The 72,089-nt window shown below is 38.7% G+C and overlaps 1 protein-coding gene across 1 annotated transcript; it reads left to right on the forward strand.

Moving 5' to 3' along the window:
• Positions 1 to 14,111: 14,111 nt before the first annotated feature.
• IFNG (interferon gamma) lies at positions 14,112 to 43,580 on the forward strand (the record flags this gene model as incomplete). Its single annotated transcript, XM_082422940.1, has 4 exons — positions 14,112 to 14,225; positions 15,378 to 15,446; positions 15,542 to 15,724; positions 18,256 to 43,580. The coding sequence occupies 4 exons, from the start codon at positions 14,112 to 14,114 to the stop codon at positions 18,388 to 18,390; spliced, it is 501 nt and encodes a 166-aa protein (XP_082279066.1). The 3' UTR covers positions 18,391 to 43,580.
• Between the last annotated feature and the right edge of the window lie 28,509 nt (positions 43,581 to 72,089).

A 72,089-nucleotide genomic window follows, 5' to 3' on the forward strand; every position in this document is an offset into this window, starting at 1 on the left:
GAGGTCTTCTGTGGGTTGAGTCCCGGTTGCCTACAGTGGCTCCTGTCTGTTAACCTCCCTCTATGGACTTTCTCTCTCCCTTGAGTCACCTCGTTGCTTCCTGCCTGCGCTTCCAGGCGTCGTCACCCAAATGATCCTTGGCTCAGACTCTGCTTCTGTTGTAACCCAACATAAGGCATAAGGCATATAGTTTCTCTATATAAAAGTTTCCATGGACATGAACAAATAAATTAAAAATGAGGAAATGCATAAATATAAGTTTTGTAAATCTGTTTACAAATAAAAAAAGATGAAAATGAAATAAAAATAATGAACATGTTTAGGGCTTACAATAAGCCAAGCGTTGTTTCCACAAGGTTCATTTGTTTGATTCTCACAAAACCCCTGTGAAGTAGTTGCCATTATTAGCAGCTAAATTCAGAGTTTACGAAACTCTCCTAGGTTCACACAGCCGGAGACAGAAATCAAACTCAGTCTGGCTTCTTTGTCTGTGCTATTAACCGTGAAAGTATGTTGAAGAAATAATTTTAAAAATTAATTTTTATTAATCCTATGCCATCAAGCAAGTACTATACATAATTAAATTGTTTGTATATATAGTATATATGAATAACATAGAAAACTAATGACATTTGAGATGACTGTATTCCCAAGGAAGAGAGGGTCACCATGTAAACAGGAGCAGTTATGACACGAACACTTTCTTTAAATCCCACATTAGTCAGTCATCGTTCATGAGAGTGGTTTGTTATTAGTATGTAATAGTGAAAGACCATTAGCAGCAGCTTCTGTGATTGGCGGTAACACAGCTCTTAGGAAAATAGAGGGCAGGTATAGAGTAAAGCTAAAATCAGCATGTATAATGAGGTATCAACCTATTCCCTGTATGGATTTGGCACTAAACTGCAGCTAAAAAACTGAGGTCTCTTTGAGCTTGCAGCCCTGGTCAAGTGGCCTTGATGGCTTCGTCCTCCAGGCTGGTGGTCAAGAGTTATAGGACATTACTGGACACCCATGCAAAGTTGGCACTTTGAGAGAGATAAAGAGACTCAGATACCCTCTAGGACCTTCAAATCTAATGGCTGAGGCAGGTATGTGAGGATAACTTGGATTTTTTCTTTTATGAGCAAAACTTCCAGTGAGGTTATTTAGAGCGTTCCACTTCATATGGATTTAGACACTTTTGCCCAGTTTCTACTCCTTGGCTTCAGCTGTTGCAGCTGTAATAGTGGGTGTGGTTACCTCGGCAGAGGGAAGATGCAAAACCAACTGTTGCAGCCCTGGGAGCTCTGTAGGTGGTTTTCTTATAGTTCTTCAAATAAGAGGAAGTCAGCCTCATGACTCTGCGACAGAGAACACTGCCAAACAACGCTGTCACCAAAAGCCTTTGCCCTGTTGCAGAGGTTGAAATATCTGAGGGCATCAAGATGCTGTGCCAAAGAAGGAAGTATGACATCAGGCCAGGTGGGGAGATAAGAGCAATTTCATTCTTTCTCAGGGTGACCCACAGGAAGGAGAGGGGAAGTCAGGTCAAATTGGCTTGACACCTCTGTCCTGGGAAATCCTATCAGGTGACTGAAAAGAAAACCTAACTAGCCAAGTCACTGCTTATTGCCAAGAGATGGAAGGCAGCTTGGGGGAAACCCCCGACCACAGGCCAATAGAAGAGAGTGGAGCTAGTCTTGCTGAGAAAGCAGACTAGAAAAGTATTTCTTCAAATTACATCTGGAGTGACAAGAAATATTTCCGTCTTGAGTCTTTTCACTTTCCTAATGGAAGCATAGACTGAATACTTTGTAATATGTCATTTAGATTTCCCCTCTTGCGATTGACTTTTTTTTTTTTTCTTCTTTGAAAGAAGATAATCTGAGAAGATGCAGGGCGTGCTTTTTTTTGGTGTGGGTTTAATAAATTTCCCAATGAAATCAGAAGTGTGACCAGAATATAAGTCATGATCAATGATTCTAAGTAGCAAATTATGTTTCTAATGTTCAAAAAGGGCATATCATACATTATCAAGTTTGAGGATGCTGAATCTTAATTAAAGACATTGACATATGCTTAACGTTGTCTGGAGTAATAAATCTGCTATAATTGGAAAGAAGCAAAACTACTTGAAGAAAAAAGATGAGAACTTTAGTTTTCTTACTTAGCAGTGTGGTACCCATTGCCTTTCAAAATGATAAGAATAGGCAGAACCTTTAAATGTCAGTCACCTCAAATCCTTTGTGGAACTAGGAAAATTCTGTTAAAACAAGCAAGCAAACAAACCAAAACAGGAAAAAAAGAAAAAATATCAGAATGTGAAAAAACAAAATTAGAAAGTGTGTTGAGTAACAAATGAACAGAATAGCCTGATAGGCTTCTCAAATTGAAAAAGTCCTAGGAAGATATTCCTAAGAGGAAAGTATATTAGCAAATATCTTTCAGCGTTACTATAAATATGAAGAGAATGGTTTTTAAGAGCCAAACAAGTCTGAACAGGCAGTAAGTGTTTGCTCTAAAGCCTTTAAAACACATTACAATTTTTATTTTAAAGTATAAAATACACATTCCTTTATTTAGGTAAAAGCTGTAGTCAAGATACAGGGCTTCAGAAGCTATATTAGTTGATGTAATGTGAATGCCTACCAAATGTATAATGGCTAAAACCTAAGAGAAGTTTATTTCTTACTCATGTAAAATCCAAAATGTATGTAACAGAGCAGCAGGTATCTTTCTTCTTGCAGGACTGGGGTCCTTTCATTCTGTGACTCTGCTGTCTTCGGTATTTGGACTGTGAAGTCACTGTGTGCATTTGTATCAGGCTGGTAAACAGAGAAGGATCATGGAAGACTGAACATGGAGGGTGGAAAACATCACTTTCACTCATATTCCATGGGCTAGAATTCAGTCATATGTCCACACACAGCTGAAGGAAAGCTTGGAAATATAGGTGAGCTCTGCATCAGGAAGAAGAAACAGGTGTGGTGTTTGTCAAGTCAGTCTTAGCCCCAGAAGTCTTCCCAGGTGGAATGTACATAAGCTGATTCAGTATCTGAGCAGTCACTGCAATGATGAGCTTCTTTGCTGTTGCTTATTCAAGTGCTAAAAGTTTCAAGGATTGTCCTAGAATGTCAAAAAGAAAGATAGTTCATAAATTCCACTGAAGGTTTTGCCATTCCATGAGGTCCTCTGAAAATCCCCGTAGAGGTCATTTTTCCCCTTTTGACAATCAAATATCTTCTCCCTTCCTAATGGCGCTTTTGCTTTCTTTTGGAGAATCTCATCATCCTCAATATGTGTAGTCAGGTTGGTAAATCTGGGTTTCTTGCACTCCCATCATGAAATGCAAAGGAGTACCTAGAAGATCCTTCTACCATATTTCTTGTTTTTCCTCATCACTAAGGATTGACTACCAAAGGACAGTCAGCTGACACAAGATCAATCAATTTGACTCACTCCCTCTGGGTTTGATTCTGGAGCAGGAATGCCAAGATGGGAACAAAAGCATTAGAGTTTCCAGATTCATTCCTTCACGGTGCCCTACAAAAGTATTGAGTAGCTTCTGGGGCTGAGACCTGGGATTGCCAGGTACAGCTTACGTGTTTTGAACATGGTTCTTCAGCTTTGTCATCCATCCATGAACTCCTCCTTATACCTTCAATAAGTGTTATCTTTTAACATATTAGTCAGAGTTGTTTTTTAATACATATGAACAAACGACCCTAAATGATATAATATTGAATGCCTCAAGCTTTCAGGACCAAATTAGAGATGAGTAGACATTCCATGATCAATTTCTAGCTTCACTGGAGCAGAATGGTTAAGAGCCCAAACAGTGGATTCAGCCACAACTGGTTTTGTCACTTATTAACTCTGTGACTTTGGAAAAGTTGGGTAACCTCTACAAGCTTCACTTTTCTCCTCTATAGAATGAAAATAAATTTATCTTTCTTAAATGGTTGTCACAATTAAAGGAGATGATGTACATAAAGCACTTACTGTGGGTAGCTCTTACTTACTATTAGGTACCATTACTTTTCCTCACAGAAATATTTGGCTGTATAAAGTTTTATCTCTAAGGTCCATTTCCCTGAGGCTAAATACAGATTTGTTGAGATTTTCTTGGACTTTGCAGTCTTCACATTGAGGCTAGAAGCCTTCAATTTACATACTGTTCTGCTTATAATGACCTCAGCTAAATTGAGAAATTATAACATATACGTGAGGCTCACCCTTAGTAACCACAACAAAGTAGCAATAATGATTACATCTATCATTTAAAGAATAGTTTTTTAAATGATTTTACTTTTATCAAAGTAAGACATGTAAAGCTATTGCTGCTTTAACACTTTATATTTTCTTGAAAAACCTCATGTTCTAAAAAATCTCAAACGAAAAATAACAGGGCCTTTGCGGACAATAAGGTTTGGGACAGTCCATTCAATACTTACTGAACTTTATAATCAGAATATCAACAAAACCAATAAAGATTCTAATTAAAATACAAGCATTGTTAAATCTCTAGGGAAGTTTCCATCTATCATCACAGTGAATCAATCCTTTGTAACCTTACAACTTGGGCTGCAGCTTCCTCCTTTGAGATGTAGGACATTTGCCTTTGATAGAGAACATTTTCATCCCAATTCGAAATGCTATGTGGGGTGTAGCCATTTTTATTAACCCATTGTTTTTTAACAGGAGGGAAAATCTTTTCAGTTTCTTCGCCTGCACTTGCTTCTTCCCAAGTAGTGGAAAGTTTAGCACTATTTGCATTAAAGTAAAATACTTCTCTAACTTTTGACTTTTTCCTTAAGGTCTTCAAATATTGCTAAGGCTTTCTCCTAATGGTGAGAAAACTTGTACTTGATTGTACTTTATTAACATGCTGGGAAAAATCCAGTATGAACCAAAACGAATTCCACATTTTATCAACATCATTTTCCTATTTGTCATTTGGGTATGAGGCAATGATATAAAAAGAAAACACATGTTACAGCAGAACAAACTGTATAAAAAGAAAAAAATCAAATAATATTGTGCAGTAATGGATTAACCTTGTTTGCAGAGAGATGTGGTCTTTGCTCTCAGCAGCAGGGAGGTACCACCAAAGCCTTTGGACTGTCCTTCCTGATAAGAGTATCATTGTTTACTGGGGCCTTGGGCCATGTCAGATAGTCTCTACTACCAATGTGATTTATGGCAGGGGCCTTGGGCTACAAGGTATCTTGGGAACTATAAAACTTTGCAAATACTATAAAGCTTATGACAAAAAGTCAGCAGTTCTCTGATCCATGCATTTCTATTTCTGAAACACACTTCCAAGATAATCACTTTCAATTCATTTAGCTTCCATTCTTAGCTCAATTTCTACTTAGCTCTGTTTCACTAAAAATTTCTTACAGTGCATTTTCCACACTTTAGATAGCATCTATATACTTCCTACTACAGAAAATTATGATTGACTTACTTTACCCTATATACATACACTCAGCCTCCCCTCTCTCCTATCTTCCCATTATAGCTATATTACATTTTTCAGAGTAAAGTTTATATTATTATGATTAGGTAAATATTGTTCATAACATTTGTTCTTGCAAAACATTTGTTTTTCTTGGAGTTAATAATTGGTGTTGTTTGGTTGGTTTTCTTAGTTTTCCACATACCCATCACTAATTCACCATCTCCTCACTCCAAACTCTGATAGGGATGAAAATTTTTTATTGTATAGTGAAACACATTTAGTTACATTTTTTTTTCTTGGAGGTATCCCTCGGGAACTCCTCAGTCCTTTAGTTCCAAAAAGTGCTGGTTGCCCTGTAAGTCTGCTGCACATCTATCTTTTTGGGTCTACCTTCATAATGTGCTTGAAAATCCCCTAGTTTCTTTCCTGTGTTGGAGCCTCTGTTTCCTGGATCCCAGGTCTTCTTCCTTGATTTAGTTTTTTATTTTGGTTAAATACTTTCTCAGCTTTCTCAAGATCCTTCATGAGAAAACGTACATGGGAAATAAAGGTATGAGATCTTGCATGAATGAAAAGTGTCCTTATCCTAACAGTTGATTGATAGCTTGGCTGAGCATAAAATTCGAGTCTGGACATGATTTTATTCTGATTTATTCAAATATTTGAACATACTGTTCCATCAATCTCTAGCTTCCAGAATTGCTATTGAGAAGTTTGACAACATTCTGTTTCCTTATCCTTTGCATGTGACCTGCTTTTCTCTCTTGAACTTTGAGAATCTTCTCTGTTTACTAGAGTCTCTGAAATTTAATGATATACCTTGTGGTCTGTTGTTTTAAATTCATTTTGCTAGGAATTCATTGGGTTTTTCATTTTGGAAACTCATGTTTTGCAGCTATGAGAAATTTTCTTAAAGTTCCTTGATAATTGTCTTCCTTTAATTGTTTCTTTTCTTTTTCTGGAGCTTTTCTTATTTATGTGTTGGACTTCCTGAATCATTTCTTTAGAAGTTTTTGTAATTTTCTTTACATTTTCCAGCTCTTGGTCATTTTGTTTATTCTTGGAGATTTCCTCAAACTTACATTTCAACCCTTCTATTGCTTTTTAAACTTCTGTTGCTATAGTTTTAAGTTCTAAGAGATTCTTTTTTCTCTATTTGTTTGTTTCATGAATCTTCTCTTACTTAAAAAATATTTTTTTGCATTTTTTTTTCTTCTGCTTTGTCTCTGTTTCCTCCAAAAGTGTTTCTCTATTTGTTTCTTTGAATTTTATCTTTTATCCTAAAGTGTTTTCTAAAGTATTTTGTGGTCATTCATGTTTTCATATGTAATAATGAAGTCCTAATTATTGGAAGGTGTCTTATATGCATAGATGGAGCTTCCTGACTTACAAGCATTCTCATAGGGTAATACTTGAAACTAGTGTGCTTTTTTGAAGGATACATCAAATGTCAGTATGTCTTTTCCTTTGGGCTGGGCAGTTTTTCAAGAGGGGAATCTTCTAGTCACTTGCCTGGGGGATGTAAGTCTAATAGAGTAAGCATTTTGGAAGCCTAGTGGTCTCACTGTTCAGTATGATGACTTTTAATTAAATCCTAATCTTATCAAGATACTTCACTTCCTCCTTGGCTGTGTTAGATATCTAGAACCTTGCTGAAAAACAAACTTTCAGTCTTCAAACAAAGTGTGGCATGGGCAGTGGCCTGGCTGAATTAGCTAGAAGGGATCTAACTACATCTTATGTGTATATATTTTCAAGGTTGTTCTATTTTCAATCTTACCTTGAGCTTCTTCTTTCAGAGGTGATTGATAGCCCAATTCTTGAATCTTCTTCAGATCTACCATGTGAACTGATTTTCAGATTGTTGAGTTCCTTTCAGCTTGTTGTGGTACTTGTCACAGAGAAATCTAAAGTTGAGGTCAGTTATCACTTGCTCATTCTCTTTCTATCTTTCATAACTTTATTGACATTTATCACCTACTGTTGTCTTATTCTCTTTCTATTTGAGGCATTATAACCTTTTTATTCCTTTAGGGGTTCTGAAAGAAAGTGGAGGTAACATATGTATTCCATCTTGCATGTTTCATGCTCTCAAAACCTATGACCTCGACCATCACTCCAGCAAGGGAGGAGAGAACTGGAAGGTTTCCCAGGGGCTTTACTTAGTCTTGGCCCAGAAGTGACACACATTACTTAGACTCCAACTAGACTGGCCAGAAAATGTCCCAAGATCCCATTTAACTGCAAGAGGCTGTGAAGTGTTTCATTCCATGTGCCAGGAAGCTGAGATCTGGATATTGGAAGGCACTAGTTATGTTGACCACACATTTGAGCTCTTATTATATGTCAGGCATTGCATCATTGCACGTATTAACCTAATTTATACTCATGTAATCCTTTGAGACAGCTACTGTTTATATCACCTTTTTATGTATGAGAAAACTGAAGCACAGAGAAGTTAAGTATCTCACTTCAACTCAACAGTGTAGAGCAAAGTCATAACTGAATCCAAGAAACCTGACTCCAGAGTCTTTGGACATAATCAGTAGGCTACTTTTCTTCATATTTAATAAACACAAAAGTTTATTAAGGAATAATTTTGAGCTAGATACTGTATTAGAAAAAATATGAAAGAATTTGTGTCAAAATGCTAAGAGTATTTACCCATGGATAGTGAAGTCATAGATGATTTTTTTCTTTTCTTGTGCTCTTCTGGATAGTCTGATTTTTTATTTAAAAGCTCCTACGTAATTTTATAACCTTTAAAAACAATTTCCATTTGAAAAACTAAGAGATGGGAATTTGGTTCAAGTAGTTAATGAATTGGTTCAGGGATTAAGGACACAGTAATAATGACTTATGAAACCCTGGCTTAGAAAAAAAACTTAGTATTCATTGGATGTTTATGGTTTCAGAATTCTTCCTCCAGTTAACCTGGGGAAAATCTAAATCTGCCAGTCTGTTGTATGGAACTTTTATGATGGGAGATAGAACGGTTAAGTCTCCTTTGGATGCACATGTTTTCAAAGCTTAGTGCCATATCAGGGGCCACCCAGAGGACAACTCGCTTTTTGACATCATTGCAAAAAGAAGCATGTGGCCCCAGAGTTAAGTACAAATGGTGAACCTTACATTTGACCCTACAGATTCCATACATCTTTCAAGGCTCAATTAAAATTAAAATCTCAAATTCAACTGAAATTAAAATTCAATCCATTCATGAAATTCCTCAACTTTTCTATCTTTCAGACAATTACAATTGGCCCTCTATATTATTCGTGGAAGTTGATTGAATGCACAGATGTGGAACCCGCACATACGGAGGGCCCACTGAACTATGCAACTTTATAAAATGGACTTGAGCATCTGCGGATTTTAGTATCCACTAAGGTCCTGGAACCAGTCCCCTGTGACACCAAGGGACAACTGTATTTCTCTTTGAATTCCTAAGCCTGTTGGACTCTCTATCTCATGTAATATTAGTTCTCAGTAATATATTCCTCATAAATCACAGTCGTAGAAACATAGAATGTTAGAAATGGAAGGAAACAGTTCATTGGATCCAACTCTTCTTTTTAAGATGTTGAGATGTAAAGCATGGGCAAAGGCTTTGCTCAAAATCCCACATACCAGTGGTAGATTCTAGGACCAGAATTTGGGACTCCTTCCTCTCAGGCCAGAGATCTTTTTCCTATATTACTTCATGAACTGTAATTTTTTTTCTCTAATACTAATGTTCTTGGAGGAAGAGATCATAATTTTTACTTCTTTGTAATTTGTAAGAACTCATCTCGCTGTGGGGCACAGCAACAAGTAAACCTTTGCCCCAAGGGGACAAATAGATAATGAAACACATAACGAATTGGTAGATTTCAGTGTTGAAAAGGAGTCAGAGTCTACATCTAAACTTAGTAGGAAAGAACACCATGGCTAACTAGTGATGCCTGCTATGGGTATAGGAGGAGGGAATGCAATATATATGTCAGGTATGTGTTTTACTCTCTATGCAATAGTCAGTCCTCTTCACTTATATGAACACCCTGGGAAGGATATACATATGTGGAGAAAAAGGGAGAATATGGATACCTACCCAGTAACCAGAACAGTGGAATCAATCCTAGCTACCAATGTGGTGACATATGCTCCTGCCAGATTGCCTCACTGTTAACTTCTTTGTAACCTCTAGGGCTATAGGCATGGAGTAGGTGCTCAGTAAAGACTTACTAATTGAGCGATATTAGGATATAAACAAATATTTTCACAACAAAACTGTCCCATCCTTCTTTAATAACCCTGTGTCAATCACAGTACTTAGCACTTAGTAGATGCTTTAAAATTCCTTGTGCATTAAAAATATGACCTTCAGAGCATGACATGAATCCCTAGATGAACAGTATACAATCCCATTTGACATAAACTTGAAAATATTGTAAGCTGATAACGGTACTACATAAGTATAATGTTTTCTATATTCTTTGACTCAAGTCTCAAAGTTGCCCAGATGGCATGAAAGAAAAAGGGGGATTCAGAAAACTCTCCTCTAACATACGGGAGTTTTGAGTCAAATTTCGGGGAAAATCTGACTCCGCGTGGATTTCCATTCTGTATATCATTTTCTTCCGTAGGCTCAGCTTGCGTGATGTCAGGAGTTCCCGGGGTCAAGGCAGCGTGGGGCACGGATCCAATATTGACTCATACTCGGTGGAAGAAACCTACCCCAAAGTCTGGATGAGATAATTTGGTTGTGAGCGCTAGGGATAGGACTGCTGACCACAGAGGAAAAAGGGCAACAAAGGTGTAAGTTTTGTCTTACGACTGCCTACTCAGCGAGGGCTGAGGATAGCATGAGATACGATCGAAAATCTTGCTGACGCTTAATGCATAACCATCGCCAGTTTTCAGAAAGAAGTCTGGCTGAAGAGAAAAAAGAAAGTTTTCAGTCCCTTCGTTTTAGTAATTTGCTCACACTTTGGCTCCTGGTGGGTTTGCAAAACTTTTAAAGGATATCTTGGTGGTGAATGATTCTGCAGTCTCAGTGTTGGCTGAACCAACAAAGTGTGAAACCTCTAGTTTGCATGTGCAACAGAAGGTGTTTTACAGGCAGAAAAGAGAGAGAAACATCTTCTTTAGTAAACTTGACAAGACAGGAAAAGATCAAAGAATATACTATTGTAGTGACAACATTCTGAACCCAAAAATCATATGTTGAAAGATAAAAATCTCATAGGATGTGATTCACTTCCAGCCTGGGATGCAAGACCAGTTACAGAATTTGCAGGAACTGGTGCAAAATGAAAATGGGAGCCACCTGTTTAAAAATTATTAGGAATTTCAACAAGGTAACAACAGAGCATTAAACCAAATGTGGGCTGCTCTAAGTGCGGGGTCCTGATAGACTGTACAGGTCTTATGTCCACGAAGTTGGGCCTGCTGGGATGTCTAACCAATAATTTCAAAACTTTTATTTGCAGTCTTACTATTTTTTAAGGAATTAAAGAGTGACTATTATCTCACAAATTCTACAGAAAAAAAAAAAAGTCCCAGAATCAAAGCCTGATAGGATGTAATTACTTGAATTCATATATTTAACACAGTTATTGGTACATACAGTAGTTCTGATGGCTATTGGTTGGGGGCAGGTAGATTAGGGAAAAGGTCTTGGCTCTAGACTGAGCTCTACATTGTCCAGTTGAATGAATTTAAGCACAGCATTTTGTTTTTTTCCTGGGTCTTGATTTACAAATCTAAAAAAATGAGAGAATAGGCCATAGATAGTCTCTGTAATTCCCTAATTCTGTGCTGTGCTTGGTCATGCCATCAAAAGCTATTAGACCTTGAATTTTAGCCATGTATTTACTAATTCTATACATCTGGCCATGTTGTAAACATATCCCTAATGTGTGTGTGTGTGTGTGTGTGTGTGTATATATATATATATATATGCATATGATTTTGAATAAGCATTTGCAATTTACAAACCCCTAGACAAAGTGTAATTCCCAATTATGGACCTCAGTATTCTTTTTTTTTTTTTTTTCTAGCATGCTTCTCTTCTTTATTTTCCTCCATAGCATTGATTTCTTTTTTTTTTTTTTCCACACACACACACTATATTTTATTTTTACAAGAGATAAATAGACTGACACCAAGCATTGTACATGGATGACCACAACAAAAGCAACAATGATTGCAATTACCAAACATGAAACACACTCATACTATGTCATAATATTGACATTCAGTCCAGTAATCCTCCACTGTAACAGCTCCTTTAGGACCTCAGTATTCTTAACTCCTCACCCCCAACACCATATTCCAGTGGATAGATCAAGGGATGAGCAGAAAAAAGTTTTACTTCTTTCCAGAACGTTGGTAACATTCCTTCCAGTAACTTGGAGTTTGGTCATTGGTTTCCTGGGTAGTATTGAGTGCCTGCACTTGTGTCAAGGCTTTGGAAAGGGTTTCTTGTCACAGTGTCACCCTGTAAGCACATTATCTGGGCCGTCTTTTTCCTTGAGGAGCGATACAATAGAGCTTTGTGGGCAGCAGTGTAATTTCCACACTACTCATTTGCTTGATGTGAGGTTTGGTCCCACAAACACTTTTTGATTTTGTTTATTCTTTGGGAGGATAGCCCCTCAAACAGTTTTCAGGCCTTTTTCACATAAAATAATACATGGAATTGCCCCAGTAAGCAGGGGTTGGCTAAAGAGACATAGCATCAGGTTTCCAACATTAATCATGAACCCTCTTTAATTAAAAACGAGTTTCCTACAGGTTAGTTCTGATAGCATTGGGATTAGAACTTGAAGAAAATTAGCTTGAGGGAAGAGTAGGCCCTGAATTAAGCATTCAAGTTCACTTTTATTCAGTGCTGTCTATGGACAAATCACCGTGCTACAATGTTTTTAGGGAAGAAAACTGTGTTATGGAAGGGATGAAACAATTTCTGATTCTAGGGAACTCAGTCCCTAGATTAGGAGAAGGTAAATAACTAACTCTAATATGAGATTGAGGGATCAAGACTCTAAGAAAAGTGTGAACCACTTTCCTAGGCCTGTGTAGAGAAGATGTGAGACTACTTTTAAGAAGGATCATTTTGAGAGAACTCATGCAGATAATGATTTTTAGGCTGGACTTGGATGGCTGGGTGCCACTCTGAGCGGCACAGATGTGGGAAATCAAGGAACAGCATGAGCAAAGGCTCAGGGTGTGTTTTTTTAGGAATGACTAGTCATCCAACGTGCCTGAATAGGAATAGATCACTTTTATTGAGTGCTTACTACATGATAGGCAAAATTCTTAGCACTTTATAAATTATCATCTGACAATTTTCAACTGAAGCCCGGAGAAGATACTAATATTAGGTTCACTTTGAAGATAATGAAACCTAGCTACAGAAGAGTTAAGAAGCTTACTCAAAATCATATAGCTAGATAGCAGTGGAGACAGGATTCAAGTCTGCGTTCATAACTGCAATACTGCTGTGTATACAATACAGGTTGAAATGCGAGGTGGGCTGGAATCAAATAGTGGAGGGTCTTCTGTGCCATCCCTAAGTGCTGTATTTCATAAGTAAATTACTAAGAGAGGAGAAAAAACAACCCTATTTGTATCTGAAAGGAAAAAAATTAGAAAGTTAAAAAAAAATCTATCATTAATGATTATTTGGAACAATTGATCATCTAGAGCTTTGCTGTTCAATATGGTAGCCTCTTGCCACACATGGCTATTGAGCATTTGAATATGGCGAGTCCAAACTGAGATGTACCATGGGTATAAAATGCACACCAGATTTCTAGGATTTAGTATGACAAAAAGAATGTATAATATTTTATTAATATTTTTCTGTATTGATACATATTGAAATGATATTTTGGATATATTGGTTTGAGTACAATATATTTAAAAATTATTTTTCCCTGTTTCTTTTTACCTTTAGTAATGGGGCTATTAGAAAATTGGCTGGCATTATATTTCTGTTGGGCATTGTTGGTCAGAGCAACATAAATTTGTGGTAGATATTATATTAACCATCTTTGATGAAGGGCTTCCTACCACATTGGTTTTCTAACCACATTCTTTTCCTTGCTTTCTGGTCATTTGCAAGAAAAATTTTAAGAGGCACCCCCTCTGTAAAGGTTTGAGAGCCCCTAGAATTTCCTTTTTTACTTGCTTCCGACCACAAACGAATGATCAATGTAATCTCTGGATGAGGAATCAACATTTTACAAGGGCAAAGGGAGGAGGTGCACAAAAATTTCCAATTCCTGGATGGTGTGAAGTGAAAGTGCTTTCAAAGTATCCCACAAGAATGGCACAGGTGGGCATGATGGGTCTGTCTCCTCGTCAAAAGACCCAAGGAGTTGAAAGGAAACTCTAACTACAACACCAAAATGCCACAAAACCATAGTTATTAATACCAACTAACTAGCATCTCTGTCTATCTGTCACCATCTCATCTTAAAAAACTTGTGAAAATACGTAATCCTGATGAGACTTCAACTAGGTATAAATACCAGTAGCAAAAGGAGACACAGTACATTCTTCTGATCATCTGCAGATCAGCTATTAGAAAAGAGAGATCAGCTACGTCCTTGGGACCTGATCAACTTAATACAGGAGCTACTGATTTCAACTACTTTGCCTAACTCTCTCCGAAACAATGAAATATACCAGTTATTTCTTAGCTTTTCAGCTGTGTGTGATTTTGGGTTCTTCTGGCTCTTACTGCCAGGCCCCATTTTTTAAAGAAATAGAAAACCTAAAGGAATATTTTGTAAGTATGACCTTTTAATAATACTTGCTTGTGGTTGAAATGACTGATGTTTGATGTTGACTTGTAATTGTATCTATGATGGGCTCTCATCTCTAGCCCACAGTCATCTTGAGAAGACTTGGTGTTATTGTGACTGTTGTTGGCTGGATGTGTTTTTTTGACTAAACAATCTAGATAATGCTTTAACTCTCTGCTCAATTTGCTATAGAGATTTAGTGGTGATCCATGAATCCTCCAAAAGATGGGCATAATATGGGTATAGTTTAGAGCGTTGCTAATTTTGTGATGAGAGTCCGTTCAATTATGAAGTCAAGTAGTATGCATACTGAAAAAATGACTAGGTCTTTGTTTCTGATTTCTCAGGCTGCTATGATGGTGACAGTCAAAGGAAGGTCAAGATTAGCATTAAAAATGGTCATTTGAAATAACTGATCAATTAAAGAAGATGAGGTCCTTAAAGCTTTGGCTTAAAAAAAAACACTTACAGGTGTTTTTCTCCAAAAAGTGGTTTTAAAATTTGACTGTCCCATCCAGATTGTCTGTGAATTACTCTTGGAGTAGTCATTTGCTGAGATTTTTTGTAGGAGTTTAATCTGGTTTATATTTAAACATTTTTTTCTTTCATTTTATGAGTTTCTTAAAATTTTTACCTATGGTTAATTAAAATAGCTTTTTGCATTTTAAATATTTTATTATATGTCCAAAATTTAGCGACTATAATTACAGCTGAAGCTATCTTTTAAAGCTGACGTAATACCTTATAGGAGGGCACAGGTAGAGGTTATAGAAACTTATACCATAGCGGGGCAGTATTTTATAGTGAGATGGTTTTGCTGGGGTTTTTTACTAGACCTAAAAATACTTTCTGTCCCTTACTATAGTTATTTGGGACAACTGAAGTATCATCAGCCTTGTTGAGTTCATTTGTGAAGTTATATTAGTAAATAAGAAAGCTAAAATAGCATGATAGTCGTTGGCTGTATCCAACATGATAGCTTTTGAGAAAACATTGTTAGAACTAAACAGAGTGTTGAAAAGAAAATCAGTGCACGTTGTCAGCATCCAAGTTCAATAAAACTTGAAGTCCAGTTTTAGGGCAATTTATGGACTAATTGTAAACCAATTTTTTCCTGTTTTGTTTTGTTTTCTCAGAATGCAAGTACCCCAGATGTGGCTGGTGGTGGGCCTCTTTTCTTAGAAATTTTGAAGAATTGGAAAGATGTAAGCTGAACATTTCCATTTGGCTAATTTTCCTATTGCTTATTTTCTGATGGATAAATTCACATCAACTTCTCTTTGTGCCTTTTTCTCCCAAGGAGAGTGACAAAAAAATAATTCAGAGCCAAATCGTCTCCTTCTACTTCAAACTCTTTGAAAACTTAAAAGATAACCAGATCATTCAAAGGAGCATGGATATCATCAAGCAGGACATGTTTCAGAAGTTCTTAAATGGCAGCTCTGAGAAACTGGATGACTTCAAAAAGCTGATTCAAATTCCGGTGAGATGATCTTAATTCTTTTTTTTTTTTGTTTTCATTGCAGAGGCTCTTGCAAAGCACTACATTCCCAGAAAGTAGAAATTAGCTACTGGGTACAGTTGTTAAAGCTATGAAATGAACCTGTGGCCAAAAACCCTCTTTACCAATTCTGTTTGTGTTTTGGGTGACTTTGCAAAGTCAGTTATGCGAGTCACTTAAATTTGTGATTTGGGAAAATACTGGAATTATGCCTACAGCACAAAGATAGGTGAATGAACAAATCAGTGAGAAAGAAGTAGTGAAGAAGTGGGGGGAGTATTGAAAAGCAGTTCTCCCATTGCCCCGTGTTTGTGTGTTGGAAATTCTCTTGCTTTGAATAGGAGGTTGCATGTCTTAATGGAAAGAGCAGTGGGAGGGCAGGGGGAGAAGATGTGTGTTGCTCCTCCCAGCTCAGCCGCCAAAGAAATGTGTGATCTCAGATGAATCACAGGTCTGGCTGGGACTGTTTCCTCATCTTAAAAGGAGCCTGTTGGGTTCACTATAATTTCTATGGTCTCTTTGCTCTAAAATTCTACAATGCCATGGATAGAAAATGAGAATGAGATAGGAGAAAGGTATGACCTTTGAGGAGACAAAGGCCCTCCTACAGCCAGACTCTGGGCAACCTCTCAGATTGTGCAGCCCAAGAAGAGGAGAGAGTGTTTGTTTACAGAAAAGAAAATAGGTAGAATTTATACCTTATGAAAGAATTGTTCTATCAACTTTTGGATACTAGAACATCTTGGCTGGAGAAATCCTTAGGCTCCTAAGCTTTATCTTATCAAATTGTCTTGAGTCTTTAAAGTTATGGTTTCTAGAAGCTGAAAAATAACTTTGAAGCATAAAGACGTCATATTTTCCAAAATTTCATCTAAGAGACAAAGGCCTCCAGATTTTTTTGGGGGCGGGGGGTTGGCTTTGGTATAAATAGGCTTGAATGAGAAGAGGAAGGGTCCTGTTATGACTTGTGCTCTCAGGATTTGTGCCCAGCTCTCCCTATAACTGGGTCTGCCTCTCAGCAATCTCACATAAGCTCCTAGGAACTGAAATAAGTGCTTGCTCTTCAAGATTTCTCTAGTCTCCAGTACGTTCGATGGTATAAGTGGCTTGGAAAAATTATAAGACCATTACTACTTCCACTGGTAATGTTTTCTGGTGTTCAGCAGATCTCCATTGGTTGCAGGCTAGAGGATGAAAAAGCACTTATTCCTAGCCCAGTGCTGCCTCTGGCTTGCTGTTCAGTCCTGGATGAGTCTCTTAGTTTCTTGGTGATGCTTTGAACACTGGAAAGTTCAATTTATCACTTGTAAACACACACCCGGTAGAAACTTTTCTACTCTGCTGTAACTGGGCCTTGAAAAAAAAAAAACTGTTGGTCCCATCCTTCTGGAAGCTCCAAGCCTCCTTCTTCACAATGGGCAGTCTTGAGTGAGCTCTCAACCATTGTCTTTTTTTGCTCAATTGCGCACATATTTAAGGCATGTTATGCCTTTTAGTCCTGTCGCCTAGAATCTCCCAGTCATTCTCAGAAATGTGGCAAGGTGGCTGCAGTGTTTCCAACTTTAGAAAGACATCTAGTGGCAGAGCAAAGATGAAAGTAAATGGTCCTCATTTTATGAAGCATGACTTCACCTAAATGGCCCTATTGGGTAGAGTGAGAAAATAGTTCAATTTGCTGGAATGGAAGGCAGGGTACCAGGAAATTTGCTTTCATTCCTAATTTTAAGTGTTATATACCAGTAATTGATTATTGTCATGTAAATATGATCAGCATTTATTTTTAATCCCATTATGGAAATGATGAGACTGACCTAATTTGGGGGAAATTAAAAATTATGATTTTCATCCAACTTGGACTTGGTGTTTGTTTACAAAGTACTGAACCTATACCAGTGGTTTTCAAACTTTGGTGGTGCCTGAATCACCTGGTGATGTTAGTAACTACACAATGGCCCAGGCCTAGTCTGATTTCATACACCTGGGTGTCTGAGTTCTTCATTAGGTCTCCAGGTTATTCTTCTACACACCAAAGGTGAGAGCCATTGGCTATAGTAACTCATTTGATACTTATAACAAAGACTAAGTACAAAGTGATAGAAGTGGTAGAGAGCCTAGAGGTCGTCTAAACAATCTCCTCATTGTTCAGAGGAGAAAACAGAGATTTGGAGAGGCTAAGTGACTAGTTTAAAGTCACATGTATTGCACACACACAATTCAAACACACATTTTTTGGTCACTACTTCAGGGCTCTTTCTGCTATATAATTTTCAGAATTCTGTAGTGGTAAATTAAAGGATATGTAATGTGTCCCACCATGTTACAGCACAACTAGCAATTTAATTATAATTTTAGTCTTAATCACTGAAGGAACCAACATTACATATTAAGGTAATATATTGCTAGTGAAAATAATTTATTTTAAAGGAATACTTCTACTTTCTTGGACCATGACAGCAGACTATCCTAATGATTTGTATGCCTGAAATTAATTTTGCTGTTTTCTTTCCCAATAGGTAGATGATCTGCAGATCCAGCGCAAAGCCATAAGTGAACTCATCAAAGTGATGAGCGACCTGTCGCCAAGATCTAACCTCAGAAAGAGGAGGAGAAGTCAGAATCTGTTTCGAGGCCAGAGAGCATCGAAATAATGGTCATCCTGCCTGCAATATTTGAATTTTTAAATCTAAATCTATTTATTACTATTTAATATTTTACATTATTTATATGGGGAATATATATTTAGACTTACCAATCAAAGTATTTATAATAGTAACTTTTATGTCATGAAAATGAGTATCTATTAATTTATGTGTTATTTATAATTCCTGTATCCTTTTCACTTGACCCTTTTTTTTTCTGACTAACTAGGCAAGTCTATGTGATTACAAGGCTTTATCTTGGGGGCCAACTAGGCAGCTGACCTAAGCAAGACCCTGTGGGTTGTGCATTTATTTCACTTGATGATATAATGTATGCTGATAAATGAAACGATGCCATCCAGTTACTGCCTATTTTAGACTATGTCTTCTGAGCCACTGCTATGATGGCATGTCAGACAGCACTTGAGTGTGTCAGGCGATATGACTTGTCCCCTGATAAAAACATGGCATCTCTTCTCATCTCATGCCTGGTGCTTCAGAATATTGCTGACAATTGTGATTGTACCCAAATGCAAAGTAATACGTTCATTTATCAATATTTAATATATATGAATAAAGTGTAATTTCATAACTATTTAGGCTGTGTCAGACTTTTTCTAAAGTGGGGGCCAGATTAAATGAACCACGGAGTAATGAATTAGTAGAAGGAGAGTCATTTTTAGCTGTGGAAATAGTAGAGTTGGATTAAGACCCATTAAAATTGGTGTTTCTCTCCGCTGCCGAGTTGTTGGTTTCCAGTGTTCCATTTGGTAGCTGTTTGAGTTATCTCTCCAAAATATGGATGTAATTATGTAGCCATTTACTTCAGAGCTTCTTCTGTGGAAAGTAGTCCAAATTGCTTAGCTTGGCACACAAAGATTTATTTCTCCTTTCTCTCTCAACTCCCCATGGCATCCTTCATCTTGGTATCCCCTTTGTCCTCTGGCCACTTTGAGCAAACACCATTTGGTATGGAATAGTGAGTGGGAACTCTAGGGAGAGAGGCTTGGATTGGAATCTTGGTCCTGCCATTACAAGTAGTGTGACCCTCATATTCTCTAAGTTTCAGTTTCCTCATCTGATAAAGAATTGTGCCTTCCTCATAATATTGTGGTGAGAGTTTATTCTTTCACTCAAGAAATATTTACTGCAGCACCTACCATGTGCCTGGTGCTGTTCTAGGCACTTGAGATACATTTGTGAACGAAACAAGCAAGGATCCCTGCCCTCGAGGAACTTAGAATTCAGCAAAGGGGAGACAGATTATAAAAGAAATACATAATATGTTAGTAAATTGCATGGTATGTTAGAAGGTGATTGGTGCTACAGAGAAAAGGTAAAAAGGAATGGGGGAACTGGGAAAACTACAGGTGGGACAGAGCAAATGGGCTAGAGGTTTAGATGAAGTAATTATAATTGGCTTCATTGAGGAGATAACAACTGAGGAAGCACTTGTAAGAGCTAAGAGAGGATTCTAGGCAAAGGGAACATCTTTGCAAAGGCTCTAAAGTGGAAACTTGCCTTGAATGGTAAAAGAAGAGCCAGCACTCCAGTGTGGTTGGAGCAAAATGAGTCAAGAATATCTCTAATTTTTTAGCTGAGCAACTAAAAAGATGACGTTGTCATCACCTGAGATGGGGAAAGTGGAGGTAGCAGGTTTTGGGTGGAAAACTAGAAATTCAATTTTGAAAGTTAAGTTTAAGGAATCCATTAGATTTCAAAGTGGAGATGCTGAGTAGGCTATTGGGTATATCAGTCTGGAGTTGAGAGAGAACTCTGGACGGTTGATGTAAATTTAGAAGTTGAAGGTAGAGAGGGTATTTAAAGACCTAATACCAGCTGAACTTATGAAGGTCATGAGTTTACATAGTGAAGAGAAGGAAAGCAAAGTATTGAGTCTTAAGGCACACTATCTTTAAGAGGCTGGGGAGAGAACAACCAAAGAGACTGAAAAGAAATGACCAGTGAAATAAAAGGACAACCTAAAAAATGAGATGTCCTGAAAGCCAAGTGAAGAAAACATTTCAGGAATAAACTGTATTAAATGCAGTTAAATCTGGTCAAATGAGGACTGAGAACTGAACACTGGATTTAGGAACATGGAAACCATTGCTGACCTTGGACAAGAGAAATTCAATTGGAGGGTGAGGGTAAAATCCTGATTAGAATGGGATTAAGAGAGACATTGGAGACAATAAACATGGATAACTCTTTATAGAAGTTTTTTTTTTTTTTTTTTTTTTTTGCAAAGGAGAACAAAGAAAGGGGTAGATGTCAGGATATGACATCAAAAGAAGTTTTAAATTTTTTTAGTTGTTGCTTTTTAGATGGGAGAAGAAGTAAACATACTTGTTTACATATTAGTAGAAATGATCTAAGAGTAAAACAATACATGATATAGGAAAGAGAGGAAAGAACTTCAGAGTACTGCCATGAGTAAGAAAGAGAGATGAACTGAGGACACAGAGGAATTGGCTTTAGGCAGGTGCACAAAAAATTTATCTTTGTTAAGGGGTAGGAAGGTAGACTATGTGGGTTCTGATGTTGGTAGCTGAGTAAATGTGGTGGTGAGAACTTTTGGAAATTTTAACTGGTTGTTTAAAATTTTCTCAGTGAAACAGAAAGCTGAGAGTGAGGTTCAGGGAATGTTGGAGGCTTGCGAGAAGCAGAAGAATGGATGGATCAGGAGAGTGCAATGTAGATTACCAGGCAACTTTAAGGGCCCATTGAGGTCCAAGGTCATGAAATTATGGAACACTAGTTGGTGTAGTTGAGTGTTTGTCTCTATCCACGTTGAGCTGTGGGTGAAAATATATAGAGAAGAGACAGACAGTTACGTTTAGCAGACTTTGATTCGGCCAAGTAAGTAGGATAGGGAGAATGAGGACAAGGAAGTCAGGGGGATACACAAGGGTGTACTCATGACGGTTCATGAACTGGTAATGAACTCTAAGCTGGTTAAGAAGGGGAAAGACTATTAACAAGGTTGCTGAAGGAGGGTAAAGAAGTGATTACATGAAAGGATATCTGCCCCACCTCTGGACCCAAAAGATGGGTGAGAAAACAGCCACCATTTGAGGAGGATGGAAGGGAAGCAGTGTCTTTAAGGGAAAATCAGTTTATCTTTTGAGTATGAGGAAGTCAAGGATAGGATGAATTTGGTTAGTGCGGGACTGTGAATTCCAGATCCAGTGAGTTAGGGGTATGAGAGGAGGTCGTAAAAGGGAATGTACATAGGGATGTGTTGTGAGTCTGGGACTTCTCATGATCACTAACATAAACAAGGATAATGGATATAATGAGATTAATTCTACTGGCTTTGGGGTATATAGTGGGGGCACAATGGTGAGTGTCAAGGGCAGAAAGGGTTAGTTGTCTGGGGCTTCCTTCTCAACTACTTTATTTAATGCTCCCACAGCAATACTGTTAAGTGAAATAGTTTATGTAAAAGCATCGGTTTAGTCCTTGACAATAATCAGAGGCATTATTTTGATTGTTGGGTAGTAGCTGAATACCAGTGGGTGAGACTCAATCCCCATTCCCTGGGCTTCTTCTTCCAGTCTAAAGTTTTTATCAATCATTTCCAACAAAGTCAGGCTTCCCCATAAAAAAAAAAAAAAAATCATTGTACTAAAAAGAATGTCTTTCCTTCTTAGTTTTATTGCCTTCTTTTATTTTTCACTAAAATTTTATGTTAACCATTATTAAATAGTTATACTGAATAGATAGTTGATTGAAAGAATTGGGGAGGATTGAGGTAATCTTGGCCTGTCTGGAATTCAATCGACATCTGAATGCTTATAGAGAAGGAAAAATATCTTCTCTTTTTTAAAGGCAGCATTATTTATTATATAGTTTTTTAATTTATTTATTTTTTTTGGTTGCATTGGGTCTTCGTTGCTGCACGCGGGTTTTCTCTAGTTGTGGCGAGTGGGGGCTGCTCTTTATTGTGGTACGTGGGCTTCTCATCGCGGTGGCTTCTCTTTGCAGAGCACAGGCTCTAGGCACTCAGGCTTCAGTAGTTGCAGCAAGTGGGCTCAGTAGTTGTGGTGCACAGGCTTAGTTGCTCTGTGGCATGTGGGATCTTCCCAGACCAGGGCTCGAACCCCAGTCCCCTGCCTTGGCAGGTGGATTCTTAACCACTGTACCACCAGGGAAGTCCCGAAAAATATCTTTTTTCTCTATCGTTTTAAGCTCTTGACTGGGATCCCATAACAAAAGACAGATTAACAAGAGAAAAGCATACGTTTATTTAAATTATATGTGACAGAGAGACCTTCACAAGAATATAAAGACCTGAAAAAGCAGTAAAACCTGAGTGTTTTTATGCTAGATTTGGTGAAGAATGGAAAAGTGTAGTAAATGGTGGGACACTTAGCAAGGCCTGCTGCTGTTCAGATTCCCCTCTGAGTTCCTTGTCATCAAAGACTAGAATGCTCCTTTCCTCTGGTTATGTGACCTGCTTCAGGAGAAGGTCAGAAAGTCTTTTCTGTAAATGCTTTTTCTCAAATTCCTTCAGTGTGAAATATTCAATACATCAAGGTGGCATAATTTGGGGTATCATGGCCTGAACCCTGTCGGGCTCACAGGAGAACATACAAAGGCAAGAGTTTCTTATCCTGCTCTCCTTACCTAGAATGAGAATCTGGCAACCCCATGACAAGGCTTCTTTTGGGCAGATGGTGATGAAAGATCAAAGGTGAAAGTGCCATCATGATCAGAGCTGCAGATGTAAAGCCACATCAGAGAACCATTGACATCCTGGGTATGGCCACCCCCAGGGATATGTAAGAGGCTGGTGTAAAATAATACTAATGAGTAACCAGTGAACATGTGCTATGGTTAAGAGCTCTTTTTCAGGATTCAAGTAGACCTAGATTTCATTAGCTGCAAAACTTTAGGAATGTTACTGACTATCTTCAAGCCTCTTTTCTTTCATCTGTAAAATGGGAACTGTAAGGTCATCATGAGGATTACATTTTTTTTTTTAACATGTTTATTGGAGTATAATTGCTTTACAATGGTGTGTTAGTTTCTGCTTTATAACAAAGTGAATCAGTTATACATATACATATGTTCCCATATCTCTTCCCTCTTGTGTCTCCCTCCCTCCCACTCTCCCTATCCCACCCCTCTAGGTGGTCACAAACCACCGAGCTGATCTCCCTGTGCTATGCGGCTGCTTCCCACTAGCTATCTATTTTATGTTTGGTAGTGTATATATGTCCATGCCACTCTCTCACTTTGTCACAGCTTACCCTTCCCCCTCCCCATATCCTCAAGTCCATTCTCTAGTAGGTCTGTGTCTTTATTCCCGTCTTACCCCTAGGTTCTTCATGACCTTTTTTTTTTTCTTTTCTTAGATTCCATATACATGTGTTAGCATATGGTATTTGTTTTTCTCTTTCTGACTTACTTCACTCTGTATGACAGACTCTAGGTCCATCCACCTCACTACAAATAACTCAATTTCGTTTCTTTTTATGGCTGAGTAATATTCCATTGTATATATGTACCACATCTTCTTTTTTTTTTTTTAATGTAAAACTTTTTTTAAAAATTTTATTTATTTATTTATTTATTTATTTGTGGCTGTGTTGGGTCTTCGCTTCTGCGCGAGGGCTTTCTCTAGTTGCGGCAAGTGGGGGCCACTCTTCATCGCAGTGCGTGGGCCCCTCACTATCGTGGCCTCTCTTGTTGCAGAGCACAGGCTCCAGACACGCAGGCTCAGCAATTGTGGCTCACGGGCCTAGTTGCTCCGCGGCACGTGGGTTCCTCCCAGACCAGGGCTTGAACCCATGTCCCCTGCATTGGCAGGCAGACTCTCAACCACTGCGCCACCACGGAAGCCCACCACATCTTCTTTATCCATTCATCTGTCGATGGACACTTAGGTTGCTTCCATGTCCTGGCCATTGTAAATAGAGCTGCAATGAACATTTTGGTACATGACTCTTTTTGAATTATGGTTTTCTCAGGGTATATGCCCAGTAGTGGGATTACTGGGTTGTATGATAATTCTATTTTTAGTTTTTTAAGGAACCTCCATACTGTTCTCCATAGTGGCTGTATCAATTTACATTCCCACCAACAGTGCAAGAGGGTTCCCTTTTCTCCACACCCTCTCCAGCATGTATTGTTTCTAGATTTTTTGATGATGGCCATTCTGACTGGTGTGAGATGATATCTCATTGTAGTTTTGATTTGCATTTCTCTAATGATTAATGATGTTGAGCATCCTTTCATGTGTTTGTTGGCAATCTGTATATCTTCCTTGGAGAAATGTCTATTTAGGTCTTCTGCCCATTTTTGGATTGGATTGTTTGTTTTTTTGTTATTGAGCTTCATGAGCTGCTTGTAAATTTTGGAGATTAATCCTTTGTCAGTTGATTCGTTTGCAAATATTTTCTCCCATTCTGAGGGTTGTCTTTTTCTCTTGTTTATGGTTTCCTTTGCTGTGCAAAAGCTTTTAAGTTTCATTAGGTCCTGTTTGTTTATTTTTGTTTTTATTTCCATTTCTCTAGGAGGTGGGTCAAAAAGGATCTTGCTGTGATTTATGTCCTAGAGTGTTCTGCCTATGTTTTCCTCTAAGAGTTTGATAGTGTCTGGCCTTACATTAGGATTACATTTTAAAAAATGCATGTAAAATGCTTGGAAGAGAGAGAAAATGCTTTGTCAAGAGTAACTATTATTATTAATGCTATTTTCATTGAATAAATCAATGAATCATTGTTATTACCTTTCTCACCATGACAAGTTCTCTTTAGTTTTTCTTGATCTGAAGAATTTTCCCCTTCTAGGAGAATAGGAAGAGAGAGCAAGTAGCAAAGGAAGTCAGTCAGTCAGAATCCATCGACTTTACTTTGTTTTAATTGTGTTTTCATTGGCATCATATATCATTACTTAGGCTAATATGTAAGTTTTGTGAGGTTTCATGTCTCGGGGTCATCAGGGAAACATGAAATTTGGAACTGAAGTGTACAGGACTTGTAAAACTGACCTAACTTCGAGTCATTCAGCAGTTGTGTGACCTTGACTAACTCAAAAGGTATTGGGTGGATCAAATGACACATTGTTTGTGATTGTCAGTTGCAAATTTCTCTGGAAATGTGAGAAAGTATTGTTAGGGGAAACACTGACTGAAACCGCCCGCCCTGGCCAGACACTATAGTAACCACTTGCATGAGTTATCTTAACAACAGGGGGTTGTCCTGGTAAGGGACGCAGAACTAACAAGCCACCACCAACTGGAAGAATTCGGGAAAGGTCAAAAGGAGACAGGAGACGCTAGTCCTTATGTCCTCCCAGAATCCTTCTCGCTGGAATCCATCTTGGCTGAGCGATGTGCGCACCACCAGGAAGGATCCTGAGTCAAAATGATTGGCCAGAGACAACCTGGAAACTAATTCCATCACCATAAAACTCAAGACTGCGAGCCACATGGCAGAGCAGTCCTCCTGGGTTCCCTTACCCTGCTGCTCTCCAACTGGATGCCCCTTCCCAATAAAATCTCTTGCTTTGTCAGCATGTGTGTCTCCTCGGACAATTCATTTCCAAGTGTTAGGCAAAAGCCCACTCTCAGGGCCTGGAAGGGGTCCCCCTTCCTGCAACAGTATGATGCTAACACAATTCTTTTCTGGGAGGAACTTTGTAATATTCTGGATGCAAAGATTAATGAACTGCATGAAATGAGGAAATATAGCCTATTTTTTGATTCCTTGAGTTTCTTTGGGGCTTAGAGGATCAACTAAATTCTAATTTCTTGTATTTCTTTAAAACTTGTCAGCTCTTACTCATAAAACTTGCCTTAAGAAAGGCAAGTTCGGGATTATCCTGGTGGTCCAGTGGTAAAGAATCTGCCTTGCAATGCAGGGGACACAGGTTCAATCCCGGGTCAGGGAACTAAGATCCCACATGCTGAGGGGCAACTAAGCCCACGCTCCACAGTTGCTGAGCTCGCGGGCCTCCACTAGAGCCCACAAGCCACAAACTACAGAGCCCACCCGCCCTGGAACCCACACGCCACAACTAGAGAGGAAACACCCATGTGCCACAACTATAGAGAAACCTGCATGTGGCAACGAAGATCCCGCATGCTGCAACTAAGACCCGACGCAGCCCAAAATAAATAAATTTAAAAAAAAAAAAAGAAAGGCAAGTTCGTTTTAAGAATGTGTAGTGGAATTGTCTTGAATCTTTAACTCATTTGTTTGACCTTGGAGTTCCCTCCCATTAAAACAGACTTTCTGTGATTGTTGTTAGAGAAAAGTGATGTAACAATGGAAAATGGAGAGAGGACTTTCAAGATGGCGGAGGAGTAAGATGTGGAGATCACCTTCCTCCCCACAAATACATCAAAAATACATCTACACGTGGAACAACTCCTACAGAACACCTACTGAACGCAGGCAGAAGACCTCAGACTTCCCCAAAGGCAAAAAACTCCCCATGTACCTGGGTAGGGCAAAAGAAAAAAGCAAAAAGAGAGACAAAAGAATAGGGATGGGACCTGCACCTCTGGGAGGGAGCTGTGAAGGAGGAAAAGTTTCCACACACTAGGAAACCCCTTCACTGGCGGAGACGGGGTGTGGGCAGGAGGGAGTCTTTGGAGCCATGGAGGAGAATGCAGCAATGGGGTGCAGAGGGCAAAGTGGAGGGATTCCTGCACAGAGGATTGGTGCCAACTAGTACTCACCAGCCTGAGAGGCTTGTCTGCCTACCTGCCTGGGTGAGTGGGAGCTGGAAGCTGAGGCTGGGGTTTCAGAGGTTAGATCCCAGGGAGAGGAGTGGGGTTGGCTGCGTGAACACAGCCTGAAGGGGGCTAGTGTGCCATAGCTAGCCGGGAGAGAGTCCGGGAAAAAGTCTGGACCTGCCTGAGAATCAAGAGACCATTGTTTTGGGGTGTGCGAGGAGAGGGGATTCAGAGCACCGCCTAAACAAGCTCCAGAGATGGGTACGAGCCGCAGCTATCAGCGCAGACACCAGAGACGGGCATGAAACGCTAAGGCTGCTGCTGCAGCCACCGAGAAGCCTGTGTACAAGCACAGGTCACTATCCAGACCTCCCCTCCCAGGAGCCTGTGCAGACCACCACTTCCAGGGTCCCGTGTTCCAGGGACAACTTCCCTGGTAGAACACATGGCGTGCCTCAGGCTGTTGCAACATCACGCTGACCTCTGCCACCGCACGCTCGCCCCACATTCTGTACCCCTCCCTCCCCCTGGTCTGAGTGAGCCAGAGCCCCCTAATCAGCCACTCCTTTAACCCTCTCCTGTCTGGGCGAAGAACAGATGCCAGAGGGCGACCTACACGCAGAGGCAGACCAAATCCAAAGCTGAACCCCAGGAGCTGTGCGAACAAAGAAGAGAAAGGGAAATTTCTCCCAGCAGCCTCAGGAGCAGCGGATTAAATCTCCACAATCAACTTGATGTACCCTGCACCTGTGGAATACCTGAATAGACAACGAATCATCCCAAAATTGAGGCAGTGGACTTTGGGAGCAACTGCAGACTTGGGGTTTACTGTATGCAATTGACTAGTTTCTGATTTTTATGTTTATCTCAATAGAGTTTTTAGCATTTGTTATCATTGGTGGATTTGTTTATTGGTTTGGATGCTCTTTTCCTTTTTTTAAATTACTTTTTACATTTTAAAATTATTTTTTAGTAATACTTTTTTCTTTTAATAACTTTTTAATTTAATTTAATTTTTTTCTTTCTCTCTTTTTTTCTCCCTTTTCTTCTGAGCCATGTGGCTGACAGTGTCCTAGTCCTCTGGCCGAGTGTCAGGCCTGAGCCTCTGAGTTGGGAGAGCTGAGTTCAGGACAGTGGACCACCAGAGACATCCAGGCCCCACGTAATAGTCAGCATGATCTCTCCCAGAGGTCTCCTTCTCAACGCTAAGACCCAGCTCCACTCAACGAACAACAAGCTCCAGTGCTGGACACTCCATACCAAACAACTAGCAAGACAGGAACACAACCCCATCCATTAGCAGAGAGGCTGCCTAAAATCATAATAAGTTCACAGACACCACAAAACACACTACTGGATACGGTCCTGCCCACCAGAAAGACAAGATCCAGCTTCATCCATCAGAACACAGGCACCAATCCCCTCCACCAGGAAGCCTGCACAACCCACTGAACAAACCTCACCCACTGGGGGCAGATACCAAAAACAACAGGAGCTATGAACCTGCAGCCTGCGAGAAGGAGACCCCAAACACAGTAAGTTAAGCAAAATGAGAAGAAAGAGAAATACACAGCACATGAAGGAGTGAAGTAAAAACCCACCAGACCAAACAAATGAAGAGGAAATAGGCAGTCTACCTGAAAAAGAATTCAGAGTAATGATAGTAAAGATGATCCAAAATCTTGGAAATAGAATGGAGAAAATACAAGAAACGTTTAACAAGGACCTAGAAGAACTAAAGAGCAAACAAACAAGGATGAGCAACGCAATAAATGAAATTAAAAATTCTCTAGAAGGAATCAATAGCAGGATAACTGAGGCAGAAGAATGGATAAGTGACCTGGCAGATAAAACAGTGGAAATAATTACCACAGAGCAGAATAAAGAAAAAAGAATGAAAAGAATTGAGGACAGGCTCTGAGACCTCTGGGACAATATTAAATGTACCAACATTTGAATTATAGGGGTCCCAGAAGAAGAGAAAAAGAAAGGGACTGAGAAAATATTTGAAGAGATTATAGTTGAAAACTTCCTTAATATGGGAAAGGAAATAGTCAATCAAGTCCAGGAAGCACAGAGAGTCCCATACAGGATAAATCCAAGGAGAAACATGTCAAGACACATATTAATCAAACTATCAAAAATTAAACACAAAGAAAAAATATTAAAAGCAACAAGGAAAAAACAAAAAATAACATACAAGGGAATCCCCATAAGGTTAACAGCTGACCTTTCAGCAGAAACTCTGCAAGCCAGAAGGGAGTAGCAGGACATATTTAAAGTGATGAAAGGGAAAAACCTACAACCAAGATTACTCTACCCAGCAAGGATCTCATTCAGATTCGATGGAGAAATTAAAACCTTTACAGACAAGCAAAAGCTAAGAGAATTCAGCACCACAAAGCCAGCTTCACAACAAATGCTAAAGCAACTTCTCTAGGCAGGAAACACAAGAGAAGGAAAAGACCTACAATAACAAATGCAAAACAATTACGAAAATGGTCATAGGAACATACATATCGATAACTACATGTAAATGGATTAAATGCTCCAACCAAAAGACATAGACTGGCTGAATGGATACAAAAACTAGACCCGTATATATGCTGTCCACAAGAGACCCACTTCAGACCTAGGGACACATACAGACTGAAAGTGAGGCGATGGAAAAAGATATTCTATGCAAATGGAAACCAAAAGAAAGCCGGAGTAGCAATTCTCATATCAGACAAAACAGACTTTAAAATAAAGATTATTACAAGAGACAAAGAAAGACACTACATAATGATCAAGGGATCAATCCAAGAAGAAGATATAACAATTGTAAATATTTATGCACCCAACATAGGTGTATCTCAATACATAAGGCAAATCCTAACATCCATAAAAGGGGATATTGACAGTAACACAGTAATAGCAGGAGACTTAAACACCCCATTTTGACCAATGGACAGATCATCCAAAATGAAAATAAATAAGGAAACACAAGCTCTAAATGACACATTAGACAAGATGGACTTAACTGATATTTATAGGACATTCCATCCAAAAACAACAGAATACACTTTCTTTTCAAGTGCTCATGGAACATTCTCCAGGATAGACCATATCTTGGGTCACAAATCAAGCCTTGGTAAATTTAAGAAAATTGAAATCCTATCAAGTATCTTTTCTGACCACAATGCTATGAGACTAGATATCAACTGCAGGAAAAAAAACTGTAAAAAATACAAATACATAGAGGCTAAACAATACACTACTAAATAACCAAGAGGTCACTGAAGAAATCAAAGAGGAAATCAAAAAATACCTAGAGACAAATGACAATGAAAACACGATGATCCAAAACCTATGGGATGCAGCAAAAGCATTTCTAAGAGGGAAGTTTATAGCTATACAAGCCTACCTCAAGAGATAAGAAAAATCTCAAATAAACAATCCAACGTTACACCTAAAGGAACTAGAGAAAGAAGAACAAACAAAACCCAAAGTTAGCAGAAGGGAAGAAATCATAAAGATCAGATCAGAAATAAATGGAATAGAAACAAAGAAAACAATAGCAAAGATCAATAAAACTAAAACCTGGTTCTTTGAGAAGATAAACAAAATTGATAAACCTTTAGCCAGACTCACCAACAAAAAAAGGGAGAAGACTCAAATCAACAGAATTAGAAATGAAAAAGGAGAAGTAACAACTGACACTGCAGAAATACAAAGGATCATGAGAGATTACTACAAGCAACTATATGCCAATAAAATGGACAACCTGGAAGAAATGGGTAAATTCTTAGAAATGCACAACCTTCCGAGACTGAACCAGGAAGAAATAGAAAATATAAACAGACCAATCACAAGCACTGAAATTGAAACTGTGATTAAATATCTTCCAAGAAACAAAAGCTCAGGACCAGATGACTTCACATGCGAATTCTATCAAACATTTAGAGAAGAGCTAACATCTATCCTTCTCAAACTCTTCCAAAATATAGCAGAGAGAGGAACACTCCCAAACTCATTCTACGAGGCCACCATCACCCTGATACCAAAACCAAAGATGTCACAAAGAAAGAAAACTACAGGCCAATATCACTGATGAACATAGAAGCAAAAATCCTCAACAAAATACTAGCAAACACAATCCAACAGCACATTAAAAGGATCATACACCATGATCAAGTGGGGTTTATCCCAGGAATGCAAGGATTCTTCAATATACACAAATCAAATAATGTGTTACACCATATTACCAAATTGAAGGATAAAAACCATATGATCATCTCAATAGATGCAGAAAAAGCTTTTGACAAAATTCCACACCCATTAGTGATAAGAACCCTCCAGAAAGTAGGCATAGAGGGAGCTTACCTCAACATAATAAAGGCCATATATGACAAACCCACAGCCAACACCATTCTCAATGGTGAAAAACTGAAACCATTTCCACTAAGATCAGGAACAAGACAAGGTTGCCTACTCTCACCACTATTATTCAACATAGTTTTGGAAGTCTTAGCCATAGCAATCAGAGAAGAAAAAGAAATAAAGGGAATCCAAATCGGAAAAGAAGAGGTAAAACTGTCACTGTTTGCAGATGACATGATACTATACATAGAGAATCCCAAAGATGCTACCAGAAAACTACTAGAGCTAATCAATGAATTTGGTAAAATAGCAGGATACAAAATTAATGCACAGAAACCTCATGCATTCCTATACACTAATGATGAAAAATCTGAAAGAGAAATTAAGGAAACTCTGTCATTTATCATTGCAACAAAAAAGAATAAAATACCTAGGAATAAACCTGCCTAAGGAGACAAAAGACCTATATGCAGAAAACTGTAAGACACTAATGAAAGAAATTAAAGATGATACCAACAGATGGAGAGATATACCATGTTCTTGGATTGGAAGAATCAATATTGTGAAAATGACTATACTACCCAAAGCAAGCTACAGATTTAATGAAATCCCTATCAAACTACGAATGGCATTTTTCACAGAACTAGAACAAAAAAGTTCACAATTTGTATGGAAACACAAAAGACCCTGAATAGCAAAAGCAATCTTGAGAAAGAAAAATGGAGCTGGAGGAATCAGGCTCCCTGACTTCAGACTATACTACAAAGCTACAGTAATCAAGACACTATGGTACTGGCACAAAAACAGAAATATAGATCAATGGAACAGGATAGAAAGCCCAGAGATAAACCCCTGTACATATGGTCACCTTATCTTTGATAAAGGAGGCAAGAATATACAGTGGAGAAAAGACAACCTCTTCAATAAGTGGTGCTGGGAAAACGGGACAGCTACATGTAAAAGAATGAAATTAGAACACTCCCTAACACCATACACAAAAATAAACTCAAAATAGATTAAAGACCTAAATGTAAGGCCAGATACTATAAAACCCGTAGAGGAAAACATAGGCAGAACACTCTATGACATAAATCACAGCAAGATCCTTTTGGACCCACCTCTTAGAGAAATGGAAATAAAAACAAAAATAAACAAATGGGACCTAAGGAAACTTAAAATCTTTTGCACAGCAAAAGAAACCATAAACTAGACGAAAAGACAACCCTCAGAATGGGAGAAAATATTTGCTGATGAAGCAACTGACAAAGGATTATTCCCCAAAATATACAAGCAGCATATGCAGCTCAATATCCAAAAAACAAACAACCCAATCCAAAAATGAGCAGAAGACCAAAAGAGACATTTCTCCAAAGAAGATATACAGATTGCCAACAAACACATGAAAGAATGCTCAACATCACTAATCATTAGAGAAATGCAAATCAAAACTACAATGAGGTGTCACTTCACACTGATCAGAATGGTCATCATCAAAAAATCTAGAAACAATACATGCTGGAGAGGGTGTGGAGAAAAGGGAACCCTCTTTCACTGTTGGTGGGAAAGTAAATTGATACAGCTACTATGGAGAACAGTATGGAGGTTCCTTAAAACACTAAAAATAGAACTACCATGTGACCCCTCAATCCCACTACTGGGCATATACCCTGAGAAAACCATAATTCAAAAAGAATCATGTACCACAATGTTCATTGCAGCACTATTTACAATAGCCAGGACATGGAAGCAGCCTAAGTGTCCATAGACAGATGAATGTATAAAGAAGATATGGCACATATATACAATGGAATATTACTCAGCCATAAAAAGAAACAAAATTAAGTTATTTTTAGTGAGGTGGATGGACCTAGAGTCTGTCATACAGAGTGAAGTAAGTCAGAAAGAGAAAAATAAATACCGTATGCTAACACATGTATATGGCATTAAAAAAAAAATGGTTCTGATGAACCTAGGGTCAGGACAGGAATAAAGATGCAGACTTAGAGAATGGACTTGAGGATGCGGGGAGAGGGAAGGGTAAGCTGGGATGAAGAGAGAGGGTGGCATGGACATATATACACTACCAAATGTAAAATAGATAGCTAGTGGGAAGCAGCCGCATAGCACAGGGAGATCAGCTTGGTGCTTTGTGTCCACCTAGAGGGGTGGGATAGGGAAGGTGGGAGGGAGATGCAAGAGGGAGGGGACAGGGGGATATCTGTATACATATAGCTGATTCATTTTGTTATACAGCAGAAACTAACACAACATTGTAAAACAATTATACTCCAATAAAGATGTTAAAAAAGGAAACAATGGAAAATGGAGAAAAAAAGTCTCCCCTTGAGTTTCAAAAGCCTAGGATGTTAAAAAATCAAAAGATTTATGAGATAGAGAAATAATTTGAGTGAGAAACATCATGAGCTAGAGGAGCAAGGCTCATCCCAACAGTGAGACCCATAAGAAACTCACTTGTCTAAAAGGTATAGGGAGAACTAGAAATAAGGTGATGGGGGAGAATCTGACAGAATCATGTGGCCCTGAATGGAGTCTTTATCTATAGGTCAGCCCCCTTCTACTTGAGCAAACCATACATCACCTTGACTCACACAAACAGCATTTTTCTAAAGGATATTTTCTTTGATTTTCACAAGAAATTCTGGGAAATCAACTCTACTTCAAGCTGGAAAAATTCGTTGATATTTCACCAAGCACTAGAATATGACTTTGCTTTATATTTTTCTGTTTATATTTTAACAAACATGGTTGACATTCTTCTTATTCATTGTCACAGTGGCAGCTGAAGAGTAGTACAATGAATGCAAGCAGGCAAGAATCGGAATAAAGCACTTGCTCTTTAGCCATGAGAAAAATGATATTAATGATGAATGAAAAATGAAAAATAATTTCTGTATGTTCATGTAACTTACACCTACTGCTATGGGTACATCAAAACCTTTATTAGTATAGATAGAAAAAAAGAATAGCAACAACAGCAAAATGGATAGAAATTTGACCATTCTTACACCTAGAAGAAGATTTTGTGGGCTGGAGTACGTTTTTGGTAGAATCCAACAGCAATTTATAAGTCTCTTGTCGTCCATACTGCTTGGGGACACCCACCAGCAGATACTTAAGGTCATCATTATTATTTGCCCATCATTAGCTTTAAGAAGGTGAACTTGCTGCTCTCTAGGAAGTACTGGTTATTAGCATATTCACTGGGGCTGGGCTACCTCAGAATCCAAGGATGTCACTTCAGAGTCATTCCAAATATGCTAATCCTCTTTGCTGCTCAGGTGTTCTGAGGACTTTGCCTAGACAACTGGAAATCTTTCTGAGAATTCAGGCATCCATTGGTGAGCTAATAGAGACCTAGCACATAAATGATCTATAGCTTAGGCCTTCAGGTTCAGGGAAAATGAGCCGATATTGTATCGTATGGAAACTTTAAAAAATGCTAAACAAATATAAGAGAGCAGGTAGTGTTACATGGCTGTGTGGGTGGTCCTACTTTGTCTCAGTTTGGTGAAGTAAGAGTTGTCTTTAGCTTTGAAGAGCAGATGGTGTAAAACAAACAAAGACGTCTCAGCAGAATAGACTTCAAACGTGGGGAAGTGAAGTAAGCTGATTCAAGGGAAAAGCAAACTCATTTATCTCTAAAGTAAAGGTGCCTAGTCCACTTCACACCTCATGGGAGTGTGAGAAGAGGACCAATCAGTTAAATCAGAGTTTTCTAATCGCTGATATAGCAATTGCCCAGTTCAGCTTAATTGCAATGTTTGATCATTAAGACACACATGGGTGAGCAGATTCCATTTTTATTTCTCTTTTTCAAGCTTATGTAGTTTTACAACACTTGTACTTGACCATAGGGGTTAATCAGACACCTTGACACCGTGCTACTTCCCAAAACCCAGGAAACAGGAAAATTTTTCCACTGTAAGCCACTCAAAGACCACAGTTATTTCCTGGTTAAACCAAATAAGAACTCAGCATTTGTCCTAATACATATGCTCTCATGAAAACAATTTACCTTCAGGTCTATTGCTTATTCAATGCTTAAATCCTACCATTCTCAAAGAAAAGAAAGCTTACTAAGGCATAGCCTATTTGTTCACCTATACATGCAGTAGAGAAAATAGAAATGTTTTAAATTGGTGGGGAAAAATAAATGAATCTTTTGTGTCTCAGAAGATTTTACTTTGTGATTTGAAAAGAAATGGGAAGTACAAAGAATGTTCCTGGAGCTTCACAAAAGTGTACTCAGTGGATCCCAATAGGGTAATTGTTCAAAATTACCTTAACACAGTTGTGAGCTTTGTATGAACTTTCAAGGAATTTTATCAGGTTTTACGAAGAGTATTTCTTTCCATTTGGAAATAACATGTCAAATATATCTCAATTTTTAAAACCTTTTTAAAGAAAGAAAATTATGAGTAATTAATCTTTGAGCCTTTCTAGGAGCTTTCTGGTGTCCAAAATGATTTCTCACTACCTTAGGTGGTGAATCATCTTTGATGCTGTAACAAAGGTCTCTAGAGAGGGTCTTCACATGCCCCATGGGGATGTGAACAAGCCAAAGGAATTGAAGGAGGAATACCGTCTGTATAAGTTGAAACAGAATGATCAAGTCTAGGGATAGAGAGTTTCAAGCAATTAGGAAGGATAAGCCTGCCAATTAGCCTCCAGAATAGTTTGTCAGATGCAAATAAGAGTACCTATAGGGTCATTGCATAAATTAAGAAAGAAAATGTAAGTTGCATGGGACATGGGGCAATTCTTCATTGCACAGAATTGTCTCATGCATTACAGGACTTCTAACATCCTTGGCCTCTACACCCGTGAAATTCAAGTAGAATCTCTGGAATCATTGTGACAGAGTTGCTGTTTACATTTCCAAAATTAAGTTAGTGGAGACAGGTGGGTACCACTCATTTAGCCCTAGGACCATTGAACTAATTAAATTTTAAAGAGCCTTCCAGGTCTGTGCATGTATGAAACATACTTCGCATCCTTGCCTTTCTCTTCTTTCAAATCAATGATATATGATTAATCCTCCAATGGGTTTGGCAAGACCATTACAAATATTTTCTGTTTAGTTTTTTTCATTCATTGACAGTACTGTGCACTATATACGTCGAGGTACAAGGCACTGAAAACATCAGGGGAATAAGAACCATGAATATGAATAACAGATATTGCGTGAGCCGGGGGACACCAGAAATCTTGGGTAATTGACTCTCAGCTATTTTTGTTTTTATCATTAAGTTAAAGAACATGACCAGAGTAGAAAATGCTGCATAATTGGAAAATGACATGCTGGAAAATCTGGCTCAGGAGTCAGGAAATCCCCATCATTAGTTTCTTCAGGCTAACACACTGGGGTTGAATTGGACATAACTGAAGAGGCCAGACCCCAAAGCCATATCAAGTCTGCAAGTGTATCCATGTCTATATTACAACAGGACACTATGACACTGATCAATTTTTTGAATAATGTCGGTGAAGGCAGTTTTTCATAATGTTGTTAAGACCAATGATTGTTTCCCTGAGTTATTTTTCTACTTTAATTCCTGACTCAAGGTTACTACAGATGAATCAGAAAAGCAGAAAACATCAACTCAGAGGAGGCAGTAACAAAGAAGAAAGCACTATGAGTCACTGAAAACCACACCCTCCCAAAGTGTCCATATGACTTTCAGACAGTGGTCTTGACCCCTGGGACTTGGCATTTTTCCAAGGACCTCGAGTTATTAGATTTTTAACCTATGTGCATATCAGAGAGAAATGAACTGTTTCATTGAATTCTGGTTTGACCTCTGTTTAAAAGTAATTTTTTGGCTTTAAAAGATGTCTTGTGGTCGCCGCTGCAGGGCTGCTCTTTCGTCCCCGTTGCCCAAGAGCTCAGACGGGGTGACGAAAAGAAAGCCAGTTCATATATGAACCCCAGAGAAATATTTTTTGACCAATGACGACCATTTCCACGATGGGACAGTGACCCAGAGTCCCTCTTGAGGTGGGAGGAGGAGAAAAGAGGGGTTAGGGGAGAATTCTATGGCTTAGGGAAAGGATCGTTGCAAAGATCTCGAAGTCAGAAGACACTGAGTTGGGAAACGAGGTTCTATTCTTATGAGATTTTTTTTCCTGCCAAATATCTTAAAGGTCACATAGTTATTAGTATAAGAATGTTTTTAACCACATAAGTTTCAGTAAAATCAAAATTAAATGCTACTAAGGAAACCTTTTTTTTTTTTTTTTAATTTTTGAATAGCAGGTTAGCAAAGAAGGAAAATTGCAGCCTGTAGGGCTGAATGACTTCTCGTTGTGAATGGCATAACACAGCCAGGGAAACCACAGACTGGGTTTTCTACCTTACGATGTGAAAACATATTTATTTTCGTCTTTTTCCTATCTCAAAGACTAGACCAGAATGTTGGTGTTAAAAACCAAGTCACCAAAACAGTGACACCCAAAGTGTCAAAACATGAAGGGACTTGCTCCTGGCAAGGCAGGGACTTCTGGTGAGGCTGGAGAAGCAGTTTCCTGATGCTGCTGAAAAGGAGGGTTAGATGTAGCTTTCTGCTCCTCACTAGAGATAGTCAGTGGGAGAGAGGTAGTCTTTGACGAGATGACAGGAAATGGCTTCTCAGAAGTGAAATGAGAGGCCATGTCTAGATTTATTAGATGGGAGAGGTAAGGGAGACAGGAAAGCAGGCTGGTAAAAGATGCGAGAGTAAGTAAAGGCGGGCTATGCTAATTCTGCTGCGCTGGACAGGAGAAAGGCAACAGCAGGGCAGTGCGGTTAGAGTGGTCCCAGCTCTGGGGAAGACTGCAGTGGAGGAGCAGTTGGGACTTTATGTAAAGCATCTGTGAAATGGAGATGCTAGGAATGCATTCCCCTCCCCCGCCTCCCCCATACACTCTGCTAGGGTACGCCCTCCACACAGTCCTCCGCATCTCCCTCTCACTCCTGGGGCCTGCAGCTCCCAGGCACCGCCTCTGAAATGATGAGAGGAAGCAGCTTGGACAGATGTTACAGCAGTCACAGCAGCAGGAAAGCACTAAATGCAATCCATGCAGAAGAAGATTTAATAAGATGAAAAAAGTAACAATTTGAAGAGCAATGGAGAAGAGTCCCGTGTCCATCATGGGCTCATGGTTGTAACTCAAATCAGAAGAAGAAAAGGTGAAAAAACACTGAGAATATGTGCCACAGCCACATTAATAAAAGAGACATTGGTCTAAAGTGCAATACTAAACGGGAGAAGAAGTGATCACAGGGCTCTTGAGCTGGCCTTATAGGTCTGCACACAGAGCCTCAGAGGAAAGTTAAAGCTGGGTGAGAACAGAGCTTTGGGTAGATTTGCGAAGTAGGAAACATGCATCCTGTCCCCACTCACTTCCTCTTTGCCAGTCTCCTTGCTCTGGACCTCAAAGCCCTTTGTCTACCCAGGATCCCTTAGTGTCATGGTTCACTTAGGCCTGCCCTCCATCCACAAGGCCTCTTGCCTAGAGAGAACCCTCCTTGTTTCTCCCATCACAACTTTCACTTCTCTGTAGCTCCCCACCTGGCTCGCTCAGCTGGAAGAAATCTGACAGGCAATTTTTCCCTAAGGAGCCAGATTGAACGCAGGCCTTTGAGCAACTTATCGTAGAGATGTTGATGTTTTCAAAGAATATCCCTGAGTGTTAATGACATTCTAAAAAATCAAATACTAAGGGAGGTGCTTCATGCCCTGTAGCACAGGGTGGGAGCATTTTTGCACATCCCATAAATTGCAGGGCACCAGTGACTGATCAGTCCGCTCCTATGCAAAGCTGTGAGGTCTTTATGGAGAGCATTTTAAATGAAATGCCTCGTCTGTAACGCATTTCATTTTATGCTATCTTGTGCTATTCTCCATTTTATCTCTCAAATGGATTATCAGTTTTGCGGGGACAGAAACAATTTCTCAAACATTTCTTGTACCACACAATGTATAGGAAGATATTCCACAAACAAACACCCCATTGTGTATTCAAGTGGGAGTATAGTGAACACTGTAGAAAGATTCACTTCAGGAAGAAAAAAAAAATCTTAAGAGCGCCATAACCCAGGGCAATCCCACCACAAAGATGTAACCCTTTGGGAACTTTTACAAATTCAGTTCCATCAAATCCAGTTACTACCAGCATCACCCCACAACTAGATTTAGGCCTCTAAGAAAATCAATTAGCTTTTCATCCATTCGAGGAAAGTTCATTGAGCACCTATATAATCAAGCACTGTTATATGCACTGATGATACTGAGACTTCTAAGAGGTGATTCCTGCCCTGAAGGAACTCCTAATTTAATGGGAAAGCAGTCAAGCAAATGTGTTACTTAAGGTTCCTACAAAGTTCACAGGTAGTTCAAGTGTTACAAAGTAACATAGTCCTGGGAGAGCTGCATTTTACTAGCAGCTCCTTTCATTCACAACTCATTGTCATCCAGGTGTCTCAGCCAACTGCTTTTCTCCTAAGGAATCTTTTCCCTCCCCTCTCACTGTCAGAGGGATGGTACCGATAAGACCCAGTATGATTGTCATTTTCTTGTAAAAGATAACAAAGACCTGTGAGAATGACAGAGATGCTATAAAGTCGTATGATAAAAATAGTTATTCCAGTTTTCTTTAAATGACCTCAACATTTCTTCCCTAACTAATTCTTCCTTGTAAAAAAGTTATATAGCACTAACCTCACCTTTGTAAGGTTACTGATCTGGATTCTTGCATTCTTTAATCAAGAGAAATTGATAAGAGACCAGACAAGAAATTCAGGCAAGGCTGTAGCAAGAGGGAGCGAAAACAAGTAACAGGTTCCCTTGTTTGCTAGCTCAGCAGGGGCGAGCTGGTTCCTTAAATGGGATAAGGGTAGGGGGCAGATCTGTGAGTCAGCCGGAGGGGTGGCTTAGTGGTACTGTGAGCAGAGCGCATGCGCAGTACCCTGCTTTTGCTCCTGGCTCCTCAAGAGGTGGCAGTTGGGTTTTGGCCTTTTTGTATCTTGTTCATAATTTGCCCCAACTGCACATGCATGCAGTTATTTTTAATCCCTTATGGTTTCTTTGTATTCTGTTGCTGGACGAGTCCAGGTGTGAGCACTGCAGAAAAGCGTCCCACATCACAGGTCCCAGGTCCCAGCCTGTCTCACTAATATAGTTCTTGAAAAAAAAAAAGGTTTGATCTTAATCAGAGTATTATCTTTTTTCAGCACATACCTCAGGACCATTTTAGAGAACTTCACTGTTAAACTCAATTACTGCCACCATCCCCCGACAACTAGATTTAAACTTCTAAGAAACGAACTAGGTTTTCATCTATTTAACAAAAATTTTATTGCACATCTACATAACTATTACGGTATGCACAGGTGATATCAATAATTCTAAGAGGTGATCCCTACCCTGAAAGGATTTCTAATCTAATGGAAAGGCTGACAAAAACATATAATTGCAAGATTATAGCATGGTATGATGGTGATGCAAACAGGTTGCCACTGGAAGATGTGGTACATGAGTTAATTAGGTGAGGCCGAAGAACATTCCAGGTATAGGACAGTAGATCTTGTTTTCCTCCCTTCCCGGAATCTGGCATATCCCAAGTCCAGGAAAATAAAAGGGCATTTTTATGGCAACTCAAAGTAATAATAGAGACAGGGACTCTTGTAGCACCATGAAGATTTAAGAGAGAATGCCAAAGAGGGAGGCTCTGTAGACTGAATGTTTGTGTCCCTCCAAAATTCTTATGTTGAAATCCTAACCAGCAATGTGACGGCATTTGGAGGTGGGCCCTTTGAGAGGTGATCAGGTCACGAGGGCTCCGGTCTCAGGATTAGAGCCTTTATGAGACCCCAGAGACCCCCTCATCCTTTCCACTATGAGGTTGTAGCAAAAAGATGGTGTCTCTGAACAAGAAAGTAGGCTCTCACTAGACACCAAATCTCTGGTGCATTGATCTTGGACTTCTCAGCCTGCAGAAATGTGAGAAATCAATTTGTATTGTTTATATGCTACTTGGTCTGTGGTATTTTGTTGTAGCAGCCCCAACAGACTAAGACAAAAAGTGATTTTGGGGCAGTAGAAAAAGTCTGATTATATTCCTGAAGCTCCTTCTACAACCCTCCTCATTACCCATTCAGAAAGGAACAGGAGGTAAATAAACAGGGAGGACCCAGATGGGAGAGAAGAGAAGAAAGTGTTGGGAAAGGGAAGGGTCCACAGGAGAGGCTGCCCCTTGAAGTGGCTTTAGAAACTGAGACTGAAGAATCCCTTCCTATTAAGTTGGGGCTGGCCTTCGGTAAATTGGAAGTTAATGACTCCATGGGAAGTTGGCTTATTTTATGTGGGTGTTTAATATCAAAGTATCATGTCTCCTTTCTGCTGGTACCAGGGTTATGCAGCCAGGTAGAGCGGCATGTACAAAGGTAAAAAGGAAAGAGAAATAATGATGTCTTCTTCTTAATTGAAGTATAGTTGCTTTAAACATTAGTTTCAGGTGTACAACATAGTGATTTGATATTTTTATAGATTATATTCCATTTAAAGTTATTACAGAATAACTACGGCTATGTCTTCCTGGGCTGTGTGATATATCCTTGTTGCTTATTTATTTTATACATAGTAGTTTGTGTCTCTTAATCCCCTACTCCTGTCTCTCCCCTCCCCCTTCCCTCTCCCCACTGGTAACCACTTAGTTCGTTCTCTAGATCTGTGACTCTGTTTCTGTTTTCTTATATTCATTCATTTCATTTCTTAGTTTCTACATATGAGTGATAACATACAGTATTTGTCTTTCTCTTTCTGACTTATTTCACTAAGCATAATACACTCTAGGTCCATCCAAGTTATTGCAAATGGCAGAATTTCATTCTTTTTTATGGCTAAGTAATAAATAGAACTAGTGATATCTTTTTGGGTTTCTCAGTATGTCTCAGTACTAATCTCTGTAAGTCTTTGGGACCCCCTTCTTCTTTCTTATCCTGTCTCCCATCCTTCCCCTCCTCCTGAAGGCCCTTCTCTGTGCCCTGTGCAACCTGAGGTGAATCATCTAAAACATCCCCTGTATCACCAGCCTCTTCTGTGAATGTTCTCTTGCTTTCTAACTGAAACCTGGCTTTCTGCTGATGATACCTCTTCCCTGAAACTGACTCAGAAGGTGACTTTTCTGTCTCACGGCCCTCGTACTCTGAGCCTGGAGGAGGAGTAGGTAGGCATCCTCTTTCTTTCTCATTGCCTCATTCCTTAACTTCCTCTCTCCTGATGCCCTTGTCGTTCATGCCATCTCAGTTACTTACCCCTGTGCTCACAACTTAGACCTTGTCATTGCCAACGGCTGGGACCTTTTGCTAATTTCAAGGTTGAACACTGTTTTCTCACCATTACCTCTTATGTGTACATAACTCTAGACTTGTTTCTCTATTTAAGATGGCTGTTTTCTTGCTCTCTATACATCCCCTGCTCGACCAGTCCCTGCTTCATTCACACGACTATCCAGTCCTCTTAATGACAGGGCTTAATTAGCCCCTGGTCACTGATAAGCCCACCTGATGTCAATTCCCCCTATAAATGGTAGCCGCCTTCTCCCCAAGTAGCCAAGGCCGCTGCCATGTCCTGCCCAAAGTCTGTCGTACATGGTAGGGTATTGCTCCAGGACCCTTTGTATGAGATCCCCTGGAAAATAAACCACTGATGTCTCTTTTGTTGTCTCGAAGTTCTTTCTTCGGTTTCGAGGCTGGGCAGCTCCAAGGCTTGCAGGCCTGCGGGGTACAGCCCAATACCTGGTACCATTATCCTAACTCGATTTCACTGGAGTAGTTGGAAGATAGAGGAAAGGACGTGGGCATTTGGTTCTGACCGATCACCACGTTTACCTTCCTGCCCTTCCAGAATGAGGGTGAATAAATTCATGACAACACTGATAAAGTGAGAAAAAGACATCAGAAGATGTGAGATTTTGAGAAGTTTCTGATGGAAAGTAGGTAATGAGATACTAATCATAATCATAATGAGATAAATCAGATCAAAAGAGACATAGCCCAGAACACAGGAAAGGCTACAGTGTAGGTGGTAGAAGTTTGCCCTCCTGCACTTACAAAAAACAGGAATGGGAGGTAACTCAGAAATCAAAGAGAATAATTGAAAGCTGTGAAGGGAATACAGCACAAACCAATCTCTACCCATCATGGATATGGTGAGAGGGTTTATCCCTTTGCTGAATCTGGGGAATATTCTGTCAAATAACCTGTATTAGAGGGCTTGGGTTACTAGAATGGGAGATGACATTTACGGTTTAGGAGCATTCAGCTTGGCTCTCAGCCTAGGCACCTAAATTAAAGGCAGTTGTGGGACATACCTGCCCTCACACAAAGCACTTGGAATTGGCAAATTCTAGGGAAAAGCCTTCTGAGTGTTGGCACCTATAGAGGAACACATGCCAACTACTTATACTAATCGACCTGGTTCCCCAATTGTAAATTTGAAAATACAGGAAGAATTGCCAGTTATTTAAGGAAATCAGGAGTACAAATAAAGACCAAGTTGATCAAACAGAAGAACTGATTCCAGGAGCCAGAAAATAACTTTACATATTTTTAATTAGTACCCTCAGAACAATATAAGATATCATATTTCTAAAATTTTAAAAAATTATAAAATTGTATTTATAAAATTTAATAAATTTAAATGCTGAAATTAAAAATAAAATTAAACAGGTTCCAGAAGAAAAGTTCAAGGAAATCCCCCATAACATAGAGCAAAATGACCAAGAAGATGGAAAAGATGAAATAAAGTTAAAAGAACTAGATGGGTAATCTAGGAAGTCCAGCATAAATATAATAAAATTTCCTGAAGAGTGAAGAGAGAAATTAGAGAGAAAGCAATTATCAAAGAAATAATGTAAGAAAGTTGCTGATATCTGATGAATGATATGTCTTTGGATTAAAATAATCCACTGAGTTGCTAGTATTATGAATTTTAGAAATCCTACATCTAGACACATATGAAATACCAGGAAACCTAAGATAAAAGAAAGACTGTATAACTACCAGAGATTAAAAATAAGTCACTACAGGGGATGAGAATCAGATTGGTATCAGACTGCTTATCAGCTAGAAGACCTGAAGTTCTGAAAATAATTTTAAGTATGTAATTGTTTACCTCCTCAGATAATGACTTCAATGTGGAGGCAGGGTGATGGTATCTTCAGATACACTAGATCTCAGAAAATTTACTTTCTATGCATCCTTTGTGCAAAACATTATTTGAGGTGGACTCTAGCAAAGCAAAACAGAAACCTGGAGAAAAGGCAGGCACAGGGTCCAATAAACTGGGGATTTAAATGAGCGTGCCATGAAAAAAAATAAAATTCCAGATTAGCAGTTGTACAGCAGGCTAGAGATAAGTTAGTGAACAGGAAGTCATAGGCTATGGGAGAACAACTCTGGGAAGAAAGTGGATTTTCTGTAATAAATGGTAAGATTAAGAGACTAGAGGAAAAAGAAAGATCACTAGACAATCCAATACGAAAAAAAATGTCATATGAAAAAAATCATTGCTTAATAGGAAGAAAGCCAAAACTGAGCAATTATAGAACTATAGGAAACGAGAATTAATTTGAACTTGATTCATCAAATGGCTCATATTTAGTGACATAGAGTTAACATCTTTGGGTTCAATCCAACTTTATTTTAAATAATAGTTAAATATAATATAATTAATGTAATATAGCTATAATATTTTGGACATGAATTGGAATCAACCTATGGAAAAACCTCTGAAAAAGTGACATTGTAGAGAACAGATTGCAAATTTTATAAGTCTTGACAATGTAGAAGTAGAGCTTTAGATAACAAGTTGGATAGTGGAGGGAAGCAAAGTGAGTTATCTTATTTTACAAATGGGAGTCAAAGATAGATCAAGGAATATCTATATTTTTCAAAAATACGAGCATGACCAGTAAAAGAAGTAGATACACTGTGGGCTGGCAGGCTGGATTGAAAAAAAAGAAGTAGCGGTAAGTATTACTAAGAAAAACTGGGAGGAGGAGAGAACGAAGGTGGATAAACATCTTCATCTTTCACATCAAGGAGTCCATAATTCTGATTTAAAGTTGATGAATCAATGAGATAAATCAAAACAATGAGCATTTATTTAGAATTATAAAAGAATCAGAACAACTAAAAAACAAATAATTAAAAATAGTTTTCTTTGGGGAGTGAGACTAGGTAGAAACTAGGGGACCCAGGAAAAAGAGACTTTTACTCTCAGCATCTTTTGATACTGTTGGAACTTTTATTTCCATATGAACATATTTCAAAATACATTAAAAATCGATTGCATTAGAAAATAGTTACTCAGAAATTTTACACTATTCCTTTAAGTTAACACTGTGTTCTGCTATGTTTGACAGATACTTTTCTAACGCTTCTTGTTTTACTGGGGAGTAATGTTAGTGCTTCACACAAGTTGCCTTGGTTCATGCACAATCTAGTCCAATATGTCAATGTTTTTCCCCACCAGGTAACAGAAGCCGGGTGTAACGTATGGCAATGGCGCAACGCAGCGCGCTTCGCCGGAGTACAGTGATGTTCACGATGGAAGGAGTGAGTCACCACTCACTTCCTTCCTCTCCTCGGTGCAAACGGCGGCTGCGCCGTCTTGCAAGCGCATGCGCAGTTGTCTCCGTCTTGGTGCAATTTCCGGTCGCCTCACGCCGGAGAAGGTTCAGCCTGCCCTTACACGCCCTGCTAACAAATTTCTTTTCAGTATTTTCAAAGGTAAGAAATATGTTTACCTCATATTTCTTTATTTATTACATAGTTAACTTTAAAAAATGGTGTTGCCGAATTAATAGGCTTGTTACTATTTCTCTTGGCGCTCTGGTTTCGAGGCTGAGTGGTTCTAAGCGGTCTCTACTTTCCTGAAGTACTGTTATTTTTGGAGTGTGATTTGAGGTTTCTTTGATATCACTTATACTCAGTTATAATAGACAAACCTGTATTTCTTTTTAAAAGCTTTTTATTATAAAACTTTCAAATATTTACAATAGTAGACAGTATAGTATTTTCAGTGCTTATGAACTCATTATTCTGCTTCAACAATAACCAACTCGTAGCCAATCTTGTTTCATCTATACTGTCCCCTGTCTCCCCTCTCATAATAGTTCACACAAATCCCAGAAACTATATCATTTAATTGTAAATATGTATCTTTAAATATAAGAAGTCTTTTCTGTAACATAACCACAATTCCATTATTACACGTAAAAAGATTAAGATAATTTCTTCAAATAGCCTGCAGTACCATTGTGGGTGTGTGTATGTATTTGACATGAAATAAGATTATTATTGTCCCATTAGAAAACAAAATACGTTTGAAATGAAATTTTAAGTTGTGACTCCTCTTTCCTCTCCAAACTGAGCTTTATCTCTATTAAATGTAACTCAGGAGGGCACCTTCTTACTCTCTGAAGATATTGGACAAGAAATATTTTATCAGGACAGCAACTTGTGCAGGTGGATGGCTCAGAGGCTGTATAGTTGATCATAACTGTGGCTCCAGCGGCCAAACTTCCCAGAAACCTCAGGGGAGAGCAGAGATATCTCCATGAGCCTCCACGTGCCAGCTTACTTCTCAGCAGCTTTGCCACTCCGAGACTTCTTATGATACTTTCAGTCTTCCAAAAAGGATGACCACCTTCAAAACAAAGCATTTGGGTCCCCCTGCCAGATGAAAAGCATGTGTGCTGCTCCCACTTTTGAAAAAAACATAGGTAGAGCCTAGTCTTCAATTTTTCCCACATCATCTCACTGGTCCCATAATTTTCTCTATTCAGAGAAAAAAAAAGGCAAAACTCTAGCCAGATGTGATGTCCCAATATTTCCTCATTTTCCTCCTTTATATTTTAACACCTGGTGTTTTCTTTGTGGGGTTGATTTTATTTTGACTCCAGTTCATAATAAACAACTGATATAGATATATTACATACCTATCTCTATACATTATCTTTCTCATATATGTAAATATAATATTTAATATTTATTATCTATCTATCATCTAGTTATTTATCAGCTAGGTTCTGGCATTAAATTACAGGTGCATCATTTACTAATCATATGAGTTTGGGAAAGCTATCTAATCTCTCATTTGTTACACGGGATGAGGTTACTGGGAAAATTACATGAGCTAACACTAGAATATAGTATGTGCTCAAGGAAAGTTAGTAATATTATTAATGATATTTTAAGTGCCCAATAAATAATACTGTGCTTTAATAGCTACTTTTTAAAAAACTTTCAAAGTTGTCAGTATTGATTTCTCTTCATGTTAAAACTACCTGTCATGCAGTACGTTCATGCTTCACTTATTTTACCTTCTATCAATGGATGTTGCCTGTGATAATTATTACTGTGATGTTCTGGTGACGCTTAATTCTCTTATTCCTTTTTCGTTAATTATTTATGACTTAAAATTCTTCTCTACAAAAGAGTTTTCCCTTCTCCCCCATTTATTTATTAATTTAGTTATATATTAATATCAGTACAGATATACGAATGCTTTTTTATTGTTTGTGTTGTAATCTAATAGTATCATAATTTACTTTGTTGCTATTGTTGTTTTAACTTTGGCCATTGGGAGCTCTTTCAAGTTGTCTCCTGCTTTGCCTTTTCAACATGGTTTTATTTATTAATTTAATTTAATTTATTACCGCTTCCTTGCTTTCTGGCACCACAAGATGCTCCAATATCATTTACATTTTCTCTGCACCAGCATTGGAATCTACTAGGGCTACATCCCTTCTCTTGAAGAATGATGTGTAGAAACCAAGAACTTGGTACTAGGTATGCTAATAGCTACAGAGGTATCACTGTTTCTAGCTTCTCTCAATGAATAGAAGTAGGAAATATATGTAGGTTCACTTGCTCATGCATATATATTTCTGTATCTATCTATCTGAATACATATTAAAAATAATACCATGAGTCATATTCTAGCCTTGATACTTTCCTTATTTCTAACTTTCTTTTTAGAACAGTGAGAAGTCTTCCTTTCATTATCTGCAATGTGTTTGTGTTTATGTTCAAAACTAATATACAAATAAAGTCATTTCAGAATTGAAAACGCATAACCTTGTGAGGGACAAACATCAACAGTGTTTAGTTGTTTTTTTTTTTTTTTTGATTCTTACAGTATCTGGTCAAAATGCTCTTTTCCAAAGTTCATTAGATCAGCTCCTTTTTACTCCAGTGTCCTTCAGTGTGGTTATGTTATTTATGTGTAATACACACAGTCTACATTCCATATTTCCCCACATCCTGATTGATTATTTTTAGTTTATGGAGGGCAAACTTTATTCTCCGTGATGAACAGTTCTATGGATTTTGCCAAATGTATAGAGTTGTGTATCCTCCACCACATTTCCATTCTCTTCCATTAACTCCCAAATCCCCTGTGTTGTCCTTTTGTAGTCAGATCCTCCTCTCACTCCCTAATGCCTGGCAGCCACTTATCTGTTTCCCATCCTTATAGTTCCAGAGCATTATAAAAATGGAATTGTAAGTATATAGCCTTTTCAGCCTGGCTTCTTTCTTAGCAAAATGCATTTAAGATTTATCCCTGTTGTTACGTGGAATCAATAGTTCATTGCTTTTTATTGCTAAATGCAATTCCATTGAATACTTGTACCATAGCTTGTTTATCCATTCATCAGTAAAGGATCTTTGGGTTGTTTCCAACTTTGGGTGATTTTGAATAAAGCTAATATAAATACTTGCATACAGATTTTGTGGGAACATAAGCATTCATTTTTCCTGGGTAAATCCCTAAGAGTGGCTTGTTGGGTGATAGGGTTGGTGTGCGTTTAACTTTATAAGAAACTGACCAAACTGTTTACTGAAGTGACTGTACTTTGCATTCTTACCAGTAATGTACAAGAGTTCCACAATGCACAATTTTAGTGTTTTCAGTGAACACCCAGTGGTCTTTATGGAGAAAGCACCTCCTAGATGGTGCTTATTTCCTCAACTTCTGGGACCCCCAGCAGCTTCACCCTGTTTCACCAGCCCTCACTTGCCCTTCACCAATTTGTCAATTATTCTACCTCAACTCTTCTTGCATTTGAGAAAAAGTATATATAGATGAGTAAAAGTATGAAAACGTGCATGGAGTAACAAACACTAAATTGAAAATAGTGATTATCTCTGCTGGGAAGGAAGAAGTACAAGTGGAGATGGGAATAAAAAAGGCTTCATTATATTGATAATGTTCTATTTCTTTTTTCTCAAATTCTTTTTTTTAATTGAAGTATAGTTGATTTACAATATTGTGTTAATTTCAGGCGTACAGCATAGTGATTTCAGTATTTTTGCAGATTATATTCCATTATAAGATAATAGGTATAATTCCCTGTGCTATACAGTATATCCTTGTTGCTTGTATATTTTATATATTGTAGTTAGTATCTGTTAATCCCATGCCTGTACTTTTTCTCTCCCACCTCTCACTCCCACCTTTGGTAACCAGAAGTTTGTTTTCTATATCTGTGAGTCTGTTTCTGTTTTGTATTTATATTCATTTGTATTATTTTTAAGATTCCACATGTAAGTCATATCATGCAGTATTTATCTTTCTCTGTCTGACTTATTTCACAAAGCATAATATTCTCTAGGTCCAGCCATGTTACTGCAAATGGCAGTATTTCATTTCTTTTTTATGGCTGAGTAACATTCCATTGTATGTATAAATCACATCTCCTTAATCCAGTGGTCTTTGATGGGCACTTGGGTTGCTTTCATGTCTTGGCTACTGTACCTAGTGTTGCTTTGAATGCTGGGGTACATGTATCTTTTCAAATTAGTGTTTTTATTTTTTTCTGGATGCATACCTAGGAATGGAATTGCTAGATGATATGGTAGTTCTGTTTTTAGTTTTTTAAGGAACTGGTAATGTTTTATTTCTTGATCTGAGTGATGACATAGTTATTCTATTATTCTAACACCCTTGGGCATGTTTAAAATCACATAAAGTTAAATAATAAATAATATAACAAACTAAAACTAAACTATACACCTTAGGAATAAACCAATTAAAAAAATAGATACATGGGATGTATTTTTCCTCTTTTATATATGTCTGTATTATTTTAATTTAAATATTCATATAGTATTTTTGTACTCAGGAAAACAAATATGTTTTTTAAAAAGTACAAACACCAGACTTATTTTGTAGCCTTGGGCTTTCCAAGTGTCACACATTTTATGACTTTGTTGAATGTGAGAGGTCTCTTAAAAGCCTCCCTTGTTTATAAAAAGATTGGGGGAAACCAATTATCATTACAGTGAAGGGTTGAAATTGGGGCAGAATTCGGGGCTAGACTGATGTGGAAAATGTCCAGAATGTCACAAATCTTGAGTATACTTGAATCATTTCCCATGAGAAAGTAACATGTTTTAGAATCAGACACACCACAAAGAAAAATCTGGTCTTCCTTTCTCACTGCATGAAGTCTCTTAACTTCTATTTCCTTACCTTTGAAGTAGAAATAGTAAAAACTCCCTTGTAAGGTTATTTTGAAGTTTATGGATATCTGTCATATGTAACCCAACTCTATTCATGGTGCTCCAACCATACATGCCTTTTTCCATTTCTCCAACTGGCCCAGGTTATTTGTGCCTTAGGACCTTTGCACAGACAGTTTTATTGGCATGGAATGCTCTTCCTTCTGATCCTCCCGTGGCTGCCTCCTTTTTATAATTCAGTTCTCAGTTTACATTGTGTTCCCTAGTGATACCTTTCTTGACTACCCAGTCTAAAGTAGCTTCTAAGTCACTCTCTGTTATACTCTGTATAGCACTTACTACTATCTGATATTCTCTCATTTATTTAGTTGTTTATCATCTGTTACCCAGCCTACCCCAGCTTGGCCAGCTTACAGTTAGAAGAACATGTAACACAAAGTAAAGAGTCAATGAATTTTTGTGGAAAGAAAGAATGAATTAATAATGACCATTTTTCTTTTGTTATTGAGAAATTCTTAATATTGTTTGGTTCCTACCAGATGCCTTAAAATTCAAGGAATAGGAGTTATTCCTTATTCTTTCCCTATCTGCATTAGTTTTACATTCTTTAACAATAGTTTTGATCAAAGTTTTTTCTAGAGTAGTATATAGAAAGTTGAACTTTTTTACGAAAAGAGACTTTGAATGATGTACTTTGAGGCAGGCAGCCTAAGAGATGATCTTTCTAGATCTCAGTGGATAAGAACCAGAGATGCCTCCTGCTCCCACATAAATCATAGAACAGAGCAAGAGAGAGAGACAAAGAGGTGGACAGAGAATAAGCTAAGGAGCAGAATTTTTGTCACTGATTCAGTGTAGTAGCTGAGGGATAGGGAGAGTCTGAAGAGGTCTTGAGTTCTCTGATTTGGGCCAGGTGGTGATGCTGTTTAGCAAGATATGAGTATAGGAGCAGGAAGGGAGATGCAAGAGCTGGGAAGTGGGAAGATACAGGCGTGGGTCTCTAGAATGCAGTTGGTTATATTAGGTTTGGTGCTCAGGGTCTGGATGAGACTGATAGGTCTGGAGTTTCTAATCCTCCAGGTGGTAGTTGAAGTCATGGGGGAAGTTGAGATCACGGGGTAGTGTGTGTAGAGTGAGAGAAGAGGGATAAGGTCTGAACCTACAGTTACAGTTTAACATCAAAGGACAGAAAGAGAAGAGGAGGCAGAAAAAGGGGTGGCCAAAGTATCAGGAGAAGCATCATCACAAAAGCCAAAGGAAGAGGGTGAGGGTGTGGTCGATGATGTCAGATGCAAAAAGGGGGTGAGTCCTAAGACTGGAAACGAGTCCACTGATTTGACAATTTGTGGTCACTGGTAAACTTTGGCAGTCACAGTTTCAGAGGTGTTGGCAGGGAGTGGTGGTGGTACAGAACTGAGATAGCAGTGGGCTGAATAGGGAAGTGAGAAAGAAGAGACAGACCTGGTTTGTCTGTGCTCTTCAAGCTGGGGTAATCCAGTGCAGTAGGGTGGTCCTGCTAGGGAAGAGCTGCTTTTTGGCAAGCGCATTATATATATTGGTGGCTCATTTTAAGCATGGTCAACTAGCATCTCTCTCTCTTTCTCTTAATCCTAGGCAAACCAGTGTCTTTCTGTCTAAGATGTGTATAATTATTTCTTAAAATCCTAATGCAGGTCTTGAACATTCATTCTTTTCAAAAAGCACCTTTTTGAAAGTTTAAGTCAAATTTTCTAAACTCATTCTGAAACCTGATTTCATCACTATTCACTTTTTAGTCCTGACTAAGACCCTACTTTTTGAGCTTCCCGGACCTCTCCCTTTGTAACCAGAGATGGAGGTGCTCCTTTATGATAACCTTTGCATGTGGAAAGCAAGAATTGAGCTCAGTATCATTCCAGGAGAACAAAGCAAAACAACTTTATTACCTGACATATAAACTCTAACAGGAAACCCACAGATGAGAGGTTTTTCAAGAATTTTATTTTGAAATAGCAAATGACTACAAAAGATGTGTACTATTTAATGCCCTTGATTGACTTTAAGATCCCAAATTCTCAAAACAAAAATTGTCATTATAATGTACTTATTATACGTTATACTTAGTCGGTGAATGTATTTTAGAAAAGTTTTGATAAAAGGCTAGAAACAGACTTAAATTTGAAAATAAAGGCACTTTCTTGCTTGAGTTTTCCATTAATTGAGATTTTACATCTTACTCTGTCTGGCATTGGAGTTTTGTTTTGTTTTTAGCTTTTCAGAGTACTGTGAAATTGTGATCCCTGTGTGGTAGATGGGCTATTTTCTGTTTTCATTTTACTTGTGAGAAGACTGACGTGCAGGGAGGTAACATGCCCAAGGAATATAAGTCAGATCTTTTGATTTCCCACCAAATTTTTCCCATGGCCTTCCCAGCACTCTCGTCAGATATCTTCATCCACAATTTTATTAAGTGTCAATTTCAGTTTCTCAAGGAGAAAAATACAGGGAGGAGCAGACAGAAACAGTTTTATATATAGCTAAGTTAATTGTGTGAAGTTGGTGGTCATGAAGCTGTGGGACTTGGAGCGCTGGTTACCGCGAGGCGGAATGTGGGCAGAAGATGCTTCCTCCAGGCAGCTCGGGCAACCTGTTCGTGCACCACCCTTGCCTTTTCAGCTTATTTTGTAGCAGACACAGGGACCATGCAGCCAGAAGCTCAGCTCCTGTACATGACAAATCCTGAATCCTGGGGAAGGGTGTACCTGTGTGTAACTGCCCGCCCCGCAATGCATCCTTGTCGTGCTGCCAGCAAATGTTCACGGGAGCAGCACCCAGAGTCTGCTTGGGAACCTGCAACCTGTGTACATCAGATGAGTGATCAAGATGCTTGGGTGTGTGCTGACTCATTTAAGAACATCTGATTTAGAGAGCTACTGGGGTGTGGGTGTTAGGGTGCACTGTGGTTCATTTTCCAGCATGCTACCAAAAAAGCAATAAATGGAAGTGGCAAGTGATGAAGTCAAAACACAATTAAGGTACTGTTCAGAATCTAACTAGTTATTTCCTTTCTAAGTCTGTCTTTCGAGATGCCCCGGTCATTAGCATCTGAATTCAGCAATATTTTAGAAATGCCGAAATTTGAATAATAATATTTACTGAGCACTTACCACATGCCAGACATTTTTCTAAGTGTTTACATGCATTAAATAAGTCACTCCTTACAACCACCCTCTGAGGCAGATGCTATTGTCATGTCCCTTTTGCAATCAGGGCAGCTGAGGTTTGGGGATAAGAAGTAACTATCCTGAGGATACTAGGGCATCCGTGGTGGAAAAGGGCATTCAAACCCAGATCTGACTCAAGTCAACGCTCTTAACCATGAAATGCTACCAAGGGGTTCGTGCCATTTAAATAGAAATAAATGGTTTGTGCTTAATGTTCAGCAAATGCAATTTCTATACCTCTTCCTGATTTTTTTGTACATACAAAATAGAAGATGAAAGTTTGTCCATTTACTCTGAAAAGGTGCACTAAATTGTGATTAAATTAGGAGTATGAAGAAAGGACTACAATCTTTTTACATGTGATGGATTTCAGGTGGTTGATCCCTGCTCAAGGACCGGGAGGGAGAAGCAGGTTTGTGTGAGCTGCTGTGGGCTAGGTTGGGCCTTGATCCTGGTGAGACCCAGGGTTTCTTTAAAACAGAGCCTGTCAGAGCGTCTGGGGCCCATGGAGAGAATAATTAGGAAGGAGAGACAGTTGAGGATAAGTGAATTACTCCAATGTCATAATTTAGTATTCCAGACATGACATTTAATCATCTGTAAAGTCTTGTTGACCCTGTCTCAGAGTTATTGGAATCTGTTTTCCATGGACCTGTTCTTGTGCAGTGTGAAGGGTGGGACCGTTAGGGGCAGAGAGCTTCAGTCCCCATGTCTGAGGCCTCACCAGTATGACCCCAAAATAGAGACATCTTTTTAATTTTGAAAAATATTTTGGGCTGCTCTGATCACACCTGTCACCTCTTGGGGACCATCCTCAGACTCTCCTCCTGTCCCCTGCTTTCCTGTTTGCCAGCCTGTCTGAACGGTGAGGCAGGCCCTTCCATAATTCCCTATAACACAACTGAGATTAGACACATAAGTAGTCAAATTTAAATCACCTCTTCTAGCTGTGGCTTTTCTTAGAGCCCTCAAAATTGCTTAGCTTCCAGTTGGCCTCCAGCTGGCAGAGACCAGCACCTCTCCATCACCCCACCTACAAGAAGGTCCCAAGCATTAGAAACACTGCAGATTCCCCCTCGGCCCCAGAGACAGGAAACAGACTTCCCCACATTCTGTCTAAAGCCCTAAACCCCAGTCACACTCTCTATACTGGAATTTATGTCTGTCCACAACAACTGACTGGGAATATCCATTAACTTAAGGAAAAGTGCTACCTTGACTTGCCAGGGTGTAGGTTTTAACCTCCAGCTACCCCAAATCATCAGAACACCTGAATCAGACATTAATGCTTCCTAGCTTGTGGACTCTTCCTAAATAAAGTTGTCAGTGGGACTCTGTCTGCTTGCCTGGGTCACATGGCCCCAGACACCATCAGTGTCCTTTCCATGGTCTTTCCTTCATCACAGTAGGAAGGGAGCTTCAAGCCTGCACTTCCTCATGTAGGTCTCTTTCTCCCAACATCCCAGTTCCTATAAAGAACTCAAACATCAACACACCCCACCTTGCAAGGAGGCCCAAGGAGGATATAGATTAAATAGAGCTGACAAAATGCTTACTGGGGAAGGAAACATTTCATTCTCTGAAACGTAATTCACAAGCATAAAGATTTGTCAAAGGACACTCCCAGTTGACATTATTATGTAGTCCACAGTGTCTTATTCTAAACAGTGACCAGCACACAGAGATAATCAATAAATATAGAGTGAACAAAGGTCACGTGGACCTTAGGGATGTTTTACTACACTCCAGTCTTCCCCAAGAAAGGTGGGTTTGCTCCCTATTTGCATAACCGTAGAACCCCTCTTAAGTTCTTTTCCTTCTCCCAGAACAAGGGGACTGTCTGCCACAAAGATAAATTCAAATCACTAGTCTAGAAGACAGGGGAGCTTGCTAATTTTAAAATGGTTATTTCTTCCATTTATTTCAGACATCAGCATTTACTAATAACTTAATTATTTTAAAGTACTTCAAGTAGAAAGAATACTGGATGCGGAATTGTGAAACCTGCATTTGAATCCTGGTTCCATGTTTATTAGATTTGTGATGCAGGACGAGTTATAATCTCCCTGAGGTTCAGCTCTTCATCTTAAAATGGGAACAGTTATATCATGAAAAGCAAATCATAATAAGAATATGATGTTATTTGGGAAGAATCAAGAGCTATAAAGATGTAAATTAGAGTTTTGTATTATTAGTGTTATTATTATTCAAGGTTTTACCCATTTCAGGGCTTCCAGTTTCATCATATTTTGAGACAAATTGCTCCAGGAAGAATGTAATGAAAGACTAAGTTTCTGTTTCCTCTTTCTAGCCTCCATGCCTTGTGTAGTCTTCATCCCAAGGGTATTAGCAAAGGTAGTTGATACTCCTTTTCCTCAAGTGAACACCATTTATTGAGCAGTTACTATAGATCAGAGACTAGTCTAGGTGCTGGGAAAAAATTGAAGATAATAGAAACCACTCCTTACCTAACAGGGTTATAATCTGGCCGGGAAGACAGAGTCTAACCATATAATTACATAACTAATGAAGTGCAGTTAAGACAAGTGCTCTGAAAGAAAAAACTGAGACCAGTGTTCTCAGGTTGCTAGGCTGACCAGGCATCTGCTCTGCCACTCTCCCTCATTTCAGGTCTTGCCCATGCCTTTTGCAAGCCCTTGGAAGATGCCCTCTGTCTTTTTGTGTCAGAGGCTCTCAGGAACTTCTCCCAGTGACAGTCAGCTCTATTGAGTCTGGTGTCTGTCTCCATTTAAAATGGCTTATGGGCTCTTTGGAACTTGGACACTATGTGTTTCCCATTCAACTCAAAACAAACTTGTTCCTGGACCTTCCAACAGCAGATATGAGCTTTTAATTGGTTTTAAGGAACTTGCTCAAAGTCCTCTTCAGTTGCACTGGGTATGTCTGCCAGTGTAACCCTCTGTAGTATCTTGGGGTAGGGATCAGTTTCTTGACCTCTTTTCTTTCAGAGTGAGCTGTCTGCTCTCAGAGGTCAGTAGTGGAGATCCTAGATCTCACCCCTCAAAATCTAATGTGACCCAGGGTTATGATATGTTCTGTTGACTGATATGTAGAAATGCATTCATCCCAGTGAGGGATGGTGTGGTTTATTGGAAAGAGCACTGGACTGGTAATCAGCAGACCTGACCTTGTCACTAACCAGCTTTTTGACCTGGAACAAAACTTCACTTCTGTGGTTTTCTGGTGTGATACCTGCAAAATGACCATACAGTATTCAACATTTAATCAATGTTTATTAAGCTGTATGAAGGAACTGGATTAGACATTTACCTCTACACATATTTTTGCTAATCTAAATTATTTGGACCTTGGATTTTGTATTCTCAGAATATATGTTATATAGTGACTAGAAGAACAAGATGGCATATGTGCCTCATGGTGCATATTATGGTTTGAATGTTTGTGTGCCCAAAACTCATATGTCGAAGCCCTTACCCTCAATGTGATAGTATTTGGAGATGGGGCCTTTGGGAGGAAATAGAAACTTTTATTCCTCATCTTTGTCTTTTATCTAATTAGGGTTAGATGAGGTCAGGAGAGTGGGGCCCTGGTCTGATGGGATTAGTGCCATTATAAGAAGAGATATCAGAAATATCTCTCTTTCTCCATGCACGCACAAAGAAGAGGTCATGTGAATGCATGTCAAGATGGCAGGAACCTACCTGCCAAGAGAAGAGGCCTCAGAATGAAACCTCTCTTGCCAGTACCTTAATTTTGTTTTTTTTAAACATTTTATTTATTTATTTTTTATACAGCAGGTTCTTATTAGTTATCTATTTTGTACATATTAGTGTATATATGTCAATCCCAATCTCCCAGTTCATCTCACCACCATCAACCCCCCCACCCTGCTTTTCCCCCTTGGTGTCCATGTTTGTTCTCTACATCTGTGTCTATTTCTGCCTCACAAACCAGTTCATCTGTACCATTTTTCTAGATTCCACATACATGTGTTAATATATGGTATTTGTTTTTCTCTTTCTGACTTACTTTACTCTGTATCACAGTCTCTAGGTCCATCCATGTCTCTACAAATGACCCAATTTCGTTCCTTTTGATATATTCCATTATATATATTTACCACATCTTCTTTATCCATTCATCTGCCGATGGGTGTTTAGGTTGCTTCCATGACCTGGCTATTGTAAATACCAGCACCTTAATTTTGGACTTCTCAGCCTCTAGAAGTGGAGATATAAAATTCTGTTGTTTAAGCCATCCATTCTGTGGTATTTTGTTATAGCAGCCCGAACAGACTAATACTATGCAAAACAAAATCTTGCAAACATTAATTATAGGATGAACAACCAGGAGATCATGAAGTGATTTGAATTTTTCTCACTCAAGCTTATGCACATCATGATATAGCCGTAAATATCTTTCAAGTATTCTAATACTGTTTTTTTCTTTCAAGAATTCACAATGATGTAAATCTCCAGGATGGAAATGCTAAATTCTGCTCAAGAGAATCTAATTCATAAAACGATAACATAGTCATCAATGTGTTTTTTTAGGCTTTAACACTGGTATATTTTTTTCATTATTCTGCTTTCCACTTTTCCAAATCATGGTAGGAATTATAAAGGCCATTTGTAAGCAAAATTTCATAGCTCATTTAAAAATATCAGAGAAGAAGAAACATACCCTTTGATCTCCTGTGTTTTTTTCTTTTTCTTTGGCTCAGTAAGTTTCATTTTAGCAAGGGAAAAGCAGGAAGAGAGAAGACGTAGACTGAGAAAACTTTTGGAGGTCCAGGGACCAAAGAAAAAGTCTGTGCATCCAATTACATGGGCTTCTCAAATTAGACCAGAGGTAAAATTATGTGTTTTGCGTTTGTTGTTGTATAAAAAAGAGTTTTCCTGTTGTACACTGAGTATTTGTTGGGAAGGTAGTTAAAATAATTAATGTATGCTATTTTTTTTTCTTCTTTTTTACTAATTGATGGTTAGGTTATTCAGAGAGAAAGATGAGTGAGACAAGTGCATAGGTGCCAGTCATATTTAATATAGTGTTTTTTCTACTTTCCTTCTCCATACTCTGTGTTTTCTTTAGTTACGATTTGAGTTTATACAGACTTCTTTTTCTTCTCCAAGTCTTGTTTGTGGTGTAAATATCAACCTCATATTAACAAAGAAAATTTTTTCTCAGTTTTATTTTGAGATTTCTGTAGCCTGGAGCTTTTGTTTCTCAAGGAAGGAAATGAAATTTTAAGACTTCGTTTCTGAGAAGAGTTAATTTTTAGATATGTAAGTTAGTTAAATGGCTAGTGATAGAAGCCAGCCTGTTTCAGATAATCATGGATTCTGAGACTGTACTTGATATTTTTATAGACATGGCTGTTATCTCCCCAAGAACTGAATATTAGACTGCCAACATAATTCTAATCTCATATCGGGCGATCAAGTACAGAGGAAGAACTGTACTTTTGAGGACTTGCTTCTCAGTCAGACCATCAAACAACAGAAAACCTCCCACCATTCCAGTCCACCACAGTTCTAACTGCTGTATTATAAAAGGGCCTTACCACCCACACCTTATTTGTATTTTTGTATATATACAAATCTAAAGTTGCAGATTCTTGGGTGGTTTTCAGTGTGGAAACATCTCAGTTTCTTTTCCTTTTGGGAGCTCTGGATGGATTAGCCCATTTATGATGTAGTATCAATTATGTTTAACAGAGGAAATATTCTCTTACTTTCATTGTGAGACTTTTATAAGTGTTTTTCCCCCACATCAGCATCTAATTTCTTTTGCGTTACCATCTATAATTCTTTCTCTCGTTCTTTTTATTCTTTTTAGTTTTGGAGTTTCCTCTGAGATGATATATATCCTTACATGATATGTCTCATCAAATACATGAGCACTGAGATGATTTGCCAGCACAGAGAGGTTACATTTCATTCAGAGCCACATTTATCAAAGGGAAGAGCAACTCAGAACTTTGATTTTCTGGCTGTCAGGTAGCTGCTGAAAGGATTTCAAATCCTTGCAATTATGGTATTTTCCTTTTTCATCCAGTTCAGTTGACTTCTCTCCTTTACTATACTCCAACTTCTTTTTCATCATCTTTCTCCTTTCCTTTAGTTGCCTCTTTACATCAGAAGCAATCTATCGGTTAAGAAGTGCCTACCTCCTTCCCTGAGACAGGATGCTGAAGTGAAGGATTCAGGAATAGCTTCTTAAGCCAGCTGAAATTTACTCATGCTCATTTTGATCTGCGCTGCAGCTTTGGACTCTCATTGGAGCTGGTATTCAGTCATTTAATAGATATTTATATGCCAGGTGTATAATAAATATTGTATGCCCCGTCCTGTGCGAGGTATCTGGTGTGAATCAAATTCTTATATCCTCACAGCCTGTGTTCTGGTGAGGGAGCCAGATAGTAGACAGGTGTGTGAATGTGTACTATAAAGCGAGGTAGTGATGAGAGCTGGGAAGAACAACCAAGAAGGATCAGTTATTAGAGAGGAGACAAAGTCTATCTGAGGAGGTGACCTTTGAGAAGAAGCTGAATGAACTAGGAGGGAATCATTGTAATATCTGGGGGAGGAGTGTTCTAAATGAGAAGAGCAAATGCAAAGTCTCTGAGTAAGGGTGAGTCAAGAATGTCTAAGAACCAGCTAGGAGGCCAGTGAATCTATAGGGCAGTGAGGGGAACATGGACAGAAATTGGATTCTAGAAGTAGATGGAGGCCAGATGCTACCCTCAAAGAAAAGAATCAGCTTAGAAAAATAAAAACAAGAAACGTTTATGAATTACAGCACAATACATCATCCAGGACAAAATTAAGTGTCATAAACAAGAATGCTACTGGATGGTCAAAAAGGGAAGTATCCCTGTGGACTAGGCATGTGAGGGAGAAGATGGCCTTCAGCTGTTCTTATTCATTAATTTACTCAGCTTGTATTTGTTGAGTGCCACATAGGTGCCAGGCTCTGTGGTAGGTGGTAGAGATGTAGTGATGATCAAAACAGGCCAAGCCCTGTGTCCATGAACTTACTACCTAGTTGGGGAGAGAGAGGTAAAGCAAAGAGTTACACAAGTAAATATATAATTACAAACTGTGAAGAACACCCTATGAGTACAGTGTAGCACAGTCTTAGACTGAAGAGTCTAAGACCTAATGCAGCCTGTTGGTGTGCTGATGGGGAAGGGTAGGTTATCAGAGAAGGCGACACTCAGAAAGTGATGAGATGACTGGTGTGGCCAGGCGGGGGTGTGCAAGAGCCATCTGGGTAGAGGCAGCAGGCAGTGGGGAGGCCCCAGGTGGAATAGACCAGGCCTATTCAGGGACCTGAAATGAAGCCAGCCAGCATGGCTGAGCACAGTGAGGATGGATTGGGGAGGTATAGGAAGAGGTCAAAAGAGGAAGCAGGGGACAGTTGAGAGGTCATTGCAGGAATGTAGGTTAAGATGATGCTGGCTTAGACTCGAGTGGTGATGGTAAAGACCAATTGGAAGGGGAGATATATTTTTGAAGTATTTTCATCAGGCAGATCTCAGATGACATGCAGAATTTTCATTTATCTATGCTGTGAAAATAGAAATAGAAAGAAAACAAAAGGTCCAAGTATATACATTCTAATATTCTAACAATAAAATGTACTTCAGCCAGAACACCAGGTATTATCACTGTAGATCTTGCATGTTAGCAGTAATTATCTTTGATTCTTGGAAAATCTTTGGGAGTCTGATTTGCTGCTTTTATGCAAAGTGTGAGCTAATGATGCACTTATTTGTGCAACAAATAGAATATCTGCTATGTGCTAGGAACAGTTATAAGTGCTGGGAACACAGTAGGTCAGATCTGTTTTCCCAAAGAGCTGATATTCTGGTAAAACTTACATTCCTGTGTATTCTTTTAAGAAATATATATTTTAACCAAAAGAAAATAAATAAGGGTGATATGTTTCTTAAATACCTCAGTTTGGTGTAGTAAAGTGTAAAATAATTTCTGAATTTTAATGAGAAGACTTCCAGACTTCTGTTTAAAGGTGTTTAAAAAGTAAATTAATAGCCAAACAACTTACTGGGAGAGCATTATTCCACTAAACTAACCATGACATAATGTTATTCCTATATAAGGATCTTGCAGAAATCATTAAATAAAGCAGAATCTCCCAAGAGAAAAAGTGTACTAAAGACATAAAATACTGCTAAAATAAATAACACAGTTTCCGGATTAAAAAAAAGTTGACCTCAGTAGTAAGAAAAGAAACACAAGTTAAATCAGCCAGATGCATGTGTTCCTTTGGCTCTAGCAAAGATTTCTCCTTTTTGAATCAAGATGCTTAGTGGTGGGTGGGAGTGGCTGAACCAGTGTGAATTGGCACAGCTTTCCTGGAAAGCAGTTTGGAAATAAGCATGAGGGGCTTAAGATGTTAAATCCTTTTTCTTAATTTTGTTTAGATACATAACCTAAAATAATCAGTAATATAGATGAAGATTTCTATACACACAAATGGGTAAAGGGTTCAAGATAGGGCACAGATATTAAGCTTAGGAGGTCAGAAAATTGACTTTGTGACCTGAAATGTAATTAGTTCTTTCAGAGTCCCTGGAGATCTCATTTTGATCAACTGTGAATGGATTGAGTAGCCTCAGCAAAGAGCTACACAATAGATGGAGATTCTGTTTCCTGGTTGAGAGATGTTATACTGGTTTAGCCCCAAAACAGGACTGCAGAGCTTAGGGCTTTCTTACTCTCCTGCCTTCAGAGCTGCACCAAGTTTCCTTTAGTCACCGATTAGGTCAGAGCCTGCACATACCTACTAGAAGCTCTCTGCTGCCATCTCCAGTCCTCTCTTCTCTCTCAGTCCTACCTTCCACCTCCAGTCTAGATTTTAGAACACACACACACACACACACACACACACACACACACACACACACACGGGAGTGGGGGGGATAGAGAAGAAATAGAACATCAGTGGATTTGGAATCGGTAATAGTAATTGGTAATGCTTATATAGTGTATATGCCAGGCACTGTGTTTTATGTATATGAACTAATCCAATGCTTACAATAACAATAAAATAAAATAATATTATGAGGTAGATACTATGATGATTCCTATCTTACAGATGAGGAAACTGAGACAAAGTGATTTAACCAAGGTCATACAGCTAGTGTGGGGCAGAGCTGGGATTTTTGTGCACGCAGTCTGGATTCAGAATTCTGCTTTTTGAAATCACCATATCTTTCTGCCTCTTTAATCAAATGACTGGAGTGCATGTCCTGACTCTCTTACTTACCAACTAATGATTAGGAAAGACACCAAACATCTCAGAGCCTGAGTTTCCTACTGTGAAATGGGTATATAGTAATACCGACTGCACCGAAGTGTTGTGATGATGAAGTTAGATGATGTATGTGAAGTTCCTGACGTGATAATCATTCAAATACTTAATGGCATTATTATTATTCATACACTAGAATTCCATGTAAGTTTGTACATTGCCTTTGTCATAATATGTAACTACCTTCTAAAAATGAATAGCAAAGATAAAGTTGTACCCTCCTGAAACATTTTTGAGTCCAGTTTCTCATTTGGTGGTTATTCAGCTCACCAAAGAGTTCTGATCACTGCTTCTTCAACAAGTTGTCCAGATGTCTGTATCATCTAGACACCTGAATGACTCTAGGCCAGGGCTCTGCCAGTTGTGGGGTCCACACAGTGAGTTTGACAAAGACTGTTTGCAGGTCCCTGTTGTGTGGTGAAGCAGCAGCCAAGGTTGGGGACAAAGGAGCTCACCATCACGCTCCAGTACAGAACGCTGTCGGTCTCTGGATGTGGAATTTCCAAGTGGGCTTATCTTGATCCCATGACCTGGCGTCTAAGGAATGGCTGTGCTACAGAATTTGATGCCAATGACAAGAATGCAGTTAGAAGCACATCTTGGTCCACTTTCTCACTTATGTGGTCACTGTGTAGTCATTTTGATCCTGCAGAGTAAGGGTTCTAAGAAAAGGAGGAAAATAGATTTCTCCTGTAACCCCAGAGTAGAAGTGGAAATGGAAACATTTTTCTTGGGTAACTCTATCTGTACAGTGTTTAACAAGTTTCTGTGTTTATTCATGCAAAATATACCTCTGCTGTATTTTTCAATCCCTCCTCTTTTAAAAAAGGATATGAGTTAATTTTATTCTTAACTCTTTCCCTGATCTCCCACTTCTTGTGTTTTAGAGCTGTATAGATCTGAGTACATCTGGACCCAGCTGCACATCTGGCTCTACTGTTGGCTGTGATATTTTGAACCAGTTACTTATCTCTGTGATCTTAGATTTTCTTATCTGTAAATTGAAAAGGATAATGTGTAGCTCATGGGATAGGTAAGAGGATTATATGGGATAATGTGTGTAATGCATCTTGCAAAATGGCTCATTTATCGTAGGTAAGTTATAGGGGTAGGGAGCATAGCATATACAAGAAGAAACATATGTAGGCATGAAAAACAAGAGACTAGAACAAAGGTAAAGAGCAGAAAGTACAAGAAATAACCAAATGGCATATAGATAAAAGAGAAACAGATTTTGTTGTGGAATAAAGAAACAGGTTCAGAGTTCAAAATAAGATTTTTGTCATTTCCCAAGAACTACATAGTCAGAACAGAAACTGAACTGCAACCACACCTAAGTTCCTTAGCAGATTAAAATCACAGGCTTTCTTTTATACGTATCTCAGACATCTCAGATACCAGCTCCCTCGAGGAATTTTGCTTTGATGTCATCATGGGAGGAAGACCCTCGAAAGTCAGGTAGGAGAGTAGAGACCTTTGATACTTATCAGGGTGAGGAGAAGGTAGACATGATAGCCAGTTTTGAAGGACTGTTTGAATGGAGTATTGATAGTAAGCTTTTAAAAGGGGTTGCAGTGTTTGTTTAGTAAAGATCTATTTTTGTTGGAAAAGAATTTTCTTTCTCTAAATATTGTACAGTGTTACACTATTATGAAGGGGCAAATTTTCCCATCATAGTGGAATAGATGGGTAGGTATTGCTTTAAGAAAGTATTGCAAGAAAGGAGACAATATCCACTGTCTATCCAGCATGTATTCATTGGGTACCTATCCAGGTATCCAGGATATACAGGTGAATGAAATATGAATCTTGACATAGGAAACTGTTTAAGTTAATAATTATTCTAACCAACCATTCCCAAATTTGTTGGCTTAAACAATAGCAACATTTCTCATTTCTCATAATTCTGTTGGTGACTTGGTTGTTCTACTGCTGGTCTTGGTTTACGTCTCTCATGTGATTGCAGTGAAATGGTGTCTGTGGCTGGAGTCATCTGGAGGCTTCTTTGGGATGCTGGGATGACTGGGCTCTTCTCCTTTTCCATGTAATCTCAAGGCTTCTTCCTTTCCACATGGCCTATTCAGTGTCCTACTATCAGGTAACTGATTTCTCTACATGATGGCAAAAATCAGCATTCAAGAGAAAGGACATGGAATCTGCCAGTCCCCTTAGAAGCTAAGCTCAGAATTGACACAGCATCATTTCCATTGCATTCTCTTTGTTTCCATGAATCATAAACCGAGGTGTGCTGGGAAATCAGCTCTCTAAACGAATAAAAAGCTCCCACTAATTGGTAGTGTTTACTGACTTTCCTAGTGTAAATCTTCCCACCTTGTCTGATTTCAAGCTACCAATGTGACATCACTGAACACAAAATTGGGAAGAGATGTGCACAGCTGGCTCTCAAGAACTGGTATGAGCTGGCTACAGCATATCACTGGCCAACCAAGGTTCATCATGGGAGAGGACTACAGGCAAGACCACCAGAAGATGTGGTTCATTGAAGGCCATCTTTGGAGACCACCACAGAAGCAAACAGTTGAATGGGAAAGACAAATTCATAAATATATCATTATATTATTAGCATTCAGCAAGATATGATAAAATATCATATTAAATGTACGATCAGAGAGCTGTAGGAGCATAGAGAAAATGACTGATTCTGCCAGGGGACATCAGTGAAGATTCACAGTAGAGGCAGTGATTAAGCTGAGTGTTGAAGAGTTCAGCAGGGAGAAAATGAGAAGACATCTGGTTGAAGGGGACAATATGTACAAGTACAGGAATTGTTACATTAAGATGACTTGGAGGGCTTCCCTGGTGGCGCAGTGGTTGAGAATCTGCCTTCTAATGCAGGGGACACGGGTTCGAGCCCTGGTCTGGGAAGATCCCACATGCCGCGGAGCAACTAGGCCCGTGAGCCACAACTACTGAGCCCGTGCGTCTGGAGCCTGTGCTCCGCAAGAAGAAAGGCCGCGATAGTGAGAGGCCCACGCACCGCGATGAAGAGTGGCCCCCACTTGCCACAACTAGAGAAAGCCCTCGCACAGAAACGAAGACCCAACACAGTCAAAACTAAAATAAATTAATTAATTAAAAAATAAAGGGAAATAATTAAAAAAAAAAAATAAAGATGACTTGGAGAATGGCCAAATATTTCCTTTCTCACTTGATTGTAGTGGATCCATCTTGGCTATTTAGGATTTCTGTCCTTTGTTCACATCAACCAAATCAGACCATGTGGCTCACGTTTTGAAAAGAAATCTGGTCCTTATAAATTGAGAGTCCCTGGAGGGCAGACATAGAATAGGAGGCTAAAAATGTCTCCAGTGGTTAGATTATGAAAATTCTTGAAGGCAGTTTAAGATGTCTGGAATTTATCCTGTAGGCAATGAGACCCCATCTGATAATTTCAAGAAAAGAAGTGGCATGAATTTATGTTTCCTACAGCTGCTGTAGAAGATTACCACATGCTTAATGGCTTAAGACAAAAGAAATTTGTTATCTTACAGTTACGGAGATCATAAGTCCAAAATCAGCCTTACTGGGCTAAATCAAAGTGTCAGTAGGGCTGGGTTCCTTCTGGAGTTTCTAGGAAAGAATCTGTTTCCTTGCCTTATTCAGCTTCTGGAGTCCACCTGCATTCCTTGGTTCTTGACCACTTCTTCGCATCACTCTACCCTCTTGCTTCTGTTATCACATCTCCTACTATACACTTTGACCCTTTACCTCCCTCTTTTAGGGATCTTTGTGATTACATTGGACTCTTGCAGATACTACAGGATAATCTCCCCATCTCAAGATTCTTAACTCAGTCACATCTGCAAAGTCCCGTTTTCCTCATAAAATAACATAATCATCAGGTTTCAGGGACTAGGATATGGACATCTTTGGGGGAGCCATTTTTCAGCTTACCACACATGATCAGATTTGTGTTTTAGAAATACCATTTTGGCAATTACATGCAGAATTGATTTAAGAAGCATGACACAGAAGTCTAGGAAAATAATTATAGGCTGTTGCAGTAGTCCAGGTTCAGCCTTGAATTAAGGTGTAGCAATGAGGAGAGAAAAGGGCTTATGAATTCCGAAGTTATCTGGGAACTGGGATTAACATAGTTTTCATGACCAGTAGGAACTAAGGAGTAAAGCAGAGGAAAGAATCAAGATTGACTCCAGTTTTTGGATTCACTTAGGTGACTGGACATGGTTAAACCATAGGGAATCCTTAAAAATTCAGGGTGGGAGGACAGTTAGTTCCATTTGGGCTATATTGTTTGAGTATCTTTTGGAACATCACGGTGGTGAGGCCAGTGGCCACTGGAAATTCAGACCTAGAAATGCCATAAGAAAGAGATCAAATTCAAGGAGAACACAATGAGTAGGAAAAGAAATTCAAGAATAGAAACTAGAGGCTCCATTGTTTGAGAACAGTGGCCAGCTAAGCGGGCAAAGAAGGGAAGAAAGAGAGGTGGCATTGAAGGGAAGAGGTGAGAGGATATCAAGAAGGAAGGAATTGGCAGTGATATCAAATATCTTAGTAAAGTGAAACAAGGCCTGAAGTCCATTGCACTATGCAGGCAGGTAGAAGGTTTTTGTTAGATTTTATTAGGAGCAATTTTAGAGGGCCTGTGAATGCTGGAGCAAGATGAAGGGTTGAGGGTCAGTGGATAGTGAGATAGTAGAGAAAATAACTGCAGGATATTGTTTCATGGTGTTTGGTTATAAATAGAAGTCAAGAGATTGTATAGTCTATATACAGAGAAGTCTGTTTTCTCCAGTGATGGCAGTGGCTTTCACATTTTGTAATTTAAGGGAAAATCATTGGAGAGGAAGACAGAAGATAAAGGTACAAGAGGTTATAGAAAGATACCAAGTAGAGGAAGAGATGGGTCAAGAACACATGTTTAACGGTTAGCTCTATGGATGGAAGTGGAGGAGGAGGTGCATATATGATAAATAAGCACATGTATAGATACATTAAAGGGCAATATGGCAAAGATGAGGAAGCTTACGCTTCACACCCTCCATGTCTTCTATGATGTGGATGGCATGAACACCTCTCCAACCCAGGAATCCAAGCCTGAGCCCACAAGCTCTGTCTGGGATAACTATGCACAGGTTTGGATCCCAGTCCCATGTATTCCCAGCTGGATGACTTCAGATGAGTTTCTTAATTTATCTCAGTCTCAGTTTCCTTATCTGCACATTGTGGATGCTGAGATTATTAACCCCAACATAGACTTACTATAAGATCAAAACAGATAATCTATGTAATATGCTTAAACAAATGTTAGGCATTATAATTATCGGTACAAACTTGAGTCTCTTCTGTCCTTTCTTTTACCTTCTATAATCATTTAAAAATGCTTATTTGCTTCATTTATTTAGCATTTTAAGATTTCTTCCAATAAAGTTTTTTTAAGTTTTAACATTTATCAGTGTGCCCTTTGAATTTATCTGATCTTCAGCTACAATATAATTTATTTAAATAATTTAATTCATCAGAACAATCCCTCAGAGATATCTGAGAGGCTGTATCCTGAGCTTAAGTCCTCAGTAATGCCCCAAATGAAACATAATTCTCAAAAAAGGAATTTAATCCATAAATATTATTTTAGCTCAACACCCAAGAATATTAGACTCATGGGCATGCCATGACATTTTAGGATTAACAAAATCCTGTCTTAAATCCATATCTGGGAGAACATTTGATATAATATTTATACCTGGAGCAAGGAAGTTTTACAGATTTCCTTGTATGAGATTTTCAACCAGTTACTTCTAATTTTGGGTAGGCCCAAGGCTATCTGTGACTTTATTGGAGGAAGCTCAGGGTCTTAACTGAAATACCTCTATAAATCACTTAAGCAGGTTGTCTAGCCTCAGATGCATACTGAGTTTCCACCAATCCTAGATCGAGTTGAGTCTAGGCATCACATATGGCTTAATTTATCTAGAAATAATTTTACCCCAACAAGGCACCTTGAAAAATGACACATGTATATTGCCTAGGATAGTGCGTGTGTGTGTAAGAGAGACAGAGAGAAAGAAAGAGACAGAGAAAGGGAGAGAGACAGAATGAGATAGACAGCAAGAAGCAAGAAGAAATGAGGAAGATGCAAGGAGAGCGAATAAGAAGAGGAGGACTTAATGAATTATTTTCTAGCATTATGGTAAAAATATCTATACTCTTCTTTTTCTCAGTCCAGAAAGTCCCAAGCTAATATGGAAGCTCTTATGTTTTAATCATCAACTAAGTTCGAATACTGGGTGAGCAAAAGTCACTGAGAGTTACCAAAAGTACACTCATGGAAGGGAGAAAGGACGTGTATCAGGAGATTAGGTAGAAGGTATGTTATGGACATAATATGCCTAAGGTTGCACAGGTAATGGTGGTGGAGACAGGATTTGATTGCAGTCAGTCTCTGAATCGTGAGCGATGCTCTTAGCCATTCCACTACAGGACTTCCCATCCGGAGGTTTTGTTATTAATTAATATTAGGTTGAAGATAGATAAAATAATGATGCAACAACTTCTCTCACTGAGATTGAACCATAGTGGAGTGACCACAGTTTGATCCCACCATCAATGTGCACTCACAATGCATATGTGGAGTTGTGGAGTAGAGCCATTCTTTCCTAGAGCCAAAGATGTTTAGAACTTTAGAGTTATTATTATAATAATGATAATCACTTTTTTTGTGGTATATACTCTTAATATGCTGCCGAATAGTTTCCAGTGTTCACTATTTTTGGATTTTTGGATTTTTTTTTTTTTGCATAACAATCATAAGTGACATTGTCTCTAGTTTTTTTTTTTTTTTGGTAGCATTTTTGTTAGATTTGGTTTCACTCTTTTGCTGATTTTACAGAAATAATTTGGAAGTTTTTCTTTTTTCCTTCTCTATGCTCTGGAGCAGTTTAAGTATTCTAATCAGCTATCATTTAAAATTATTATAGAATTTACCCATAAAGCTTTATGTTCCCAGTGACTTTTAAAGGGTACACTTTGGCAGGTCTCAGTACTTTGCTACAGTAATTGACTTATTTGATTTTATATCTCTTCTGGGGTCAGTTTGGGAACTTTTTAGTTATTTAGAAACCATCCAATTCTTTGTTATTGAACTTACACACATAAAGTTGACCAAATTATCTTATGATTCTAACCTGTGACTGTGGCTATTTTTCAGTTTTCTTTTCTCCCTCTCTAATTGCTTAGGCAATGCATGGTTTATATATTTTAATTCATTTTTCAAAGAACCAGTTTTTAAATGTATTTATTAGCTCAAATACTTTCCTGTTTTCTGATTCATTAATTTTGGATTTTATTTTTGGTATTTGTTTTCTTCTGTTTACCTGAGGACTATTTTGAGGTTCCTTTCTAGATTCTTTTTTTTGTTGTTCTTGTCTAGTAATTTTTTGTATTTTAGGCTCTGAATTTTCCTCTGACTTATGGATACATTAAACTTTCACTTATCATTATTTTTAGGTATTCTCTAATGTTGGATTTACTTTCCATTAAATTTCCATTTGAGTTCCTCATGAGCTGAGAGAGAGTCTAAAATTTTCATGTGACAAAGATTTAAAAAAAAAATTTGTTATTAGTTTCTAATTTTCCTGAATTGTGATCAAAGAATATGATCTAAACTATTTCTACTTTTGGTACTGAGGCTTCCTGTCTGGACTGTTGTAGGTTGAGTTATGTTCTTTGAAAAGATATGTTGACATTCTAACCGCCGGTATCTGTTAATGTGACCTTATTTGGAAATAAGGTCTTTGAAGATATAATCAAGTTGAAATGAGGCCATACTAGATTAAGGTTGGCCTAATCCAATGACTGGTGTCCTTTTTAAAAAAAAAAAAAATTATTTATTTATTTGGCTGCACTGGGTCTTAGTTGCACGTGGGATCTTCGTTGTGGTGTGCAGGATCTTTCAGTTGCAGCATGTGGGATCTTTAGTTGAGGCATGCAGGATCTAGTTCCCTGACCAGGGATCAAATCCAGGCCCCCTGCATTGGGAGTGCGGAGTCCCAACCTCTGGACCACCAAGGAAATCCCTGGTCTCCTTTTAAGAAGAGGAATATTTGGACAGAGAGACACACAGGAAAAATACCATGTGATAATAGAGACAGACTTTCGAGTGATGCACTCCCAAGGCAAGGAACACTGAGGATTGCTGGCAACCACCAGAAGCTAGAGAGAGGCAAGATAGGATCCTCCTCTAGAGTCTTCAAAGAAAGTATGGTCCTGATGATGCTTTGATTTTGGACTTCTAAACTCCAGAGCTGTGAAAGAATAAATTTGTGTTTTTTTAAAGCCGCCTAGTTTGTAGTACTTTCTTATGACAGCCCTGAGAAACTAATACGTGGCCTAATGATATATGGTCAAACTTTGAAAATTATTAAGGGTGCTTGACAGAAACCCATAATCTTTCATGTTAGGATCTACCTTCTTAATTGTTATTAAGTACTCCATATCTTTTCTTATTTTTGGTTCATTTGAGTTATCGAAGACTGAGATAAGTCAATTAAACTCATAAATACTGCATTTCTACGTTTCCTTATATTTTGCAATTTTTGCTTTAGAAATGTTG

Source organism: Balaenoptera physalus, assembly GCF_965194825.1.
Source record: "Balaenoptera physalus genome assembly, chromosome: 13".
Lineage (NCBI taxonomy): Eukaryota > Metazoa > Chordata > Mammalia > Artiodactyla > Balaenopteridae > Balaenoptera > Balaenoptera physalus.